Source organism: Erpetoichthys calabaricus, chromosome 12 (assembly GCF_900747795.2).
Source record: "Erpetoichthys calabaricus chromosome 12, fErpCal1.3, whole genome shotgun sequence".
In the NCBI taxonomy this organism is placed as follows: Eukaryota; Metazoa; Chordata; class Cladistia; order Polypteriformes; family Polypteridae; genus Erpetoichthys; species Erpetoichthys calabaricus.
The window spans coordinates 69,932,345-70,004,433 of record NC_041405.2 but is presented as its reverse complement, the minus strand read 5'-3'; positions in this window follow the sequence as shown (position 1 = coordinate 70,004,433).

Genomic DNA, 72,089 nt, shown 5'->3' with positions numbered 1-72,089 from the left:
TTCAAATTAACCAATCTCCCTGTGTCTGCATGGGTTTCCTCCAGGTCCTCCGGTTTCCTCCCACAGTCCAAAGACATGCAGGTTAGGTGCATTGGTGTTCCTAAATTGTCCCTAGTGTGTGCTTGGTGTGTGGGTGTGGGTGTGTGTGTGTGTGTGTGCCCTGTGGTGGGCGGGCGCCCTGCCCAGGGTTTGTTTCCTGCCTTGCACCCTGTGTTGGCTAGGATTGGCTCCAGCAGACCCCCATGACCCTGTGTTAGGATGTAGCGGGTTGGATGATGACTGACTGACTGACAAATTAACCAAGCGCTTATATGAATTCTAACATTAAACAGTCTAAGATTGGCTCTTACATTGGGTACAGAAAACAATCACCCCCTTTAAAATATTTACATTTTGTTGCTTTAAGGCCTAAAATGAAAATACAGACAAAAATATTTTTTCAGCTTTATTTACTCAACACAACCTATAACATCCAAGTCAAAGATAAATAAGCAAAAGTTTGGAAAAATAATAGTAAGTAAAAAAACTGGAATACTCCAGGAATGGCTGTTTTTATTCTGAATTAATCAGAATGATTATAATTATTCAAAGGTGGAAGCCAGTTAGCCTTGTGTGCAATGGAGAGGGTGATTTGTAACACCTGATTGAGTACACGAGTGTTGTTGTTTTGATCCTTTATGATCTTTGTTTTTTATTTATTATTATTTTTCCAAAATGTAATGCAATTATATTTTGACTCGGATGATATAGGTTGCATCAATTAAATAAAGCTGAAAAAAAAATCTGTTTGTCTTTTCTATACCTGTTACATATAGACAGATAGATAGATAGATAGATAGATAGATAGATAGATAGATAGATAGATAGATAGATAGATAGATAGATAGATAGATAGATAGATAGATAGATAGATAGATAGATAGATAGATAGATAGATGGATGGCAAAAGTAGCAAAAGTAGGTCTACAGTTGTTTGTATGGAAAAAGACATGCAGGTTATGATTATTTCTATAGCTAATAACAGTAATAATAAGAAGAACACAAAAAAGACAAGTAATACAAATAAATAAATAAATAAATAATAATACAAGAATAAACTTTGTGTTTCGTGTACTTACCCCTGTAAACCTACGTTTGCCTACCCCTATATAAAGTATGTTTTACACATCTCACTCATGTCTATATGTATGAAAACCAAACTTGGCGTAACACCTATACACATTTTCACGCAGCCTCACACCATGCGTACACACATTTCTGTTCATTTTTATTAACAGGTGGCACCCAGCGTCAAGGCAGTGCTACTGTTTCTGTGTGTTTTCCTTTTCTTTTTGTAGATTCACGTATGACGTGGGCTTTATCACATACACTGAAATGAATTACATATAATTTACAAATTTTAAGCACTTGATTATAATCATCTGTAACAACATAATGGTGCACAGAATGGCCAAACTATTCCAACTACCACGACTGCTTTAGCATTGTTAAAAGACATTGCAAATGGAAGAATTAAAAGTGAGCATGTATTTAGAGATCATACTGATTTCTTGTCCATGATGCCTGGCATCTAAGTTGCTTTATACTTCTAAGGGCTATCATCTTGAAGCCATGTGCTGAACTTTGGCCAGCTTTTCAAAGGCAGACTTCGAGGAGTTGTGCTCTACCTGCTCCTTTGCAAGTTCTGTCCACCCTCGGGTTTTTAGCCACAGGAGCTTTTCAACATGAACTGGCTGAACGATGGGCAATTTCTCTGTCATCGCTGAGTCACGCCATGCTAGCTGTGTGGGATGGTATTACCCGCTTGTCTTCCAGATATATAAGATTTCCTTACACTGTGATTGAATAGGCAAACATCAAAATGCAATTCACAGCAACATCCAGTTTTCCAAATGTAACTGGAGCAATCAACTGTGTGCATATTGCTATAAAGGCGCCTAAAGAGAATGAATTTGCTTGTGTAAATAGAAAGCATTTCCACTCTATTAATGTGCAAATTATCTGTGATGCAAAAATGCATCTCATTGACATTATAGTGAGATGACCTGGCTCAACTCATGATTCACTCATTCTGAGAAATAGTAGTGTTGATAACAAACATGAAAATAATGTTGTGTGTGATGGCTGACTGAATGATATAATCATATAACCTGATTACTTAGGTGACACCCGCTGATGAAGTGGCTTCTCACCGTGCTTGCCAACCCACTGACTCAACAAGAGTGATGTTACAATGATAATAGTAGTAGAACATACTATAGGACAACATAGGTGTCGTAGTCACTGCCTGGGTAAGACTCACGGAGTGCTGCATAATGTGGCACACAATCATGGTTTGATCATACCTGAAGAGATACTGTATGATGAACCTGATAAGTACAGTAAAATGCCTATTATAAGTGTTTCGCCAATAACTGCAGCAGCTTGTTGCTCAAACCGTATGAGCCCCGGAATTCCTCTACCAACTCCATTAGTGACACTCAGATGATGGGCTACGACTCACCTTTTCATGTTGACTTTGATATATGACCACTTTTTTGTTTTAGCCACTGTGCAACTTTCTGAACTTCAACTTTGGAGTGCCTCTGCTATTAATTTCCTTTTGTTGCTTATAACATACAAATAGTATGTTTTTCCTTGCCTCCACTTCACGGAGCAGGGCCTTCATTTTGAATTTGCTAAAATTATTCTCTTTTAAACATGCTTTTGCCATTGTCTTTAAACAAAACACTGAATGGAAGGGGATATTTATATCTATTTGCATATTCAAATAAGTGAAATTCTGGGAGGAGTTGATGTGGCTTGTGCATGTGCGTAAAAATTCACATTGAATATAATAAGAAACTATGTGGAACTTTGCTTACGCACAGTTTTATGCATCTGAATTTTTTTGTGCATATGCTCATTTCCAGTTTCATCCATTCACCATGTTTTAGTGTGAATTCTACACAAGGCGTTATACACGAGGGCCCTGGGGATGTAAACGAGTACAAAGTCAAAAAAACAAGTAAGGTGTCAAAGCCAGAAGGTCAATAATGATTAAACGTTTGAGCCAAAATACAAACCATAAGTGTGAAAATGATTAAATGATTATTAGGTAGAACACAAAGGTTTTTTTATGCATTTAAAAAATTTGGCCAGTGAAAGTAGCATGCCACCATCTAATATAGACAGTATCTACAGACATTCAAAAACACACAAAGAGGCTGTTTATTCTTGACTATGGATTGTAAAAACTGTTAAAAACGAAAAAAGGCTTACAAAGCAGTGAATGAAATTTGATTACTCATAGAAATATTCCAATGCCCACATGAGATGATAAATATTGTATGTGAGTATTCCATATCCACTAAATGGCCCTGATCTTAGCTTTTAATCTAACAAAGTAATTTTTCATTTTTTTCTTTTTTACTCTCACATTCTAATGATCTTTAAATTCCATGAAGGAATTACCATTTCCAATTCACTGTTATTGAAACTGGCAAATTAAAGATACAAATCCCATAAACTTCAAATTCCCTTTTTTGCTGCTGTCATAATTAAAGCCAAAAAAGCTGAATATTGTCAGTGATTGGTGGTATTTCCTGCAGAATATCTTTATTCAAAAATTGGAAATGTGATGATAAGTTCACTGTATCTCTGGTGAATGTCAGCAGAGTTATTGATCGGATTGCCATACTGTACTGCATAAGGTCAAAGGAGAAATGGTAAGACATAATACAATAACAGACTTACTGAGTCTCAGATCAATACCTAAGCACCTAGCAATGGCTGCTGATTTTATTTTGCAGTGTGGAGAAAACTACATTAATGTGAGCAAATACTTTACTTATGATGGCTTATAACTTGAAAATAATTTAAATTTTATTTTTATTGTAAAAGATGAGTTTGCTTGAGTATTACTTCAGTCTCTGGTAGACAGACAGCTGAACAGTTCACTATGTAGTTCCTTGCAAAAGTATTCATTCTCTTGAGCAATTCTGCAATTTGTTTGAATGGAAAAGCCTACAGCAAAATTTTGTTCTGAGATTTTTATTTCAAAGACTTAAATTCAGAATTAGGTAGTATTTTACACATCTGTATTTGCTGGTTCTGGACTGCAGGAGTCCTCTTATGGTAGACTACCTGGACCCAACACAGCTTGCATATCAGACAATGATTAGAGTGGAAGATATAGTTATCTATCTGCTCTAAAAGGTGAATTCCTATCTGAACAGGACTATGGGGATTATGTGTTTTGTTTTGTTTTTTTAAATTTCACAAGTGCCTTCAATACCATCCAGCCATCCTTGTTCAGGTGTAAGCTCAGAGATATACAGGTGGATGAGCCTGTGGTGTCCTGGATAATAGACTATCTGTCCGGCAGACCACAGTTTGTGAGACTGAAGGACTGTGCTGCTAATATGGATGTGAGCAACACTGGAACACCACAAGGAACTGTTCTGTCTCATTTTCTCTTCACTCTGTACACCTCAAACTACAAATTTAACACTGGGTCATGTAATTTGCGGAACTTCCCTGTTGATGTTGCACTAATGAGGTGCACTGAATATGGAGATGAGATTGAGTATAAGAGACAGACAGAGAAAATTGTTTCTTGGTATAGAAAATTCAAGCAAAATGACACCTTTTATTGTTTACATCTTGCCTGAAGAAGGGGCCTGAGTTGCCTCGAAAGCTTGCATATTGTAATCTTTTTAGTTAGCCAATAAAAAGTGTAATTTTGCTTGACTTCTTGCTACATCTATAATGGCTAACACGGTACAACACCCTAGTACTATTTGGTGCAGAAAAAAAATTCAGGGATAGGATGTAAAAGTGGTGCACTGTTACAAGTACTGTACTTATGGGGTACACATCAAAGACACATTGGACTGGTCTCAAAACTGCACTATTTTAATGTGAGTAGTGACATCCTTCACATCTTCTACAACTGTGAAATTGTCTAAACTGAAATGTGTCAAGAAACACCACAGGGGCTCCTTTTTACCAACAGTAATAGGCCTGCATAATGCTTCACGGTGCCTGTGACTGCTCTTTTTATCTTTAGTCAAATCAGAAGTTTTCCCTTGTTTTTAGTTCACTTTCCTTTCAGTCATTCTGGTGTGTATTTGAGAAGGAGTAGTTGTTTGTTATAACATCCATCCATCCATCCAGTTTCCAACCCGCTGAATCCGAACACAGGGTCACGGGGGTCTGCTGGAGCCAATCCCAGCCAACACAGGGCACAAGGCAGGAAACAATCCTGGGCAGGGTGCCAACCCACCGCAGTGTTTGTTATAACAATTTCTATATATCTGTCTATGTTTGATGATTAATTTTTAAACTAGCACAATGAAAAATGTTTTTGAATACATCAATGGCAGTATTGTTTATTACATTTTAAATGTTCACTTTTTGAGCTACTATATCGAATGTTTTACATTATTTCAGCAAATAACTGCATTTTACTGCACTTTATAATTGCATTTGACTACACAATCTTATATAGTTTGGTATGGTCAGCAGTTTCATATTCTTTGTCCTTTGAATGTGCTTCTCTAATTTGTTGCCAAATTCCTCTCATATTCTGGCTGTTTTTACTTATGACCGTCCAAATTAAATTCCCTTTTCTTAGCAATTATCTTTCCTAATAAATTCAGATTATTCATTGATATTCTTATCTGTAAGATTGTCACTTTTATCTCTGCTTGTCTGTTTTCACTTAGTGTATCATGTTGATTTCTTAAGTGCTCTTGTCATTATGCACTAGATCTGAACTTTCTGGCTTATGTTATCAAAATGCACATTACTGATTTGTGACTTACGGAGAATGATTTCTTTAATAGTCTCCATCCTGTTTCTATTGTTAATTGCAAGTGTTATATTTTCCACAGAAACTTAAAAATATATATTTTTATAGCCTTGCTGACACAATGTGTGACCTCTGCCTGACCAGTGCATTTCCAGAATATACTCAGAATTGAATAAAGCAGCTCCCCTGAAATAGCCAACCAATGCCTGAAGAGACTGTGACTCAAAGGTCATACTCAGACCTTCCTCTCATCAAAGACTCACAGAGACTGCTTAATTGCAGCCAATAATGCATTTTATGGTATAGAAATTGAAACCAGCTAGGTAAACCCAAGGAGTATTTACTCTGTAATAAAGTATTCATTCTGCACAATGCAATATTACCAACACTCCCCAAAACAGATCTCTGCAAAGTGATCTAAATTATTTAGAAATAATTAATTTGAAATAAAAAACACAATATAACTGATCATATCAGAATTCACTCCATTTAATAGGACACTTCTACAGTAAATCATCAGTGGTACAACCTATTGGGTTTAGAAGTCCCATAATTAGTTGGAGATCACCTGTCTGCAGTCAGGGGTGTTTCAATTGACTGTAGTATAAATGCACCTTATCTAGAAGGTTCAACTTGTGGTGAGACAGTATTGAGGCCTAACCTACACATTGAAAACAAATAGGGAATGGAGACAAGAAAATATCCCATGGAGCCCAGTTACAGTTTTTCTTGATTGTTCTGATGCCCTTTAGAAACAATAGGGCATGTCTGCATGTTTTCAGAAAAACTAACACAAAACACAGAACTGTGCTTCCATTAGCCAAATTGCAAATGTATGCTGAAAATTTAATTGTACTCACATCATTCTTTATAAAGTGAAGAAAATGAGATAATGGTACTTAAAAACAAATTAATATTCCAACAACTGTTCACCACAGACAGCAAAAAAAAACATTTTTTAAAAAGCAGTGCATTTAATCAACACTTGCATCATTTAGTCTTGATACAAAAAACTACACCAACAGAACATTTAATGAACAGTGACATTTACTAGACCTGCAGCATATCCTGCCTGTCATTTACATTAGACCATAAATTTTCATTAACATCACACCTAATATCATCCCTTGCCAAAAACCTTGGATAAAAAAGCTTTGTGTGACGGAGCCAAGCTTGGCAAGCCTCTGCAGTGATATCATCACAGGCTGCATCCATGGTCTCAATGGATCATAGTCATAATCCTTCACCCACCATGCTGAAAAAATCTTTTCAATGGCATCGAGAAATGGGATGTAAGGTAGAAGATACACCACTGATATCCTTAAATGGGCCTGGAAACATTCCTGAACTGCTGCACCATGATGAAATCTCATATTGCCTCATCTGATGACAAAGTTTTCCAACTCTTGCTGCCTTCACAGCTTCTCCTACAATTAATTACTCTACAAGCCCATCAAAGAACACCAGGAGATGAGATGCATTATAGGCCCCAACAACATAATGACAGTGTATGACCCCAATTTGTCCTACTGCTGCACACACTGTTACATTTCCACCACATTGTCCTGGGAATTCTATTGTAGCTCTGAGACCACATTTTGACCACATCTCCTTTTCTCGGTTAGGTTAAAACCTGCTTCATCCACAAAAACAATCATACCTTAACATATAATGGCTCGATTTCCTACTCCTGCCTCCAATGTTTTCGATCAAAGTGATCAAAATGTGCCACTGTATATATGACTTAATAATGCAGCAATAATAACAGCTTTGGACTTGTGCATTTTTACAGAGAGTAAACAAGTTTGACTTGTTTCTGACAGTGTGACCAAACTATCAGAAATAGACTTCATGAGGGTGGCATGAGGGCCCAACATACTCTAGTGGGTCGTGTGCTCACAGCCCATCAGAGAATACACAATGAGCATCTCCACCATTGGCACCCTATTCTCTTCACAGGAGGGAGCAGGTTCACAGTGAGAACATGTGACAGATGTGAAAGAGTCTGGAGACGCCATGCTGAATGTTATGCAGCCTGCAACATCATCCAGCATGTCCAGTTTGGCAGTGGGTCAGTAATGGTCTGGGGATTTATATTCTTGAAGAGTCGCACACACCTCAACATGCTAGGCAACAGTACCATGACTGCTCTTAGGTACCAGGATGAAATCCTCAGAGCCTTTGTCAGACCTTATGCTACTGCAATGTGTCCTGGGTTCCTCCTGGTATAGTACAATGCCTGGCCTTGTGTGGCCAGTGTGTGTAGACATTTCCTGGATGATGAAGGCATTGATGTCATTGACTGGCCTGCACATTCCCCAGACCTGAATCCAATTGAGAACCTCTGGTTCATTATGTATCAGTGCATTTGGGGTCACCAAATAACGCTACAGACTTTCCTGGTTATCACTGATGCACTTATCTAGGTCTGGGAGAAGATCCCCCAGGACACCATCCACCATCTCATCAGGAGCATAACCTGGTGTTGGGAGTGCATACAGACACATGGGGGCCATACACACTCCTGATTCACATTATGAGTTGCAGTGATGAAATTCACACAAGTAGGATCAGCCTGTGGTTTCAATTTTTGGCTTCGATCTTCTGTGTGATGTTGAATCCACCCCACAATGGGTTGCTGATATTGGTTTTCATTGACTGTTAACACCATTTTGTTCTCAACAAATTACACAGTACAGTAAAATCTCGATTATCACTCGATTAAACTTCAGGGTCAAAAAAAACAAAACAAAACAGCACATGCCAGCACCTACCTAATGCTATACTACTACTGCTGTGAAGTACACTGTAGGTTCTGCACATTGAAACAACTCTCCCTGCTGCTGGCGCGTAGTATTCCTCCCTAGCACTACATGTCAAGCCACATTTTGAAATCATAGTGTGAGTTACCTACCTTCAGTTTTAATAGCATTTCGTAGCTTTTCTCTTTTATCATAATTAATCTATTATACATTGTAATGGCTGATAAACGTAAGCATGTGGTGTTGAACCTGCCACAAAACACTGAAATTACTCAATGTTTACAAAGCAGCAAAAGTGCTTCAAGTATTGCTTCAATTTACGGAATAGGAAAAACAACAGTGAATGATATAAAGTGTGATATCGACCAAATTGAAAACATGAAATTGGAAACCACTGACGGTAATATTAATGTATTAATGTTAATGCTCTGTATTGTAATTCTTTTTATATTCTGTTATATTATGTTTTGTTAATAAATTGTCATGTGTAGGAAGCTTGTGATTCACTTTTGTGGAGCAGAAAGTGTGTAATAAATGCTGTAATGGGACTGGGTGAAGATGTTATCAGATGAGTGACAGGAGAAGTTAATAGAAAAATGAATGTGCGGCGGAAGGAAATTTTGAGTAGAGAGTCAGGAGACAACAAGCAGGAGTGTTTGCAGTATATAGAAGAAAGGAACATGAGTGACAGGAGATAAACTGACTGGTATGGAAAGCTTTCTTTTATTGTTTTGGAGGTGTGCTCCATAACCCGGATAATGGAGTATAAGACAGGGCATCGTTTGTTACAGAAAGAAGACTCCAAGTAAAACATAGAATACTCCAGTACCTCGGAGTTGTGTTTCCTTATTATGCCAGTCATTACAATATAATATGAATTAATTCATTTTGTTAATACTATATTTTGTTTTGTAAATAAATTTGTAAAATCTATAGTATATCATTTTTAAAGTAACTGTTCTGTTATCCATCTTTTCTCTACCTGTCACAGACTCGGTCTCAACCCCTGACGAATAATCAAGGTTTTACTGTATTACTCAGTAAAAATTATCCACTTAAAATTTCCATTCATCTGGATGCAGTGTGTGATTTAAGTGATCCCTTAATTTTTTGGTGCAGTATACAACAAAAAGAAATAGAATATGAAAGGATGGCATGATGGGAATCCTACAGGGGATTCTTCAAAAAACCCTGAACGGATATGGGTATTGACATAGGAAGACAGCTAGGAATGTCAATTTGTAGTAAGCCCAGGGCCTCATGAGGGATTTTGTCATCAGTGCTGCATGTAGTATTTAATTCAAAGATAATCGGGCAGTGGGATGTAGTATTAACATTGAGGAAGAGTTCACTCACAATGGAAATACAATTAACTTCAGTTTTGTGGTGAAGACTGCAGACTGGAATGACTCCATTATTGTAATTTAGAAGTTGAATATGTTGAATAGTGAATTCCAACCATGAAGTCAATAATGTAAAGTGGGACACGTGAACCTTTTTTTACAATAAGACATATATAAAGCCTTAATAATTTCCTATAAATCCAAATATGCTATAAGGGTACACTCTGGCCCCTATAATCCCAAATTGGCTATAACTGGTTGATTCTGAATTAATGGGTTAATGTAATGTTTGTGATTGTTTCCTACAAAATAGTTTGTTTGTTTGTTTTTTACTTTTAATCTTTAATTTCAGGACACTTGCATCATATTTATATTTAGGCATACTGAAGAAATTGTGAATGAATAGAATAACAAGTGTTACTTTTCTATTTTTCTTTTTTTTATAAAAACTACCAAGAGATTGTCAGAAAATAAGATTTAACTCTCAATGGAGTTAATCATGCAGCAGTAAATCAGCAGTCTGTGCTCTTTTAAGATTCATTCTTTCTATTCTCACCCTTGAGGCAGCCCTCCAATACCAGAATAAGTACAAGGAAGCAAAAGGTAAACACAAATAATGCCTTTATTAAAGAAAACAAACTCCAGTGAGCAGTGATGAAAGGGAGAAAGCAAAGTATAAATAAACTGAGAACAAAACAACAAATGTGCTACCCCTCTAGATCTGAATATACGATCATAAGTCAAATCTACCAGGTGAAATGGCTCACCTACTTGCCTGCTTGAAAAGCTTTGTTAAACATCCTCTTTACTCATCTCCCCCTCTTAGGACCTTGACCCAATCTCAAGATTAAGTGGACTTCTAGTAGTGACACAGCTTTAAAAGCTATTCTGTTGTTACTTCCAATTAAATCACAGAATAATTTGATGTGTCAACAGGCAGCTCTACATTTATTCTGTTAAAGCCAGGCTAGAAGTTCCACTAGTGATTCCTGGTGTCCTTGCAGCCCTCAGGTTTCTGCTGCTCTTACATAGCTTTATCTTTGAAACAGTCTCAACGTTTTTTGCTCTATTGGAGTAACCAGATGGTTCCAATTGAAGACTATGTTGTCACATATGGCATTACATCCATATCCTTAATCTCTCTTCTTCTGACATCTCTGTGAATGACTGGGAAGTCAGTCTTAAATGAATTGAGAAAGCACTGCATATGTTCATACAGATTTTCTCTCCATCTTCCTCAAGCTGGTATCCACTGACCTCTCTGATTCTCCACATCTGCACAAACAGGACATCTCCTGCTGCATGTTTTGATTACTCTGGTCACTGAAATGTTGTACTATCCTGGTTGTGCCCTTCCTCCAGAACAGATCTTACTAGACAGGCATCTCTTTACAGTATACAAAATTGAGGTCCTGCCTAGTATGATTTGTGGGAAACTGTCTTACCTTTTTGAAAGTTTTAACCTGCTTGAACTCTTTTCACTATATGACATGGTCCCTTAATGTCTAAAATTAAAGCACCAGTCACACAGTTATGATACTCCCTTCTACATAGAAGCAGGGGTATTAGAAAGATAAAAACAATCAAACTTCATTTCCTTCCAAACAGGGCAGCCACACGGTACAGCAAAGTGAGCAGTTTCAATTCAAGAGAAAAGAAGTCTAGTATGTTTGTCTTCAGCACCTTTCCTCTGCATCCTTGTGTGTCTCAGTCTCTCTTGAATTGCACTAACTCTCTTGACCGTGTTCCTGTAATGCCTACTTCTCAGACTTGCTCACCTCTTGTCCACTTTTATACTCCCTGTCTTTGGAAGCACCTCTCAGTATGCCTGCTATACAGTGGCGTAGCTAGCTTGCTGAAGGCCCCTGTGCAGCGCCCTGAGGTGAGCCCCTCCTGTCTAGCATAATTTAGTAATTTATTCACAGCTAGATCCTAGGGGTCAGCTGGGCAGTGGTGTCACACTGGTGATAAACAAACCAGCTATCTAAATGGAATTTGTAATAACTTTTAAAATCGCTTTATTATAGCTGTAGTATTAAAAAATAAATAAATTGTGAGAATGGAATGTGAAAGGTGTAAGTAGTAGTAGTCGTACATAAATATATGTAAAATGTGGACTCGCTTACTTTTCCAAGACAACTTTGTGAAAGAAGATGATTAAAATGTAACGGGAGCTAGAAAGTAGAAACTGTTCTGTGCTATAAAATGAAACAATTTCAATTTGTAACAAATTAAAATGACAAGACCGGCTGACAGGATACTACTACACAATTTCTGAGAAAATGGACATCATAAAGTGGTGACACTCACAGATCCTCACAGTAGTGACACTAATGCACAGTAAGCCATATTAAGGTACACAATAAAACAGATTACAGACATGTTAAACTGTTGTTTTGTCTTTGTAGAGAAATATATTGCTCTACTTTCCCCTTTTGTATTATTAATAAGTAGCCTTTCTGAGAATGCCTCAAATCTCCCAGACTTACCACTGTTTATAAGGTATTATAGTATATAACGTCTCCCCACCTTCCCTTCTACATCTATAACCTCAGGCAACTAGGTATAGTAAAAGACAAGCAGGAGTTAAGTTACAATTTACAATTTAAACAATGTATTATTGATAATATTCATAAATAATAACAATATGCAAATTACATTTGAATATTGGCAACCATACAGCCTGATAAATGGTGATGTCAGGCAGCACACAAACTTATTAGTTACTTAAAATGTCTCTGGTTAAGGCATCATTTGTGGTCAGCTTTCTTCAGAACAGGCCGCATGCCTGTCTCAATATGGCTGCCGAGTTGTGCTCTTCATTGTGTTGTCCTTCTCAGTTCATCAGTTTGCTAAGAGAGAGAGTGTGAGGTAAGCAAGCAAATTTATAGACTCTCTGTCCAACCCCTAGAGCCAATAGGGAGTCATAGTACTTAAAGGCATATGATACAAGCCAGTACCAAACAGCCATATTTCAGATCAATGGGAGAAAAGAACATCTTCACACCTGCCCCCAAAACCATATGTTAAAGTAAAGCTTGGCAGTTAGGCAGCCTGGCTTTCCTGTGGGGGGTTGAGAGAGAGACTTTAGCAGAAAAACACTTGCCAAACTGGTTTGAGGCACATCCCCCAAATCCTGTCGTAAAATTCAAAGAGACTCAGTCCTGGTGGTGGTGGGGGGAGGGGATTGGGGGTTGTAAACATGAATGCTTCTCACTAATGTAACACTAATATTACATTGCTTTGCCTAAGTTACAAATAAAGACATACAAAATATTTATCAACTTATATGCAAAATCTCACATCACAACAACTGTTAAAGCTTACAAAAATGGAATTGACTGACAAGTCACAAATTATATTACTTATAATATCACTTCTTCTTCTTCTTCTTCTTCTTCTTTCGGCTGCTCCCATTAGGGGTTGCCACAGCAGGTATCTTAAAATACTTGCTTGCATGCCTTTTGTTGTGTAAGAGTCTCAACAATGTTTGACACGTTAAGTTGTCTGTCACGCTCGTTGTTAGATTGAGACTACAGCCAAGCCACTAAGTTTTTCTTGCTACTTGGTGTTTTTTGAGGTTGTTTTTGATGAGTTTTAACTTGGAGAATGGTATGGTCAGCATTAACATGTAAGCAGAGCAAACATCACTGGAAGTAGACGACAGTGCACAGTGATCTAGCAGCAACAGTTCAGCTACTTTGAAAACAGACTTGGTTGACAAGATCGATTTAAAACATGCATGAAATGACAACAATTGAGCGGAAAATGCCAGTGAAACATCGGTGCTATAGCGTTCAATGAGTAGATCGACAGCAACATATGTAGCAAAGCGTAATATGTTATTTATAATTTCGCTTTGTTTTAGTTATGGACCTCCCCAAAATTGTTGATCCCTGTAAATAGTTAATAACATACTGACAATACAATCTGTTGTAGTACAAGCGTTAATTGATGTTGCACCTCACAACCTGCATGCTCCACGTTTCTTGGCTCTGCCACCAGAAGCGCGGTGGACGCTGTGGGGGTAGGTTGTGGTTTTAGTTTTCCCTAAGTTTTTCCTGATTTTTATTTAATTTATTTTGTATTATTAATTTGTAATTGATATAATTTATTATTTAATAGGCATAGGGGAGAAGCTGCTTATGTGACGCCCGGTTCCCTGTTTTTCTCCTTTTGTTTTGGAAAGATATGCTATTTTTTTTATTAATTTTTTTTGTTAAGAATATATAATTATAAAATTTTGATTTTTTTTGTGTTAAGCTATGTGTATTGTAAATAGTTCTCTCTGGAAAATTTGAATATTTTTTTGTAAATAGTTTTATATGCAATATGTTTATTGTGTAAATAAAAGGGCAGAAGCGCGGTGGACGTCGTGGGGGCATAGGGGAGAAGCTGCTCATGTGATGCCCTGTTCCTTTTTTTCTCCTTTTGTTTTGAAAGGTTTTGGAAAGTTTCTTGGAGAAGAAAATTAAAGCTTCTGTTTTGACCCTATGTGCCTCAGACTTGACAGCCATTTACACAACGCAGAGAAAGGCAGATTACAGTCGGTTACACATGCAATTCGTGGTCAGCCATTGAGGTCAGAGTTGATGTTAACAAGATATTGAACGCTGAAGCCTCTGCATCAAGACTGTGAAACTGCTGTTTCAGGTAAGCTATTGAAAGTAAAAAAAAAAACAAAAAAAATCTATACGGCCCTGAGTGGGCCCCCCAAGCTCATGGGCCCTTGTGCTTTGCATAATCTGCACAATCCATTGCTACGCCAGTGCTGCTAAGCCTTTACTACTCCTTATGTGTCTCACATTTCCACTTCCTCTTTCAATCATGTCACCAAAACCAAACTGACCAAACACATTGCTCTGAGGGACTAGTCACACAAACACACCTTAGGACAGAGCTATTCAATTACAAATTCAGCTGGGTCATATTTTCAAACCAAGAAATTTAGCTAGGCTAAACATTTTCAGTGGCCATTAAGCAGCAGATAATGACAAACTTTAAACCAACACAAATCAAAGTATTGAAAAACAAGTGATGTTATTCATTATTTCCCTTTTAAATTTGGTCACATCTGACACAGACACATTATAAAGTGCATAAAAAACAATAAAAACATATAACTGAACAAAATCTGAGGTAGCAGCAATACTGAAATTCTGAAATAAACATTTTGGTCATATCTGACCTAGGCACATGCATGTGGCCCGTCATTTAAATAGGCCACCCTAAGGGCTATATTATATAGTAAATTTGACATTTTTAAAAATGTATTAGAAGAATTTTTGCTCCTTCAGACTTTCAGTCATAGCTCATTGCTCACAGTCCTGCAATCAGTCTAGTACTCTGGCTGAATTGGCTATTGTTGAGTTTCCCACCACTATTCAGCTTCAAACTCAGGCTGTGACAACATAAACCAGAAGGTGCACGGAAAAAAAAGGAAAACATCCCTCCTTTGTAGAAATATAAAAGACCCCACGTGAACAGAAAAAAAAATTCTCCTTGTTTAAATTCTCATTGCAGTTAAACATTTCTTTCTTCCATTACTTTAATTTAATTCCATTATTTTATATTAAAAATGTAAAATTGTGCATTTTCTATGATACAATAAGTCATTTATGATGTCAAAGGCTAACTTTCAAGCTAACTGGTTGGAGGTGAATTTCTGTCTTGGAGCAACAATGGAGGCCTCACAAATACAATGTACACTGACTCCTTTAGTCTGTCTGAATGGGGACAGTACTGAGTCCACTAGAAGTCCAGGACTATTATCTTAAGATGTCCTTTCAAGTTTGACACTCAGTATTTAAATTTTCATCTTATATTTTACTTCCTATATTTCAAACTAAATATTTATTTAAATTGGTCCTAATTTGTTATGTATCTGCTAAATTCCTAATTTTGTTCAGGTCTCTCTTGATTGACTTTGCTATACTAGGGTATTCCCTAACTTAGACAATTTAGTGTTATCTTAAACTTGCAAATCTTACTAGTTACATTTTTATCTAGATAATGTACACATATTAAAAACAGTACAAAATTCAGCACTGATTCCAGAGGGAGACAATTTTTGCAAAAAAAAACAAAAAAAACACTCACATCATAACTGGTTGTTCACTGGGCTTAAGCAGTACCCTAAATCTCTGCTTCATGTAAATCAGTATCATTTCATGAAGGATCTTATCAAATCATTTTTGAAAATTAATATAAATAGCATTGCATATGCTTCTGTGACAGAATGTTTGTGATGCTTTTTCAAAAATATTTTGGGATATAAATTCTACAGCTTACAGTATTTTGACTACTGAGTAATAGCCTAGATAGATGTTACTCTTTCTTTTCTTTAATTAATGCTTCCATTAATTTATTTACATTTACATTTACATGTACAACATTTAGCAGACGCTCTTATCCAGAGCGACTTACAACAGTGACACAACAATTTATACACACATTACAAGCCTGCTGTTCTACTGTCATTTGCATCAGGCATCCTTTTATATACATCAGGACTAGTGTTCGTCAGCGAAAGTCGGCAAAACAGTTTTTGCTGCAAATATGCTCTTTTCACTGAATATTTTCCTGTAAATTCACCATGCCACAGCTTAGACAAGTGTTCTGTCCTCTGTTAAAATGTGTTCATGGGGGACCTCTAGTGGCTACATTGGGTATTGTTTTATACAGTAATCCCTCCTCGATTGCGGGGGTTGCGTTCCAGAGCCCCCCGCGAAAGGTGAAAATCTGCAAAGTAGAAACCATAGGTTTATATGGTTATTTTTATATTGTCATGCTTGGGTCACAGATTTGCACAGAAACACAGGAGGTTGTAGAGAGACAGGAACTTTATTCAAACACTGCAAACAAACATTTGTCTCTTTTTCAAAAGTTTAAACTGAGCTCCATGACAAGACAGAGATGACAGTTCCATCTCACAATTAAAAGAATGCAAACATATCTTCCTCTTCAAAGGAGTGCACATCAGGAGCAGAGAATGTCAGAGAGAGAGAGAGAGAGAGAGAAAAGCAAACAATCAGAAATCAATAGGGTTGTTTGGCTTTTAAGTATGCGAAGCACCGCCGGACAAAACAGCTGCAAGGAAGGGAGCAATGTAAAGGTAGTCTTTCAGCATTTTTTAGAGGAGCGTCCATATCCTCTAGGCCAGTGTGCGAACAGCCCCTCTGCTCACACCCCCTCTGTCAGGAGCAAAGAATGTCAGAGAGAGTGAGAGAGACAGAGAAAAACAAACAATCAAAAATCAATATGTGCCATTCAAGCTTTTAAGTATGCGAAGCACCGTGCGGGAAGCATGTCGCTTGACAAAGCAGCTGCACGGAAGGGAGCAATGTGAAGATAATCTTTCAGCATTTTTAGACGAGCGACCGTATCGTCTAGGGGTGCGAACAGCCCCCCTGCTCACACCCCCTCCGTCAGGAGCAGAGAATATCAGAGCAAGAGACAGAGAGAGAGAGAGAGAAGCAAACAATCAAAAATCAATACATGCTGTTTGATCTTTTAACACTAGAATTACCAGAGCCTACGAAAAAACTCGTAGATCCGGCCCACCTTAAATCGCTTCTTAAATCCGTTCTCACCTCTCCGCCAGCATCCTTTGTCCTCTAAATGTTCTGACAAGAGACAAGCTGCCAGCAGCTGGCTATTCCATCCCCCCACCGACTTAGAATGTGAGCGAACTTTTCCCAGCTCATGCCTTGATTGATTATCTGGGAGTGAAGTGGAGTTTTACAGTGGAAATAATAGATCGATATTTGGAACACACGCATTTCATGCGTGTTCCGTTTCTAAAGTAATCTGTGTAAACACATTGTTAAAACAGAAACTTTTTCATATTTTAGTAATAAATGTTACAAAATGTAGTAGGCATAAACTATAGAATGTGTAAAGCCTGAGTTCCAAAGATCAAATAAACACTTTCACAAAAGCTTCAAGGGTGATACAACAGCTTCTGTGGTGTAGCGCGCTAAGGTTTCCCTCTTAGTGCACAGCAGCTTGCTTCACTGACCTGAGTTTGATTCCCCTCTGGGGATGATGTGTTGCTTTTTTTTTTTCTTTTTAACCTCAAACGGACATAAAATTTATAAATTGGTATGCACTGTCAGTTAATGAGATCGTTATATTTTCATGTGGGATGCTCCTTTTAAAATATTTTTTTAACAATTGAGACTGCAATTAACAGGAACAACTGTCCTTATAACTTATTTTTAAGATCCATAACACACAGACAGACCGAGCACTGCGTAATAGAGAGACAGACAGGCAGAGATATATAAATAAACAGGGAAGGCACATGTACTGAAAGAAGAAAAAAGATCAATGTGCGTTGTTCCTGCTGCACTGAATAAGCTCAGGCGCTCTAACATCACCCCTCCCCCCAATCTGACTCTCTAAGTAAGATCGGGGGGGAGGGGTGATGTTAGAGCGCCTGAGCTTATTCAGTGCAGCAGGAACAACGCACGTTGATCTTTTTTCTTCTTTCAGTACATGTGCCTTCCCTGTTTATTTATATATCTCTGCCTGTCTGTCTCTCTATTACGCAGTGCTCGGTCTGTCTGTGTGTTATGGATCTTAAAAATAAGTTATAAGGACAGTTGTTCCTGTTAATTGCAGTCACAATTGTTAAAAAAATATTTTAAAAGGAGCATCCCACATGAAAATATAACGATCTCATTAACTGACAGTGCATACCAATTTATAAATTTTATGTCCGTTTCAAGTTAAAAAGAAAAAAAAAAAGCAACGCATCACCCCCAGCGGGGAATCGAACTCAGGTCTGTGAAGCAAGCTGCTGTGCACTAAGAGGCAAATCTTAACGCGCTATGCCACAGAAGCTGTTGTATCACCCTTGAAGCTTTTGTGAAAGTGTTTATTTGATCTTTGGAACTCAGGCTTTACACATTCTATAGTTTATGCCTACTACATTTTGTAACATTTATTACTAAAATATGAAAAAGTTTCTGTTTTAACAATGTGTTTACACAGATTACTTTAGAAACGGAACATGCATGAAATGCGTGTGTTCCAAATAACGATCTATTATTTCCACTGTAAAACTCCACTTCACTCCCAGATAATCAATCAAGGCATGAGCTGGGAAAAGTTCGCTCACATTCTAAGTCGGTGGGGGGATGGAATAGCCGGCGACTGGCAGCTTGTCTCTTATCAGCACATTTAGAGGACAAAGGATGCTGGCGGAGAGGTGTGAACGGATTAAAGAAGCGATTTAAGGTGGGCCGGATCTACGCGTTTTTTCGTAGGCTCTGGTAATTCTAGTGTTAAGTATGCGAAGCACCGTGCAGGAAGCATATCGCTTGACAAAGCAGCCACACGTAAGCACAGCAAGGAAGAGAGCAATGTGAAGGTAATCTTTCAGCGTTTTTTGAGGAGCGGCCGTATCCTCTAGGGGTGTGAACAGCCCCCGTGCTCACAATATATTTGAGGAGTTTTATTTAATACGTAATACGCGCACTGGTTGGGTAGCTTCTCAGCCATCTGCCAATAGCGTCCCTTGTATGAAATCACAGGAACATATGCTGATGTAAAAGTATAACAAAACAAGTGCACTTTTATTCAAGACTATAACCGAAGAAAAAAGAAAGCAAGTTACTGTAGGCGGTTGATATGACAGCTTGCGTGGTGCAATGCTAAGAACTGCTGATTTCCGTTCCGTGCTATATAAAATCATCACATTCACATGTTAACAATTCCCACACACCCAAGGACTGCCCTTCCTACATTTACGACGTGTACTTGTTGCAGTGTACACACCTCTCTGTATTATGATTCCTATTACACTGAACAAGCACCTGTAATTTGCAGTTCTATTCATTATCTCAAAACACCACGCACATTCAAAGTAATTCACAGTTGTGTCCACCACTCACACCCACGCCTACAACCATACAGAACTGATTCCACATCAGAGAATTTCCAGTTCCAGCAAAAATTCACACCCGATCTGACGCTGTTCGTTTTCATATAATATTGCATTTAGTGCGATGATGTTTTCACATATATTGTCTTTCTTTCAGGTGTGTAATAGAAACCACAGCATAGAGAGAAGTTTGTACATTGTAACAGGCACACACGTTGCAAATGTAGGAAAGATGATTCTTGCGTGTGTGTGAACTGTTAACTGTTAACATTTGAATCTGATGATTGCATATAGCGCTGTCTTATTCAATGCGCTTATTCAGTGCACGCAAGAACATGCAGGTAGCCAGTTGCTGTGTGCTACAACATGCTGCGGTGATCAACGCACATTTTAAAAAAAGAAAGAGACAAATATATGTGACATTTTGAAGGAATCATTTTATGACGTGAATAGTACCAATCAGAAAACATCGTCGAAGTAATGCAATATTATTTGAAAATGAACAGCGTCAGATCGGGTGTGAATTTATACTGGCGCTGTTACTTAGAGTCAGATCAGAAGCTGAATACGCTGAATAAGCTTCTGTTCTGACTCTAAGTAAAAAGCATGAATTAATCAACAGAAATAACCGTGATCGACATTTTAAACTTAACGATTTACAGTGCATACCAATTTATAAATTTTATGTCTGTTTGAGGTTACAAAGAAAAAAAAAAACACTTTCTCCCCAGTGGGGAATCAAACTCGGGTCGCTGAGGCACAGCAGGGCTGCTGCGCTCTGAGTCAGCAAATCTTAGCGTTAGGCCACAGAAGGTGTTGTATCATCCTTGAACCTTTTGTGAAAGTGTTTATTTGATGTTTGGACTAAAGGCTTCACACATTCTATAGTTTATGCCTACATTTTGTAACATTTATTACTAAAATATGAAAAAGTTTCTGTTTTAACAATGTGTTTACACAGATTACTGTAGAAACGGAACACACATGAAATGCGTGTGTTCCAAATAATGATCTATTATTTCCAGTCTAAAACTCCAGCAGTTAAGTCACTCCCAGATAATCAAACAAGGCATGAGCTGGGAAAACTTAGTGAACATTCTGTGATGGTGGGGGATAGAATAGCTGGCTGCTTGCTGCTCGTCTTAATCGGTACATTTAGAAGACAAAAGAGAGGTGAGAACGGTTTTAAGGTGGGCCGGATCTATGAGTTTTTTTGTAGACTCTGGTAATTCTAGTGTTAAGTGGAAAAATGCTGTCCTAGTGGTCTGATGAATATGCGATTTAAAATTCAGGTTACAGTCAACAGTTACTTCTAAGCTTTTTACCTCCGTCTTTACTTTTAATCCTAATGCATCAAGTTTATTTCTGATCACCTTATTGTATCCATTATTGCCAATCACTAAAATTTCAGTTTTCTCTTTATTTAGCTTGAGAAAATTACTATTCATCCATTCAGAAATACAAGTAAGACATTGTGTTAGTGAATCAAGAGAATCAGGGTCATCAGGTGCTATTGATAAATACAGTTGTGTGTCATCAGCATAGCTGTGGTAGCTGATGTTGTGCCCTGAGATAATTTGACCTAACGGAAGCATGTAGATTGAGAAGAGTAGCGGACCCAGGATAGAGCCTTCTGGAACACAATATAGGATATCATGTGTCTTTGAGTTGTAATTACCACAACTAACAAAGAATTTTCTCTCTGCCAGGTAGGATTCAAACCAATTTAAGACACTGCCAGAGAGGCCCACCCATTGACAAAGGCGATTTCTAAGAATATTGTGATCAATGGTGTCAAATGCGACACTCAGATCTAGGAGGATGAGAACAGATAAATGGCCTCTGTCTGCATTTACCCGCAAGTCATTTACTACTTTAACAAGTGCAGTTTCTGTGCTGTGATTTGTTCTAAAACCTGACTGAAATTTATCAAGAATAGCATGTTTATTGAGGTGGTCATTTAACTGCATAATGACTGCCTTCTCTAGAATTTTACTTAAGAAAGGCAGGTTAGAGAGTGGTCAAGATTATTTTTCTTGAGTAGAGGTTTAACTACAGCAGTCTTAAGACAGTCTGGGAAGACCCCCGTATCTAATGACGAATTTACTATGTCAAGAATATTATCAATTAGCACGCTCAATACTTCTTTGAAAAAACTTGTTGGTATTGGGTCAAGGACACAGGTGGAGGGTTTCAGTTGAGAAATTATTCTATGTAAATCAGGTAAATTTATCCTGGTAAAAGAATTTAATTTGTTTATAACAGAATACTGGGGCTTAGGAGGATCCGCAGTGTTGGGGAGATATACTATGTTATTTCTAATATCATTAATTTTTTGATTGAAAAATACAGCAATAGCCTCACAGGTTTTACTGGAAGTATTTTGGGGGCATTCCTTTGCGTTACCTGGGTTTAAAAGATGATCAATCATCGAGAATAAGACTCTGGGATTACTAGCATTGTTATTTATAATATTAGAGAAATAGCAGCGCCTCTCAAGACGGACTGTGTTATTGTATTCTGTTATTTTAACCTTCAATATTTCATAGTGGATAGTTAGTTTAGTTTTCCTCCATTTACACTCAGCTTTATGGCATGTTCTCTTTAAATCACACACTCTTTGTGTCTTCCATGGTATAACAATGCTAGAAGATTTTTTAACTGCCTTTTCAGGTGCAACTATGTCAACAGCAGCTTTCACTTTAGTATTAAATCTTTCCACCTTACTATTTACATTATCCTTGCTATTGTAATTGGCACTATAAATGGACTGATTGTTTAGAATGTTTGTAAGTTTTAAAGCTGCTGATGAATCAAAGAAGCGTTTTTTAACAATATGCTTCTCATGAATGTTTTCTATCATTATTTCTATATTAAATAGTAGAAGAAAATGGTCTGATAGGCCCATATCAATGACCTGCTTTACGTCAACTTTTAGTCCTTTGGTAATTACTAAGTCTAATGTATGACCTGCTTTATGTGTAGGCTGATTAACGAGCTGTCTCAAATCAAAAGAGTCCAGGAGGTTCATGAATTCTTTTACTTTTTGGTCACACTGATTGTCGATATGAAAGTTAAAGTCGCCGACTATTAAGAGTGTATCATAGTTCGTAATTAAAATTGACATTAAGTCTGAGAATTCCTCAAAGAAAGATGCGTTAAATTTAGGAGGTCTATACACAGATAATACTAGAACGTGAGAATCTCCATGAATAACAATGGCGAGATGCTCGAAGGACTTGAATTTACCAAAACTGACATCTTTACACTTTAACCGTCTTGAGTAAATGTTTGCCTCTTTTTCCTTGGTGATCCGCATGAGTAAAACTGTAATTCGGAAGCGCAGATTCGATTAGAACAACCGCGCTATCTGAGCTAAGCCACGTTTCACTTAGTACAATAAAATCAATTTTTCTATCACTAATAAGATTGTTGATAAAAAAACGTCTTGTCAGTTAAAGCTCTAACATTTAATAGTGCCATATTTAATGTTTCGGAGGGGCAGAGCTGAATTCTATGTGCGTCATTCATATTTGGAACAGAGTTATTTTTGTTAGTGCCGCTCTGTGTGTATTTTTTATTTACTCTGTAATCTGCTTTTATAGTTTTAATACATTGTTCATCTAAAGTAGTAATTGTAATTAAATTATTGGTGTTTATGCCGCACTGCCTAGATTTTCTACGTGCATTGAGATTGGTTATTAGAGTATTAATGTTGTGCACTTTTACGGAAAACTTTGTTAAGCAATTATCATGTCCTAGCAAAGCAATAGCATTACAGAAGGGGTTAAGAGTAGAAACAGATAGTCAAGATAGACAAATTACCTTAGCGATGTTTTCAGAGAGGACCCAGGCGCCAAGAAAGAAAAGGAAGGACAGGGATTCATTATTAGTACATATGAAAGAGACAGTATTGCTGCAATAAATGATTTCATCGAGGGTCGCGCAAGCAAGCATCTTACAGGAGGCAGGAACAATCTCTGGACGGGGTTCTAGCTCGTCGCTACCACTCCACCAATGTTCCCCCATGTAAGATAAATGCTTTAATTCCTATCATCATGAAAATTATATCAAGTATACATCTTAGTATTTAAATTGTTCAGAGAGCTATAATATCATGAATGTAACATATTCTGTGTCTGGTCGGTTTAAGAGAAAGCCCTTAAGTACATACTGTAGAAGAACATATACAATACGAAGCACTTAACGTGCTACTTTAGTTACAATGAGAATTGAGAAACTAGTATATGAAATGATTTTAAGATGACGCTTATCACATTCTACTTTAATAACAAAATAAACTATGTGATTAAAGTGGGAATTTTGAGATTAAAGTTAACATTTCAACCATTTTTCCCACTGTCTCCCTATTTTTTTCATCTTTTCTCTGTACCCTAATACGCTTCCATATGACACTCAAGTTGGTGGGCTACAACTAGCCTTTTCATGGCAACTTTGATATCGACTTTCTAAACTTGAACTTTCAAGTTTCTCTGTCACTCGATCAGCTTCCTTTTGTTGTTTATACTGCTATGTTTGTACCAACAACTAGTACATTTTTCCTTGCCTTCACCATGCTTTTACCATTGTCTTTTCACAGAATGCTGAACTTAAGCGGCTATTTATATTGATTTGCATATTCAAAGAGGCATAATTCTGGGAGGAGTGGGGGTGGGGTGGAAGGCAAAACATCGCTAAGGTAATTTGTCTATCTTGACTATCTGTTTCAAGCTGAATAAAAGCTGGTTTTGTTAAAGTACTGAGACTCAGCCTCGTGTTTTGGGGTGCAAGATAAGGACTCACACGTCACAATATGTAGAGATGTAGACCATTGTCTGTTTTCATTTTGACATTAAAGAGTTGTTTTCTATTAATCAGTATTAGAATAGCCAAGTATATTACACTGTAAGTTAATGGTGTATAAGAATAAAATGTGAAAACTTCCAAGAGGATAAATACTTTTATTGGCACTGCACCTTTTGGAAATCTTTTTTATTAATTTACTTTTACACAAACTTTCTGAGGCATGGTTTAATGTATCATGTGGTCCCCAGTTTCCCCTTGGGGATTAATACAGTGTACCAAATACCAAAAAATCTAATGTCAGCATAGGATTTTGAAATTAGAAACGATCCACAAATGCAGAAAAGATATTTGTTGTGTTTCCACTTTACCCCAGATGATGATGAAACAACAATAGGATCAAATTCAGGACCATGTCAGGAAATCACTGGGAAATAATTAGAATAAAATATCTTGAGTTGCCAAGATTTTTAAGTTTCAGTTTCGTAATTTTTAAGTTTCAGTTGAAGTCTTACTATGTTGTGGTGTAATTTCTGGATGCCCTCATTTTATGTAAGCAATACTGAAAGCAAAGAGATTTTCAGACTACTGACAGATTGGCAATGGTCACTTATTTTATTTTATTTTTGAAAACACTTTGTTGTGCCCTTTTTTGTATTTTGCAAATTTTAAGGTTTTTTTTGATAAACTAAAGTAATTTCTGTTTGGTAATATTTTCACCTATTTACTGATTTCATAATCATTACTTATTATTGAAGATTCATTTTGTACTGTTACATAGTTTTTTCCCTGCTGTGCAATTATAAAATGCTCCACTAGATAGGAGTTAAAAGCAACTGACTGCTTTAATAATGCAGGGCTAAAGAGACTGACTTGTGTCTCCCGCCCACATCTATAAGAACTGCTGGTCTGAGGCTGCCTCTCTAAATGTTAGGTGGCAAGAAGTCAGACCATCAAATGAGCACAGACCTATAAATGAGCATGCCTTTGTAGATATTTGTAGACCTGCACTGTGTAAAGGAAGACAAGATCATTGGCTTGTTCGTAGCTGAATTAATAGCATTTACATGCTGTTCGGTGATTTTAGCTCTTTAGCTTAATGAATACCAATTGTTTTAATTGCTACTTAAATCCTTAGTGTAGATTGATAGTTCCTGGAATTTTAATTTGTCTAATACAGAATTAGCCAATCTTTCATTACTTACTAAAAAGACCAACTGAAATAAATTATACCTTTAACTTCATAACCTATTCATTTAATCCTAAAAGTAAAAATATTGAATAATAATCACTGTTTACCTTACCTATATATAGTGACTTTAATTGTGAATACGTTACAAAGCAAGTGGTGTCACAGTGCCCAATGCAACAGTTTTTTGTAAGTCCAAACACAAGTAACAGTAACACAAGATGACAGGCTTAAAATGAGAATCTAAAGAAAACAGCATATAAAAAGTTAGTCTTTAGCCTGAATGTGATATTTGGACCCAATGAAGCCTTAAGTCTTTTTTTTTCGATTAGAAATAAAACGATTAAGAGACCCAAGCCATACCATCAGTTTACTTAAGCGCCCATCACAGACCATCACATCCACACCACATAGTGTAAAAGCCCATCTAAGCCATACAGTGCAGAAAACAACCTCAATGTGTAGGCCTTTAGTATTATTAATGAACAAGAAGAAATGTGTGTACGGCTCTCATAGCTTTTTCTTTGTTTTTTATGTTAGTTTTACTGTAGAGTGTGTATAATTATGTGAAAGTATATTTTTTAAATCTCTGGATTATATAGATTTTGTTAAGGACAATTGTTATCATTATGGTGCATTTATATATTTTTTATAAAGAGTGGACAAAAGTAATTTAAGCATAAACAGTGCACCATTTGTTTAAAAAATATATAATTTATCAGTTTCAGGTTGTGCAAATAAAATGACAGTTGAAAAGAAAGGAGGCAGTAAGTGACTGGGGGAAAATAAGCATAGCCAGTATGAAGCATCTTGGAGAGTAATTGAGTCAGGGGTAAGGATCTTTTTTATTATCATAAAGAAGGATCACTATTAATTCTCAAAGAAGAAATAAACTCAAGAGCTGATTGGCTTTCAATTTGGGGAGGTGGTTGATCTTGATGTTATAAATTCTTTTGCAACTACTGAGATAAAGTTAAAAACAGACTCTTTCTAATATAATTGAAAGAAACAAAAGAATTGTCATAAAAGAAAAAGAACTGGGAAAAGGAACTCATTTTTGTAGTTTGGTCAAGTGGAACACAAATAAGAGACTGCAGAACAAAAACTCGCCCTCAGAACTCATGGATGATGTACCAAAAAGAGAAGGAATGGCAAAGTTAATCAGACACCAGACATATCTTTTGACATTTGCTGGAGTAAGATTTATTCTGTGAATGATATGGAGCTGTGTGAACTGACTGTGGATATGTTTGGATGACAAATATTCCAAAACACATCATTCCAAAAAGTAGCAGTTTTATAATAAGATACAGTAGGTCTTTATGATGAGAGAAAGAGCTTTGTAAAAGTATTTACATAATAATGAAGAGATTGAGATGGGGCAGGTTTCTCAAAAATCTTACACCGGATAGAGGAGCTTACAAGACTCTCATTGTCTTTCTCAAAATGAGTGACACTTTCAGATGAGTGTGAGAATCAGTGTAAGCTCTCAATGGGTGTGGAGGTGATGAGACATTTTTTAGCGGTTAAATCTCTATGGATCTCATCATGTCAGCAGATGGGAGATTGCAGTTTTTCTATTTGCCATCTGCTTAAGACTCGGAAATATTACTCAAAGAGTAAAAAACACAACACAGAAACAAATGAAAGGCAAAGAACTATTTTGACATATATTTAGAAAGGGAGTAATTAGAAAACAGTAACACATTTGTTTTAAAAAAATGTGACATCTACGCTAAAAACGTCTACTAAAAGGTAAACAATATGGCATTGCATTCTTTTTGCAATATTATGGGAAATACACTAGGAATGATTACTTTGCCAGTACGCCACTCAGTTGCCAGTGTTTGCAGTGCCCTGACTGACAAAGCACCATAGTGTAGAATCATATTTTTAAATAATGTATGCAGTGATTATACATTAGCAAATTTGATATTTAAATATTGTGTTTGATGGTTTCCAATAGTTTTTACCTTACAAGTGACACTTTCTTTACTGTGATCATTTGTGTGAAGGATGTGAGAGAATAAAGGAGATATAAAATGAAAAAAAAGAGCTTTTCTGGGCTGTATGGTGAATGCGCATATGCAATAATAAAACTGCTGAGAGGACCTTGTGCTCGTGTCTGTTTTCTGTGCCTCCAACCAGCATCAACCACATTCAGCATTTTACAATACTATATAACACTGACATCCATCACAGAAGGTGTTCCGGCACAGTGAAACATTATTAACACTTTCTAAATATAAATATGGCTCTACTCATTGATGGTCACTTTAACAATATAAGTGTTAATTTAACTGGGAATTTTGCTCTGTGTAATTTGTGTGTTTTCAAATAGATTATGATTAACCTGCCTGACGACACATGCATTGGGACCGCTTAAACCCTTAGCGGCCCACTACCGGGACAACAAAGTGTTCAAAAAATGTTTCATAATACCTTTCAGCGCATCATACAGACAAACTACACGACACACAGACACAAACAACACGAAAGCCAAGGGTGTCTACTACACACAATGGAATGCCATTGTTACAATATGTAAGGTTCACTTTTAATCTGTCATGAAATTTTACGTATGCAGCGTCATACTAGGTCACCACAAGAAAATTAAAACCAGCCTAGTGTTCGTCGTATGGTGGGTGCGACAACTTGCTGTATCAGTGCATGCTCCCATTCCTTCCCTCCGCCAATAATTATTCTGATCAAGGAATATCCAAGTGTCATATATCAATTGAAAGGTCTCATCCAGTAGATTTCAAACAATGTCTTCAACAGTCGCTTCAACCAAACACAAGGCTGCCACGGGCCATAAAACGAAAAAGACGGTTACACAGTTCACCTGATTTTTGCGTGTTCGCACATATAACTCCACAAAACAACAGCAAAAATGGACATATCAGTACTTACAGCAAGTTCTACTGAATAAAATGAGCCCTTACATGTGTCTCTCTGATAAGCAGCTGCTGAGTAATCCGACATAATTAAACTAGTGATGGGCTACTCGATACTGACGTTTCAACACCGTGTCAAGCTTTCTAAGCGCTGGTGCTGGCTTGTTTCAAATGCACCCATCATGTGGATATCTTCACAGTTAGATGCCGATTTGGTCAACCATTACCCTGCCGAACTTCTTTGGCTCAAAGTGTAAAAGCCCCTGCTACCGCTGTAATGTCTGCTGACGTGAATTCAAATCCTACGGTTCATGTAGGTGGATCTTGCTTATCATCCCTGCCTAAAGTAAAAAAAAACATTTTTTTTAAAAACAGGTACAGTATGTACAGTAATCCCTCCTCCATTGCGGGGGTTGCATTCCAGAGCCACCCACGAAATAAGAAAATCCGCGAAGTAGAAACCATATGTTTATATGGTTATTTTTATATCGTCATGCTTGGGTCACAGATTTGCGCAGAAACACAGGAGGTTGTAGAGAGACAGGAACGTTATTCAAACACTGCAAACAAACATTTGTCTCTTTTTCAAAAGTTTAAACTGTGCTCCATGACAAGACAGAGATGACAGTTCTGTCTCACAATTAAAAGAATGCAAACATATTTTCCTCTTCAAAGGAGTGCGCGTCAGGAGCAGAGTCTGTCAGAAAGACAGAGGAAAGCAAACAAATCAATAGGGCTGTTTGCTTTTAAGTATGCGAAGCACCGCGGCACAAAGCTGTTGAAGGCGGCAGCTCACACCCCCTCCGTCAGGAGCAGGGAGAGAGAGAGAGAGACAGAGTTTGTTTTTCAATCAAAAATCAATACGTGCCCTTCGAGCTTTTAAGTATGCGAAGCAGTGTGCAGCATGTCGTTTCAGGAAGCAGCTGCACAAAAGATAGCAACGTGAAGATAATCTTTCAGCATTTTTAGACGAGCGTCCTTATCGTCTAGGTGTGCGAACAGCCCCCCTGCTCAATCCCCCTGCGTCAGGATCAGAGAAAGTCAGCGCAAGAGAGACAGAAAAGTAAGCCGGGTAGCTTCTCAGCCATCTGCCAATAGCGTCCCTTGTATGAAATCAACTGGGCAAACCAACTGAGGAAGCATGTACCAGAAATTAAAAGACCCATTGTCCGCAGAAATTGTCCAGCCAAAAATCCGCGATATATATTTAAATATGCTTACATATAAAATCCGCGATGGAGTGAAGCCGCGAAAGGCGAAGCGCGATATAGCGAGGGATTACTGTAGTACATGTCTGTAAGTTGACAAATAAGTTTAAGAGACATTATGAAAGATTCACATGGGGCTCCTTGTTCCTTGTGTGGAATCTTGGCTACCGAGATTCTGCAACAAATTGATGAGCATATATGGCATAAGGCAGCACATATTATAACAATCTAGCATCTAGATAGATAGATAGATAGATAGATAGATAGATAGATAGATAGATAGATAGATAGATAGATAGATAGATAGATAGATAGATAGATAGATAGATAGATAGATAGATAGATAGATAGATACTTTATTAATCCCAATGGGAAATTCACAATTCATATCTATTGTATATGTCAATCATATCAGAGAGGCCAAGTAACGCTGCACCAAAGCCGATGTGGTCATCACAACAATATATGCGCAAGACACTCCTCATTAAACGTTTTTAGTATTCAGTGATTCCCAGATCTGTAACTGATATGTATTATTGATTTCCAAAATGCAATGTGAGTAAAACTAGGTCTGCATAACTAATTACAGCTGTCTTTAAAACAGAATCGGTGCAATCGACAGCGTCTTCAGCAATTGAGGGAAAACCTCTGGATTTCTGCATTAATGAGACCAAAAATAAGCTGAAAAGAAACCTTGAGAATTCATCTGGAGGTTTACATAAAGATCACTCAAGTACTGACAAAAAGGAGCTGCTGGATAAGCACATCTGGAACCAAAACTTTCGAAAAAGCGCCAGACTTTGTCAGCAACATCCTTCTGTTGTGAATGCATCTTGACAAAGGTTCAGGTGGAAGGTAAATAAGTAGTCTTCCGATATGCAGCACAACAGAATAAATCATTGATGTAAATAGAATTAATGAAAGACTAAACTTTTGTCGTTTCTGCATTCTTAAACCATCTTCCAGTTACACAATCCCCCACAGGCACTGACAAATTTAACATTTCCCTGCTCCTTACCTGTCGTGTTGCCCAAAGCATCAATACATAGTTTCATTCAAGGCTTTATCGCCCTTCCTTTCATACACATAAAATAAGACATACATTTCCTCTACATACATGTTCAATAATAATAGTAAAATGGACAGGAATGAGAAAAAGCACAAGATGGGAATATTTATGAGAAGAGCCTGGGCATCAGGGTGAGGAGGTGTCTTGTTTCCTGTTAGGCGAGCTCATCTGCTGCCCCTCAGTGACACTGGCATGTGTTACACTGGGACCAAATGCAATTGAGAATACTAACAATGTACACCTTCAGGAGTGGAGTAAATCGACTATATACTAAAGCATTCCATTGCCAAACGTAAAAATACAAAGTAGAACATTTCAGACAAACAATGAGTTTTGTTAATTATAAACAATGCACCATAATTATTATATGTGTTGTTAATTCCTTATTTATTCTCACCAAACGTTACATATCTACGGGTATTATGTTTATAATAATTCTGACTAAGTTAAAATAAAACACTGTTAAAATATATTAATAAACAAACTGAGACACATTGGCCTCTAGGAAATATCAAAAGCTTGTGAATAGTTATTTAGGACAGAATGGATTGCTAACGTCACTCAGTAACAGAATCTCAGTGAAGCAGGACTCGTGAGTAGTAACGAATAATACGCGACACTCAGGAATTATAATGCATAATAATGGGAAAAAGTAAAATCTATGACTTTGTAAAACAGAAACTGTAAACGTAGTTTTCTGCCTCATTCTGCGCTGTCAGTGCAATACGAACACATAAATATGAAGTTTAATACGTTTTACAGTGGAACTCTTTACATATGATACACAATATAGCTAGGGGCGTGTGCCCCCCTAGCCCAACCCTCCCTCAATAGCTCGCTTTGCTCCCTATCGGTCCACAGTGGAATTTTTTGGTGATTGGAGGGAAAAAAAAACTTTCTACAAGAGGACAATCAAGGACACAAAACCGTGGTGATTTTACTGTGAGACAACTGCAAAACCATTGAGCCACCGAAACGGGGAGGTTAACGAGGTCCACACAACAGAACTACTGCTGTTCTTAGCGGAGTGGATGTAGACAATATATTTTATTTGACATATGCACGTTAAATTAGTTTAACTGACACAAGAGCATCATTGTTGTATATTCCTAATAAAGACAAAAAAAATGATATATATAGATGTATACTATATGAAAAGAAAATTGAGCATTGCATGAAAAGGTTGCACGATTTAGCTATTTTTTTCATGTATGTAAAGTTGATATATGATAATATGAATCAGACAAAGGAAATCACAGCAAGCCACAATAGCAGTAATGAATTATCAGCACCTACCTGAATTGTCCTTTCAACCTGTCACTGAACTATCAACTAAAGTGTGTAATGTCAATACAAATTACAAAATATAACTAGAGGGTTAAGTGTCAGATAGACTCTCAAAAATACACAGTACAATGCCTTCGAATGTGTTGAGGCTTCATAAAGCCTCCTTTAACTGCTCATGTCTGCTCAGCACTTCAAACCACGCCCGAGGCTTCATTAACCAGTGTGCATGTCTGCTTGGCGCTTCAAACCACGCTCAACAGTTCATTAACTAGTACACATGTTTGCTTGGCATTTCGATCTGTGCTTGACGGTTTATTAGCCAATGCACATGTCTACTTGGCATGTATTCTGACTATATATATGGAAGAGAAGGTCTGTGATACGGTTTGCATATTTGCAGCTGGAGATCCACAAAGGGAGAAAAAATGAATCACGTATCATAAAGTAGTTTTTATTCCTGAGCTTTCAAACCCTACCAGGGGTCTTTATCAGAGGATAATGCTTAGACTTACAAGAATCAAAGGCAATATATAGCAACACATTAAGAGGGGGGGTGGGGTGAGGGTGGGGAAGGTGACTAAGTCAGTATGATCAAGAGGTGGGGGGGGGTTTGTATAGTTTATTTATTATGTACATGTTCTTCTTAAGTTAGCATATGCTGGATTTATGTCCAAGTGTCTGTTGATGGCGTTTTCATTTGATAGCCAAGACTCGGCCAACTCTCTGGCACTTTTAGTACTGGCCTTAAATTTTACTTTTACATTGTCCCAGTTGAATGTGTGTCCTGTCGATTTAGTATGTGCATAGATCAATGATAGTGATTGAAATCGACAGGAGAAACACGAAACGCAGTTTATAGTATCCCATGCAATTCTTGCTCAGTGGTATTCATAGGACAAACTTCAAAAAGAATCTCAACACGTGTGCAGGAACATCGCAACGCCATCAGAAGAAAGGACGCACTATCATTGATCTATGCACTTACTAAATCGACAGGACACAAATTCAACTGGGACAATGTAAAAGTAAAATTTAAGGCCAGTACTAAAAGTGCCAGAGAGTTGGCCGAGTCTTGGCTATCAAATGAAAACGCCATCAACAGACACTTGGACATAAATCCAGCATATGCTAACTTAAGAAGAACATGTACATAATAAATAAACTATACAAACCCCCCCCCCCCCCGATCATACTGACTTAGTCACCTCCCCCAACCCCCCCACCCCCCCTCTTAATGTGTTGCTGTATATTGCCTTTTGATTCTTGTAAGACTAAGCATTATCCTCTGATGAAGACCCCTGGTAGGGGTTGAAAGCTCAGGAATAAAAACTACTTTATGATACGTGATTCATTTTTTCTCTCTTTGTGGATCTCCAGCTGCAAACATATATATATATATATATATATATATATATATATAGAGTCATGCACGAGCGCATGGGGAGCAGCTTAAGGACCCGACACGCATCCTTGTATGTCTGATGGTTTCGTTGGAAAAGTTTGACCTTGATATTTATTTGCAGTATAAAGGGCTAAAAGACCCCAAACCTTTATGCTTTGTTGTTTGTATTATTACAATATATATATATATATATGTTACTAGAGAGGTGAGTGTCAAATGCTTCGAAGGTTCGATATGATTTTCAACACAATTGATTCAAATGTTTTGATCCTTCATGAGGCTTCACTCCAACCATCACTAAGTGAACCTACAGGGCGGAAGTGGTAGGTACCTACTATCTGGTGTTTCTGGCGGAGATGACTCTCTCAGTGGCTCAAACTTCACACCATTGGATAGTTGCGACTGTGATGTTTCCAAGGACACCTAATACAGCCATGTTTGAACAAAAGCTGACGTCCTGACATGCAAATCAACCTCTCATTCCTACTTGGGAGATGGAAGGTTTGTGTGTTGTCGCATATAACTTCACCAAGCAACAGCGAATATAGAGATGTTATATTTCAAAATTTACAGCATTTTCTGCGGAATAAAAATAGCCCAAGGACGTCACCATGTGATGAAGCATTAGCAAGATATTCTATGTAAAATAACTGGTCAATAAGCATGCCAAGAAAAATGCAGCTGGCATTTCCAGTTGGGTCACTCTGGCTCAGTGGGGTGTGCCATCACAAACTTTATACAATTTTATAGTTTTAGTGAAAAAATGACTGTCCTTCCAATATTTATTGCAGTTTGTTCCTATGTCGTGCCAGATGCTTTCTGGGTTAGGCTCTGGGTTTCCTGTGTCTCTGCTGTGGATAGACGGGTTTAGAAAATGGATGAATGGATTTCTCTCCCTGAATGTGCAAATCATCTGAGATAGGCATGTTGTTGGGAAGTGGTCAAGAGCTACACATGATGAATCAGTGCTTTGCATCAGTCAGGTGGTACCCTACAGTATTTTCCAAAATGATTTGGTGCCAGTGTTCTAATTGGTCATTTTTTTGCCTGATACCAACTAACCATCCTACCATAATGACTAAGCTGAATCAGTTTGTCACTCATTATCCCAGGGCTCTTCCAATACTGTTGCCAGTACAGATATTGCATATTCATTGTACAGTTGCTTTTGTGTCATTTGCATTCTCCCTTACTGTAATTTATTTATACATGTGTAACAGTGTGCTGCAAATGTCAACAGTTTGTGTTTTTATCCCCTTTTCCTTTTTTTTTTCTACCATTAAGATTTGCGTCTAGAGACTGGACTTTAATTTTCTCATACTTCATCCATCCATCCATCCATTGTCTCCCGCTTATCCGAGGTCGGGTCGCGGGGGCAGCAGCTTGAGCAGAGATGCCCAGACTTCCCTCTCCCCGGCCACTTCTTCTAGCTCTTCTGGGAGAATCCCAAGGCGTTCCCAGGCCAGTCGAGAGACATAGTCCCTCCAGCGTGTCCTGGGTCTTCCCCGGGGCCTCCTCCCGGTTGGACGTGCCCGGAACACCTCACCAGGGAGGCGTCCAGGAGGCATCCTGATCAGATGCCCGAGCCACCTCATCTGACTCCTCTCGATGAGGAGGAGCAGCGGCTCTACTCTGAGCCCCTCCCGGATGACTGAGCTTCTCACCCTATCTTTAAGGGAAAGCCCAGACACCCTGCGGAGGAAACTCATTTCAGCCGCTTGTATTCGCGATCTCGTTCTTTCGGTCACTACCCATAGCTCATGACCATAGGTGAGGGTAGGAACATAGATCGACTGGTAAATTGAGAGCTTCGCCTTGCGGCTCAGCTCCTTTTTCACCACGACAGACCGATGCAATGCCCGCATTACTGCGGATGCCGCACCGATCCGCCTGTCGATCTCACGCTCCATTCTTCCCTCACTCGTGAACAAGACCCCGAGATACTTGAACTCCTCCACTTGGGGCAGGATCTCGCTACCAACCCTGAGAGGGCACTCCACCCTTTTCCGGCTGAGGACCATGGTCTCGGATTTGGAGGTGCTGATTCTCATCCCAGCCGCTTCACACTCGGCTGCGAACCGATCCAGAGAGAGCTGAAGATCACGGCCTGATGAAGCAAACAGGACAACATCATCTGCAAAAAGCAGTGACCCAATCCTGAGCCCACCAAACCGGACCCCCTCAACACCCTGGCTGCGCCTAGAAATTCTGTCCATAAAAGTTATGAACAGAATCGGTGACAAAGGGCAGCCCTGGCGGAGTCCAACTCTCACTGGAAACGGGTTCGACTTACTGCCGGCAATGCGGACCAAGCTCTGGCACCGATCGTACAGGGACTGAACAGCCCTTATCAGGGGGGCCGGTACCCCATACTCTCGGAGTACCCCCCACAGGATTCCCCGAGGGACACGGTCGAATGCCTTTTCTAAGTCCACAAAACACATGTAGACTGGTTGGGCAAACTCCCATGCACCCTCCAGGACCATGCTAAGGGTATAGAGCTGGTCCACTGTTCCGCGACCAGGACGAAAACCACACTGTTCCTCCTGAATCCGAGGCTCGACTATCCGACGGACCCTCCTCTCCAGGACCCCTGAATAGACTTTTCCAGGGAGGCTGAGGAGTGTGATCCCTCTGTAGTTGGAACACACCCTCCGATCCCCCTTCTTAAAGAGGGGGACCACCACCCCGGTCTGCCAATCCAGAGGCACTGTCCCTGATGTCCATGCGATGTTGCAGAGGCGTGTCAGCAAAGACAGTCCTACAACATCCAGAGCCTTGAGGAACTCCGGGCGTATCTCATCCACCCCCGGGGCCCTGCCACCAAGGAGTTTTTTGACCACCTCGGTGACCTCAGTCCCAGAGATGGGGGAGCCCACCTCTGAGTCCCCAGGCTCTGCTTCCTCATTGGAAGGCATGTTAATGGGATTGAGGAGGTCTTCGAAGTATTCCCCCCACCGACCCACAACGTCCCGAGTCGAGGTCAGCAGCGCACCATCCCCACCATATACAGTGTTGACACTGCACTGCTTCCCCTTCCTGAGACGCCGGATGGTGGACCAGAATCTCCTCGAAGCCGTCCGAAAGTCATTCTCCATGGCCTCCCCAAACTCCTCCCACGCCCGAGTTTTTGCCTCAGCAACCACCAAAGCCGCATTCCGCTTGGCCTGCCGGTACCTATCAGCTGCCTCCGGGGTCCCACAGGACAAAAGGGTCCTGTAGGACTCCTTCTTCAGCTTGACGGCATCCTTCACCGCCGGTGTCCACCAGCGGGTTCGGGGATTTCCGCCACGACAGGCACCGACCACCTTACGGCCACAGCTCCGGTCAGCTGCCTCAACAATAGAGGCACGGAACATGGCCCATTCGGACTCAATGTCCCCCACCTCCCTCGGGATGTGGTCGAAGTTCTGCCGGAGGTGGGAGTTGAAGCTACTTCTGACAGGGGGCTCTGCCAGACGTTCCCAGCAGACCCTCACAACACGTTTGGGCCTACCACGCCTGACCGGCATCCTCCCCCACCATTGAAGCCAACTCACCACCAGGTGGTGATCAGTTGACAGCTCCGCCCCTCTCTTCACCCGAGTGTCCAAGACATGTGGCTGCAAGTCCGACGACACGACCACAAAGTCGATCATCGAACTGAGGCCTAGGGTGTCCTGGTGCCAAGTGCACATATGAACACCCCTATGCTTGAACATGGTGTTCGTTATGGACAATCCGTGACGAGCACAGAAGTCCAATAACAAAACACCGCTCGGGTTCAGATCAGGGGGGCCATTCCTCCCAATCACGCCCTTCCAGGTCTCACTGTCATTGCCCACGTGAGCATTGAAGTCTCCCAGCAGAACGAGGGAGTCCCCAGAAGGTATGCCCTCTAGCACCCCCTCCAGGGACTCCAAAAAGGGTGGGTACTCCGAACTGCTGTTCGGTGCATACGCACAAACAACAGTTAGGACCCGTCCCCCCACCCGAAGGCGAAGGGAGGCTACCCTCTCGTCCACCGGGGTAAACCCCAATGTACAGGCTCCAAGTTGGGGGGCAATAAGTATACCCACACCTGCTCGGCGCCTCTCACCAGGGGCAACTCCAGAGTGGTAGAGAGTCCAGCCCCTCTCAAGGAGATTGGTTCCAGAGTCCAAGCTGTGCGTCGAGGTGAGTCCGACTATATCTAGCCGGAACCTCTCAACTTCGCGCACTAGCTCAGGCTCCTTCCCCTTCAGAGAGGTGACATTCCACGTCCCAAGAGCCAGTTTCTGTAGCCGAGGATCGGACCGCCAAGGTCCCCGCCTTCGGCCACCACCCAACTCACACTGCACCCGACCTCCTTGGCCCCTCCCATAGGTGGTGAGCCCATGGGAAGTTTCTCATACTTCACTTATTAAAATTTCCCTAAATTTATATTTCAAATGCCCTCATTATTTTATAATTTAATTTTCATGGTTTCTCATCGGATCCCTATTTTAATCTGCTTACTTTCACCAACACTTTAGATGACCACACCTGTTAGAATAAAGGTTTATTGAAGCCTGGCTTTGTTTCAACAGTGAGGGTTCTCTTTTCTCACTGATTTTGTGCAAGCTTTTGAGAAATGGACGAAAGAGCTTGGTGAGGATATAGTGAGAAGACCACAAGTGAAACTCTCACTGTTATTGAGAAACCAGCCCAGGGTGTTTACACAAAATAATATTTGTTAGATATACAGGCTATAAGGGAGCATTACATTGTAAACAAACAGTCAACTGGTGAAGAAGGCAAATGAAAAATGAAGTGGAAAACAGGTTGAAATGTGCTAATAACCTTATTAAATTTGCACAGTTTATAGTCATATATTGCACACTTCTGCTTATGAGTTCTTATATATAGTAGGTGCCCCAGAGGACAGATAGGCATCCTGCCCAGGATGGAAAAGGATTCCTGATGCTATAACAGAAGGATGGAATAAGTGGGGGCAATACCTGACCGGGATGCTTTACTATTTCTGTCCTGATTGGGATACCCCAAAACTGCAGAAACCAGCAGGGGAGCAGTTCATTCCCCACCATTCTATGTGGCAGTGTCCCTCATGTAGAGTCCCAGTCTGTACACTCACAGGTCTGCATGGTAGTTGGAGTCTGGAAGTGCAACCCTGTAGGGATCCCAGGGGGATGACAGAGGGTGTTGTCAGGGGGTGGACCTCCCTGGCTTTCATATGACATGGAAGTGCTTCCAACTGTCCACATCACATCACCAGAAGTATTCCCTGGTTCACTTTAAAAGGAGCCCACTGCTATAGCTCTAGGAGCAGAGGAGTATAGGAAGATTTATTGTGCTTATTATTCACTTATTGGGTCCTTGTGGCTGATTCCTGGAGAAAGGTCTGTGAAAAAGTGCTTGTGTGAAATAAAAGTCCATTATGCAGCTAGAAAAACTCCTTAATTTTTCTAAACTATTTTCATTGCAGGAATGACAACTTAAGATTAATACTATGTCGAGAATAACACCTGCAATTTGGAATTTTTGCGAAAGAAAATATTTTACCTTTGCTATGTTTCTTAAAAGAAAAAATGCAATTTTAATAATTTCAATAAACCCCAAGATTTCTAACTTAATTTAGTTTGGATTGCTAAATTACCAAGCTCTCACATTGCCTGTGGACCAATGACAATCACTTCAGTCTTTTTCATCATTGACCTTCATTAAGTAATTTCACATTCACTCTTTTACAGCGGCTAAGCATTGCTACAGATTCCCCAGAGAAGAATGTTTGACTTTATTTAGAACATGTACAGTCATGGCCAAAATTATCGGCACCCCTGGAATTTTCACAGATAATGCACCATTTCTCCCAGAAAATTGTTGCAATTACAAATGTTTTGGTATGCACATGTTTATTTCCTTTATGTGCATTGGAACAACACAAAAAACAGAGAAAAAAAGCCAAATCTGACATCATGTCACACAGAACTCCAAAAATGGGCCGGACAAAATTATTGGCACCTTTTCAAAATTGTGGGTAAATCGTTTTATTTCAATGATATGATGCTCGTTTTAACTCACCTGTGGCAAGACACAGGTGCTGGCAATATAGCAATCACACCTGAAGCCAGTTAAAATGGAGAAAAGTTGACTCAACCTTTCTGTTGTGTGTCTGAGTGTGCCACACTAATAGTCAAAAGTTTTTAAACAATGAGCGGAGCTCAGGGTTTAACTGAAGTGAAAATGAAAGACTGTAAAAAAGCTTCTATACAACCTACCTGAATGTTTCACAAATCCTCTCATTCCTTTTCCTCCAGTTTTTCACTGATGTCAGATGCTTGGTGAATTGATTTCTTTCATTTATAAATAGCTCTTGCTTCATATCTGCTCGATGGATAACAGTCCTTTTTACAGCATGACTGGATTCTCCTGTTTGAGTTGCTGTCTGTGTTTTTGTACAGTTTTAATGATCTAGTACTCACACTTCTTTTCTGTGTTAGGCCTTGTAAGCATCAGTGAAATTTTCATAGCTAATGTCTTACTATATTTACTATAAATACTCTTATACTAATCTTTGAGACACAATACAAATTTCAGTTTATAAACACTGAGATTGCTTAACATCATTTTGAACTAGTAAGGTGATATGAATTCTAGTTTGTGAATACTCTCATTCTCAGTTTCTGCTGCAGCTGTCATATTGACCCTGACAGTACACAAGTGTCACAAATATTTGAATATAATTAGCATGGCAGAATGAATGGATGGATGGCATCCAGCTCTGAGTAATTCAATATCAGGAGTGCAGGTGTGTTCTCTGAAGGTTTCTATTACACAACTTTTTATTGACATAAAGGCAGATATCATCATTCATCTTCTTGCTAGTACCTGAGCTGCTGCCTTACTGATCACAAATAAAAAATTTTATTCATTCAGTATTTGTATTTGAATCACTATCTTTATATAATCAATAAAATACATAAGACAACTCATTCTGTACTTGTAGAAGAAGTGGAAATGTACTCTTAGCTGACTGAATTTGTTCAATCAGTGCTATGTGCTGCTCATGGTTTATACATGTATGTGAAGATGGCCAAGACAGATTTTAAACCTTAAAATTACTGGTTTGATCTTCACCCCTGTGTAATTATGTGACCCTTATCATAAAACATCTACTCATTTTATGAGCCATCTTATGATCCAGCGTCATGGGACAAGAGAATATTCTGGTAACACAAAGCACAAGGTAGGTCCCAATTCTGAACACATTCTTTCATCCCAGCCAGCTGATGGCTTCCAATAAGCCTAACCTACATGTGTTTTGGGTGTTAAAGGTGACTGATATAGGCAGAGAAGACCAATGCAGCCATACATGGGGAGTTGGACGGCAGTGTTCACATGCAGCTTAAAATATTCAGTCAGAATATAGTTGCATCAGTAAATAACCATTTAAACCAATTACAATCTTTAACTAAGCATATTTTCCTATTAAATTTACCATTTTAAAAATATATATTTATAAATAATAAATCAGACAGATTAAGGGAGCATGGCAGTGTCAGCTTTCAGTAGATACCAAAATTGATAGCTACAATGCAAGTAATTCTTGCTACTGATTATAAGAAGAATGAGAAAAATGCAGCTCACCAGTAATTGTGAAGCAAAACATAATATGGATATAAATGATGTGATCCACTAGCAACTATCAGTCGCAGCAAAGAATGTATCAGGTTATGGAATGTTAATATCAATTGTTTCATTTCAACAGTCTTGAAATAAATGTCAATGAGGCTTGCAGTAACATAGTGCTACACAGTGCTAAGCGTAATGAGACATGGAATCATTGCAGATACGGTGTAATGGACTGCAACGTCATTACTCACATTGTGCTGTAACAATGTCAATGTGTTATTGCATGTCATTTGTTAAATTTACATCTATACGTCATCTTTCACTGAGGTGAGATATACTAAGTTAGCCATTTAGAAATATTAATTCAAGGTTTAAGAAGTATTATTTTTTAAGTCCTTGTGCTTATGAAGGGGTACAATAATTACCTTTTCCTGAAAAAGATAATTTCATGAACAAAGCTTAAACTCTTTAAATTCTGTATTAAACACACACATAAAAATCACATATGCTCCTCTGCAGATGATAAACTGTAAAAACTGTTACTTTATTTTTCTACATAAACACAGAACTTTCTACACAGCATTACTAAACTATGCCAATATGTTGAAAATTTATCTAGCACAATTAATCACACTACTTTCATATTCAAACAGTTCAAAAGCAAAATTGTAATATTTGAAAGAAATACAATGTATGCAATATAACTAATGTAGCTTTTAAATAATAATACATTAGTATATACTAGAACAAGCATTGCTGTTAAAAAATATTTGCAAAATGTGATAAGCTTAATATGCAACTTACTAAAGATTATATTTACAGTAAGTAAAGATATTTATCCTGGGTACCTCTTATGGCTTTTCCTGCATATGAACAACACTCCAACAACTAGATGTCATCAGATCTCGACCAGCCCTGGAAGAAAAGACATGCAAGCAGCTACTGTACAACCTGTAATAACTCAAGTTTACTATATAAAGCAGGGCAGGTGATGTAAGGGTCCTTATGGATGATGCTGCAATTGTGACCCACTGGGATGGCTATTTTGAGCAGCACATGTGCACCAGTGCATGCTCCCCAAACTGACCCAAAATGTACACATATATATGTGTATGTACTGTATATAGTAAATAAAAGACAGCAGAATGATGATAAAGTCTGAACAAAAAAAAAATGGTTGCAGAAGTTATCAAGTAATTATCCCTTGACAGCCCTCTGTCAGACAAACAAGTTTGAAAAGGCTTTCCATTGTGTAACTCTGTCCTCTTCTGCAGTAGTTCCTGTTATGAATGTTAAGTTCCAGTAGCATTGTTTTTTAAATTGCCAATAGGACAGAAGAAGTGGGACTTTACACATTGGTGCAGCTACCAGCTTAATGCATGTACCACATGAGTTGTTTTTAATCACAAAGTAATTTACCAAATTTCTGAGATGAATAAAATAAGTAGTTATTTTGTACCAGTGTGCCACAAGAGAAAACGTGAAGATACAGAATCATTATCTGTTTCTTCAAAAAAATCAAGAAAGTGAAACCAACATTGCAAGTACTGGTAGTGTACATAAGGTGGAACACAGTTCTGATAATGATGGGCTGGTTTGCTGGACGGTAACTAAGTAAAACGATTTCTTCCAGAGAAATAGGTGGCTTTACATGAAGGATAAAATGTTAGCTTAACACACACCTTAAACAACCTTTGCTATATCATCAAGTGAATGTGAAAGAGGATTTTCCTAGATGAATCTGATGCTCACCCTATCAAGATCATCTTTGTTAATACAGACGTCTGCACTGATGTTCCTGAAAAGTGTTGGAACTTCACTTCTTAAGTTCAGCTCAGACAGATATATGGACCTATGGCTGCTGTGAGGACTTCACTCTGTATTAGATACTAAAAGCAAGCAGTGATCAAGAAAAACAGAAGGAGCATCAGAAGGTATGTTGGAAGTTCCTGTAAAATGCTGTTCATAGAAAAGTTCGTGCGAGTACCCCCACCTTTTTTCCTTAGAAATAAAGCACTACACACATGTATCTAATTGTGTATCTTTTGGCAGCTTTTTGTCTAGAATACATTTACCTCAGACAGTGCATGAATCTGTTGCAACTTACCAAGAGATTCTCTCTTAGAAAGGGAATGAATCAACACATCAAATAGACTTCTTTCAAGATTGGTTATTTTGAAAGGCTTCTAATTTGAATGTAGATGTGGGTAACAAGGAAGATGTGTGCACTGGCATTGACTATGGCAATCCTTGGCCTTGATGACAAAATTAGAGAACAATGAAAAGAAGTACTAGGGGTGAAATTTAAAGATCCCGTGTGTTCTTGCCCCAGCCTCAGCTAGTGTATTGTTATTGATGACATTTTAAAATTACAGTTTAAATTATAAGAAGATTTCAAAGGTAGAATACTACTGGTAACTTAAAATGGAACAATTTTACAACATGGGAATGAATTCAAAGAGCTTGTGATTTCATCATTATATTCTTATGATAAGCCACATGTAGTGTATGAGAAAACCATATGCTTACAAAATACAACACATACATTGTAATCATTGTGAAAAGATTTGGTTTTAGTTTCAAAACTGATTTATAGGAGGTAAAGCAGCTTTGGTGCTGGCGATGCAATTGAAGCATTCAATAAAATTTGCTTTTGAAGATTCAATGAAAGGACTAGGTGTTACAATCCCTGAACAAGGCAATTTAATTCTTCTTTGCATGGAATTACTATTTGCTATACAACATGCAAGTGATGTACACCCCACTTCTCATAAAGTCTCACATTGGCCGTGAGTTTATCAGGATGCAGATTAATTAATTGCATTGTTGCTCAAATGATGAATGCGTTGTGCCCAATGTGAAATATCTTTAAATACTTTTATAATTCTATGCAGGCTACAGTCAAAGAACATACTGGTGATAACTTAATGATGCATATATGAGCAAAATTATATGAATCTCAGCAAAGCATGAATCTGACATTTACATCTGCTATTCAAAGACCTTCCTGGGTTGAGTTTACATCTTTTCTCTGAAATTTGATAAAAAAAAAATGCTAAATATTCTTAGTCTGATACAAAATGCTTTATTTTTGTATTCATGCACAAAGTTTAAAGCAATTTTGCATGAACAATTGTAATCTTTTTTTAGTAAACAATTAATTAATCTAAACAGAGTGAGACAGAGACCAAAGTTGATCTGGAAACTCTTTTGGTCTGAGGTCTGTTCCCTTGCTTGACTACCTGCTTGCTAAGTTTGAAAGACACGTTGAAATAAAATCTCTGGAAAACATCGCTTGTCTGCGGGCCCATGACGAACAAGTATCTAGTCTCTACAAAAATAGAACGACAAACTTAAATGAGCCTATTATTAATCCTTCACACGTTAGCAGCTCGGGGGCTGATTTGTGTACATGGACAGGGATATTGAAATTCATACATAAGGACAAAGGTTAGTAAAAGCTGTATGTTTCACTTTAACTCATTGTATTTATTAAAGATTTGTGGGGCCTAATCCTGATCACTTTCTGAGGAGTTCTACTTTCCACCACATATATAATGTGTTTAATAATTATGTACACTATTGGCAAAAAGAAGAAATACAGTAAAATCTATGTAAAATATACAGCACAGAAAATGTTTGGAGTCTTTTATACCCACAGACCCTAAATTAAAATATATCTAATAATAATAAAATATTCATAATTTTATTATTTTAAATAATTTTGTTTTTGTAAACCCTTAGGGTACAAATGAAATGTTCTTTACACATAATACTATTGATCATAGTATAACGCGGATTACAGAAACTGTTGTGTTTTTTATCAGAGGATTAAGCAATCAGTTTACAGGTATATAAAAAAAAGACATTTTTAACAGAATAATATACATACTTAGAATTAAAGATTAATGATACAGTAGTTTAATATTTTGAATTACAAAGAAAACTTTTAATTGAAAATCAGAATTTATGCAAATGATCAGTTTTATAGTATGGTTGTAATAAACATTGGAAGTTCAGCTACTTGCATCTTCCATTTAAAAGCATCTTTCTCTAAATACATTCTTCATACTTTACCACATTAAATGACCAAATGAAAAGCCACCGATTACAAAAAGCCCCAAAAGTGTAATGTCAGCAATATTCTTCTTTCTTATCTAGTTTATATAACAAAGCATATTTAATAGTTCTTTAAAATCATTCATTACAAGAGTGCTGCTTGTCAGTAAATGTTTTAGTGAATCAAGCTTAAGTGAACAACTGAAAGAAATTAACTAAATCAAATTAATTAGGCTGTGTTCCTCACAATCCAGCTGAAAAGAAAATGTTTATTATTGCAGGTGAAAGAAGTAATCCTTAAGCAGCGCAAAACAGAAAAAACCCATCCGAGAAATTGCTACAATATTACGAGTGGCAAAATCTACAGTTTGGTACATCCTGAGAAAGAAAGCAAGCACTGGTGAACTCAGCAACGCAAAAAGACCTGGACGTCCACAGAAGACAACAGTGGTGGATGATCGCAGAATCATTTCCATGGTGAAGAGAAACCCCTTCACAACAGCCAACCAAGTGAACAACACTCTCCAGGGGGTAGGCATATCGATATCCAAGTCTACCATAAAGAGAAGACTGCATGAAAGTAAATACAGAGGGTGCACTGCAAGGTGCAAGCCACTCATAAGCCTCAAGAATAGAACGGCTAGATTGGACTTTGCTAAAGAACATCTAAAAAAGCCATCACAGTTGTGGAAAAACATTCTTTGGACAGATGAAACCAAGATCAACCTCTACCAGAATGATGGCAAGAAAAAAGTATGGAGAAGGCTTGGAACAGCTCATTATCCAAAGCATACCACATCATCTGTAAAACACGGTGGAGGCAGTGTGATGGCTTGGGAGTGCATGGCTGCCAGTAGCACTGGGACACTAGTGTTTATTGATGATGTGACACAGGACAGAAGCAGCCAAATGAATTCTGAGGTGTTCAGAGACATACTGTCTGCTCAAATCCAGCTAAATGCAGTCAAATTGATTGGGCGGTGTTTCATGATACAGATGGACAATGACCCAAAACATACAGCCAAAGCAACCCAGGAGTTTATTAAAACAAAGAAGTGGAAAATTCTTGAATGGCCAAGTGAGTCACCTGATCTTAACCCAATTGAGCATGCATTTCACTTGTTGAAGACTAAACTTCAGACATAAACGCCCACAAACAAACAGCAACTGAAAGCCGCTGCAGTAAAGGCCTGGCAGAGCATTAAAAAGGAGGAAACCCAGCATCTGGTGATGTCCATGAGTTCAAGACTTCAGGCTGTCATTGCCAGCAAAGGGTTTTCAACCAAATATTAGAAATGAACATTTTATTTCCAGTTATTTAATTTGTCCAATTACTTTTGAGTCCCTGAAATGAATGGATTGTGTTAAAAAAATGCTTTAGTTGCCTCACATTTTTATGCAATCGTTTTGTTCACCCCACTGAATTAAAGCTGAAAGTCTGCACTTCAACTGCATCTGAGTTGTTTCATTTAAAATTCATTGTGGTAATGTACAGAACCAAAATTAGAAAAAAGTTCTCTCTGTCCAAATATTTATGGACCTAACTGTAGCTAGGATTTAATGGAACTTTACTTTGTAAGGTAGAACAAGTAAAAAAAAAAAAGTGAATGAAGCTGTGGGCTATATATAGATAGTCTACTTTGCAAAGATACACTTTTGTAGGTCCTCTTCTAGTGTCCATCGCAGCTTTGCTGACCTGGTGATGAACATGGGTCAGTGATGAACCGAGGTTAAGAACCAGTTTTGCCACCCGGATAAGGTATGGTGTCTGTTAAAGGCATGTTTAAGGGTAATGAGGCCTTTATCATGAACAATAACTGTATAAATAAAATCATTTCTGTGTTAAAGCAATCACGTCCCTCAAAGAACTGCAGGGCATGGTTAGTGATTTTGAAGGAACATTGTCAGCAAGTGGTTTCATTAACCTTACAAGAAAGTGGAGATATGAGTAGTGGGATTTTATATATAGAAACAATAGGGTGTCCAGGTTTTCAACAACAAAACAGCATAATGAGACATTTGTTTTTTGCTAATGAGAAAAGAAATGACAGATATAACCTCCCTGCGATAAACATTTCTTGGATCCAGTGTGAGGGAGAGGCAGCTGTATCAGAGAGTTGTTTCAAAGAATCTGTAATGTGAAACTCCTGCCAGACATCTAATACACTACACATCTGTATGCCAGTTTGATGACATCTAAATGCCATGTTATCCAGAGTGCCTGTAGTTAACTCTCACTCTAACAGTTCTGGTGTCTCCTGCAAAGTGTGGTAAGTTGCAAACCCTGACTGTAGAACATTTCACATCCTTAGATCATATCCACACTGATCTCTCTGATAGTGTTCCAAGTTAAACTCACTCTCAAACTTTGTTTGCATGCTTCTCTAGTATTAAATGACCAGCCAATATTTTATCTCTTTCTTTATGTTCCCTATTTTACATACCTTCTCTTGTCTTCTACTCCTTTTTTCACATCCTGTGGCTTTGTTCCTTCTTCTCCTCTAATATATGTAACATGTTTTGTCTTATCACTTCCATACCTCATTAAGGCTACACAGTGAAAACATTGTGTTTCTAAGCATCTTTTCATTTTGCCAGCATGGGAAACACTCTTAACTTTTCAATGTTATTAATATAATTATCATTATTAATAATTATGCCAATTATTTGAAAAATGTTTTATACATTTTCAGAAGTGCCATTTTTACTTTTAAGGTGAACTAACTCTTATAAATATCATAAATCTAGCAATGTAAGAAGTGTTTGAATTGCAATTTCTGTGGAATAAATAATGCATTGTCTTTATTGAAATTTCTTATTCCACATTAAGGGCATTTCATTTCACAAGACAATATTGGGGAATTCATTGAATAAAATGGTTACACTTGGCTTTATGCTGCAGACGTTAAGGGACATTAAAGGCGTAACAGCATGGCTATGCATTATGATTTACTCACTAGAATTCATCACCATCAACAGCCTACTTCACCTTGTGTATTCCAGTAGTATCACATAAAGGTGAAATGTTACCAGGACCAACCAACATTCCATACGTTAAGAGCTGTATTGATTCCTGAACTTTATGCATAATATGCCAGTGATTAATGAATCCCTAGCTTCTCTGTGCAGAGTTAGTACTGGGCTCGGCCTTCAATGTAGTGATCCATCACAGGTTCTAGAGGGAGTTTAGACAGTAAAGAGTACCAATGACATGTGAGGTGTTCTGATGGTGTCCTTATCATTGATTCTCATTTGAGATTGCAGGCATAAGCAGAATTCAATAAACCCAAAATATTGTAGCAGGTATCTCATAAAAAATAATACAATATGTCCTTACACAAGTCAATTTTATTATCTCTGCTCCAAGGTCCAAGCATCATAATTTTCTTTTCAATAACTACTAAAATAGAGTCTCATAGAACAAGTAATCTTAAGACATCAGTTTTACGTTTAGATTCATATTAAACAACAACTATATCCAATGTTAAATATAGAAAGAAAAATCTGAGATCACCTGTGCCTGGATTGTTTTAATTAAGAGCAACTCATTTCAGAGTCACAAATAAATAAATTATTTAGTATGGAAATACAGATTATTAATATGAAATGGCACTCTATGATGAATAGAAAGACATGTCCACTTTAAAATGTGTGTATTTTTCACATTTTAACGAAAAGCAGAGTAGCAGTGTAAAATGCAGGAGAAAACACATTCCAGATGGAATGTCCTTACCTGACTGAGATGCCTTGTCATTCTTGGCCAGGTGTAAACTACAATGGTTTGTACAAACTCACTTATCTTTGATGAAATACAAATACCACATGTTGTTACTCTATATGTAGAAGAACTTGATAGATCTCAGAGGATCCCTGAAGATATCATAAATTAATGGCAAAACAGAAATGCTGCAGGCCCAGGTGACTATCCAGTATCATTTTATAAAATGTAGTAGTAGTAACAGCAGTAGTGTCACATGTATGGAATTCTTACGTGTATATCTGACCAAAATTCAACACGTCAGAACACACAGTGCTGTAATAAACAAGAATGTTTGGAAGTTATTTTAAAATGGAAAATTCACAGATGCAGAAAATATTAATTTACTCAAGCATCAATTAAACGTTTTGCTGTGTCTCACTTGTTCTCTTGTTTCAGCATGGTCAGTTGTGGAGGGTAAATTATCAAGAAAAGCCAACAAAGCAGGAATTAAACAACAAACCTTTTATTTTATTTCATTTTCCAGTGTACTTGCACTGTCTGCCAACCACCCCTGCAAAAACATGTTACACTCTTTTTCCGTAGCCCCCCAATAAGAACACAGTATACTTTTTTAAACTGCCCCGATGCTCTACTGTATAACCAAAATTCTGTGTGTGCAATAACACCACACATTTAACTTATATAACAGAGTGTAGTTAACCTCAAAATAAAATGATCATTAAGTTAAACATCAAAGCAATAATAACTCTAAATAAATATGTTATACTTAAAAAAACCTGAACCAGCAAAAAACATTTTGAATATATAGTTATGAGAGTCAAGGAAAAGAGGAAGTACAGTGTGTGAAGATTATGATAATTCAGATGCACATTTTAGTCTCAAAATATAAAAAACGCAGGAAGCAGTGACAAATGCAGCTGACCAAGAACAATTGTTATCCACAAGAACCAAACAGTGGGTCGTCAATACATCATTGTCCATATGTTGACCTTGGAAATAAAGTTACTGTCTCCTAAAAGAGATTTTTCAATTCGGCATTGTCATTGCAGGCAATATTTATTGATCTACAGAAAATAAAAACCAAAACATGACACCATCCATCCATTTTCCAACCCGCTGAATCCGAACACAGGGTCACGGGGGTCTGCCAGAGCCAATCCCAGCCAACACAGGGCACGAACCAATCCTGGGCAGGGTGCCAACCCACCGCAGGACACACACAAACACACACTAGGGACAATTTAGAATCGCCAATCCACCTAACCTGCATGTCTTTGGACTGTGGGAGGAAACCCACGCAGACACGGGGAGAACATGCAAACTCCACGCAGGGAGGACCCAAGAAGCGAACCCAGGTCCCCAGGTCTCCCAACTGCGAGGCAGCAGCGCTACCCACTGCGCCACCGTGCCGCCCACATGACACCATGTGCTGATTAATGTCTTTCCAAATACATTCATGACATAGACCTGTTTCAATCCTGAGAAATGATGTCAAGATAAATGATTGTTAATTCTTGACAGTTGTTAAGTATTGATCCACACCTTCTGTGTTTCCGACATATGTTTGTGGAAATAATCATTACTAGCTGTCCCCCGTGGCTCTGCCTGCATAGTAGTGAAACAGGACAAACTTTAAAAATCAATAAACAAACAGGTATCACTAGCTAAGTGGAGCCAAGGTACTCTCCAACACATCGCGAGAGGTACACTGACTCGAACGTAGGCTGGCGCGTGAGTGACGAGGGTCAAGCCCGGCTCCCCACTCCTGATGTCACGCTTCCCCATCCCCTCGGCCACCAGCCTCTGTCTTGGATTAATGTGAATAAATCACTCCTGCAAGCGAACTATGATACTTAATGCGATGAGAAGAAGTAGCAAAATCAACCGGAATGTTCAAGCAAATTATAGAAAAAACCCAGATCTAAATCCGTTAAATACTTCTCTCATGAAAAGCGAACAGACATACATACAGACAGACAGATGTTGGATTTTATGTATACAGTATAGAGATATCACATATTCCTGGTACTATTTTTCTAATGAAAAGGATATGTTTCTATTTGCTTGTGTGATTTCTCATATAAATACAGAAGTAAATCAAAACAAATGTAACCACATGGCCTAAAAAGTTTACTGTGATTTGGTTTTTCGAGTTAAAACCACATCCCAGAAGAGGTAAAAGGTTGTTGTGCAAGACAGAATGCTGAGCTATCAAACACGACTAGTCTTCTTTTAAAATGGATAAATTTAGGTCACAATTTCTCATAGCAAATACATATACTGTATACTATGTTTGTGAAGGAATAACTTTGGCTTGAAAAATACTAAAGTTATTCTTTAGGGACACTATTAAAAAGTGTACCCAATGATTAATGTGAGCAATTTAAGTAACTGGGTGATGAAGACTAGAAGACTTGGTCAAAAATAAACAATAGGTCATAGCTAGGAAAACAAACTATTCAAACAAGCACTAACAACGGGCTAAATTAGAACAAAACTCCGAATCAAAAAGAAATCTAACACAAGGTGTTTGGAATAACCCCTGAGGGATACTGAAACTGACACGTCACCATATTTATAAAGGGCATACCAGTAATGTCACTTATTGCTACTCTCATGACAATGTGAACTGGAATATGATGATGTGTAGCCATTATGGCATCATGGAAACAATCAAAAAAGGCAAAGATGGTAATGAAAAACAACACCCTTAAAATAAACACAAAAATGAAAACTAAGATCAAAAATGAAATCCATAATTCTAGGCACCCCAAACCAAACTAAATTACACATGCAAGATTAATCATTAATTTAAGGAGTGCCCCATTGTAACTAAAACGGCATGTTAAATAATCTACATGCTCCATGGCCAGTCAAATGGGCTGCCTTTGCATCGACTGTAGCCCCTTGCAGCAGTTTATACAGTGGAACCTCGGTTCACGAACGTCTCGGTACACGTACAACTCAGTTTACAACCAAAAAGTTCGCCAAACTTTTGCCTCGGTTCACGACCACACACTCGGCATACGAACAAGCCTAGTTTCCCTTTCGGTTTGTGCGCGCTGATGATTTCCACATGTGTTGCATTGTTCTCGGTCAGACATGCATGCTTTCACTGTGAACTCTTTGTGCTCTATTTCATTTCCCTTCTGGTTCGTACGCGCCGATTACTGTATTTAAGCACGTGTTCAGCCTCTCCCTGTTCATTGTTCTCAGTCAGACGTGCGTGCTTTACCTGTGAACTCTTTGTGCTCTACAGTATTTTGTGTGCTTTTGCAGTTAACCATGGCTTCTAAGCAAGTGAAGAGTGGTGAGAAGAAAGTTTTGCAGAAAATTGAAATCGAAGTAAAGAAAGAAATTATTGAAAAGTATGAGCGTGGCGTTCGTGTTACTGATCTTGCCGCCGAGTACAAGAAGTCAAAACCTACGATTTCGACTATTCTAAAGCAGAAAGAATCTATTAAAGCAGCTGATGTTGCAAAAGGAGTTATAGCGTTAACCAGGCAGAGGCCTCAAGTGCTGGAAGAGGTGGAAAAATTGTTTACCAGTTTACTCATTTACCAATTTGAGAACCCTCCTGCTTTCAAGCAGCACAATGTAAACAAAGCCAGACTGCCAGTGATGTGGAGGGCAAACACAAAGGGTTGGGTCACAAGGACTTTGTTTTTGGAATGGATGCATGAGGCTTTCGCTCCCACCAGCTGAACAGCTAAAAACACCAGAAACCCAATAAATCACAAGAGAGAAAACACCTGAAGGAAAACATCCCTCCATCGCGGAGCCAGACTCTCCCTCAAAACTGTAACCTCCTGTCCACCCATTTTCTCCTCACTTCATGCCAGACCTCGACTCATGCAAGGTTGGTTTTCTTGGTGGTTTATGGTTAGTTTTTGTATTACGGATTTTTCAAATGTTCATTTTTCGGTTCGTAGTGTGAATTGTTGCAGTGTTACTTTTCTCTTTTTTCAAATGTTACTTTTTTTCCCTGTGCTTAAAACTCATTAAAAAAAGTGTTTATACTGTGATCGGTTGCAAGGCTATAGCACGAACTCCTGTAAATGTTACTTTCTTGGTTGCTTGTGGTTGGTTTTTAAATAAAGTTTGGATTTGTTCAAATGTTCCTTTTTTCCCTGTGCTTAAAACTCATTAAAAAAGTGTTTATACAGCATTGCAATGCTATAGCGCGAACTGCTGCAATGTTACAGAGAGAGAGAGAGAGCAGGCTCACTTGCTGCTGAGAGAGAGAGAGAGAGGGCACGTGCAGCTGAGCAGGGAGCCTGGGTGTTTGTGTCAGTGTTATTCAATGTTTTTTACATTAGTTTACTATTACATTGTGCATTCTATGGAGTAATTAACTATATTTGTGCTTAAAAATCTTTAAAAAAATATATTTACATACAGTTTGTACGGTCTGGAACGGATTAATTGTATTTACATACAATCCTATGGGGGACATTGCTTCGGTTCACGACCAAATCGGTTTACGACCAGAGGTTTGGAACGAATTATGGTCGTGAACCGAGGTTCCACTGTATTGAGATTTGCATATTTTCAAGATGAAATGCAATAAAGCACTTGTAATGAAACATTTTTTAGATGAATTGTTAAATTCATTTAAATAAACTAGATTGTTAATAATTACAAATTTAGAAAGTTAATATTTCTATGTTCTTTAAAAGTTTTGAAGAATCAGTGCTCTAAGGTTTCAGCTAACTTCACTTTCATGGAGAAGTTTTCTGTGTTGTAATTGGTAATGTGGAGAAGGGGATGTACAAGAACTGGGGGCTAATACGCTCAGATAGCAAAGAAATCCAATACAGAAAAATATCCATTGCATTCTTCATCTCCAACCACTATCTCACAAATCTAACACCTACATCAGCGTTTCTCAACCTTTAAGTATTTGCGACCCGAGTTTTCATAACAGTTTTAATCGCATCTCCCTAATGTTTTTTTGAAACCCTAATAAAATTTATTCCTATATTTTTTACTGCCAAAATACCGTTACAAGTTTAAAATTTCCCTATGAATAGCGAAATTACACCACATATGGCAACATTCGTGCCCCCTTTTTTGTTACTTCACCCCACAGGTTGAGATCCACTGACCTACATGTAATTATAATTTAAGCAGTGGCCTGTAGCTGATGCCCATTCATACACACATCCTCCTTGAGCCTCATTACACCAGCCATAATGGTTCTCTGTATTAAACATATAGGTGATTTTGTATTTGCTAAGGAGTTTTTATGGATATTTTGGCAAGGTGCCTGGGAGTACACACAGTGACTTCACTTAGCCAATGTAACAGTGTGTCAAAAGGCACAAAAAAAACAAGTTTCGTTTTGGATGACTACTGGGTGATAGCAAGTATCTCGTTTATACCCGTTAGTACCTATAAATAACTCTCTTAGATAGCAGCTGAAGAACAATACAACCCAGCACATCTGCAAATCTTCAATGTATGAAAAACAAGGAACAGGCATAGCTATATGGAAAATGTACTTAGGCTGTCTTCATGTGATTTCCCTATACTGTATATAATATAATATATATAATATACAGTAATTTGCATTCCTTACATACTTAAGCACACCATGCACCGTCCAATGAAGTGTGGGAATTTTTAATGCATAATGGAATTATACTCCATTTAATGATTGTGGAAAAATATCAGATAATATAAATTAGGATGTCTAGGTGGTAATTCATGTATCTGAAAGAGAGTAAAATAGGCACTGATGTTCAAACTTATTCTCTTCAATGTAGCATTCCACTTGTTGGAAAGGCCACTGCAAGCCTTAATAAACAATTGCATTGTGCTGTCATCTAAAGCAAGAACAGGCTTATCTCCTCAAAAGTGGGATTTTATTTATGGTGTGCTTGTCATTTCTTTTGTACTCATCTTAGAAACAATATGTGTTAGGTTTTGTGCTTTTTATACTCTTTGTCATATTTAAATATTAAATTATGATGTCATGTTTACTTGATTATTCTTTTTACAAGTTTATTTCACTCCAGTGAAGGGCCAATAATGAAAACATATAATGATATTATTATCAATCAGCTGCTTTTTTTAGGTAACTCCAGGAGCGAGGTTAAGAGAATATTACTTTATGCTCACTCACAAAGTTGCATAGCTCTTTGTTGCAAGGATACATAACTTGAGGGGAGAAATATGGTTAGTCTTCTTTTTGGTCATTGCCTCAATGTTGCACAGATATTTAGAGAGCTTGCAAAATGTATACAGTGCAACAGTTGCTTCTTTTAGAGGCCAAATATTACATTGCCACTCATGTATCATGTGCCATAACTGCAGACTACTTTGTTCAGATCATTTGGCAATTTCTGATTTTATCTCAGATTCTCCTGCCATCCCTGTAATCTATGAGAGGCTGATCAGTTGGATTAGTGAAGAGCTGCATCAGTCGCATCTGCCAAAGAAAAAATAAAAGGTAAAGTTATCTACACAATGAAAAATAGAATAAAAAAAGAGAGTTGATTGCAATTATAAGTAAGATAAGAAAACAAGCAGTTTAATGTTTTCTAGGCGCCAGGCTCACTGGCAATAATGTTAAATCGAAAAATATTTTCTTGCATGTTGCTGCGTACAAGCTAAGTAATTAAAGAAAACTTTAAAAGAAAATATCAAAATTTCATTGCATCTGGCCAATTACCCAGACTGTATGTAGGAGAAGATATAGTTTATAGTTTTTTTCACTTTGGCATAATGCTACAGAGTCATAACTTTCAGCTTACTTTTCATTTCTATTAATTTTATTTTCACTTTTCCCTGCTTTCTTTGATCCATTGGTGTTATTTACGTTCAGTTCATTAAGTTGCCTTAGCAAACTGAAGGAAACATTTGGAATCTATCACAGTTTCTTCTACTGTCCTAATGATCTGCTATAGATGTGCTGTGTGTAAGTTTTATAATTAACATCTGAATACTTCAAGGACAAGGTTACCAAAGAGATATGTTAGGAAATAAAGAAATAACCCTTTAAGCACCCACTTCTGCTGATAATGTTTGCAAATACAAGAAATGGTAGCAGTAAGGCAGAGGATCTCCAAGCCTGTGTGTAATATTTTTCAAAATATCACCAATTCTTTTTCATCTTCCTTTTGAAAACCAGGCTGTAGATGTAGAAGATTTTATTTTTAGGAATACTGACTGGAATCAGAACTCTGGAAAAGCAGTGTATATTTATCAATGAAAAATACTGCAGACAATCTTATTTCACCAGGTCAGTATACAGTACATTAAACTATTAATCCAAAACCATATACTTTACCAGGAGACATGCATAAATTCACTTTTTTATCTTTTATGCTGTTCCATCTATTGACCCTCAAGCTGCTGCAGTGATTCATCATAAGCTGGTGACTCTGGTTGAATTTCAAGCTCTGGATTGAATCTTGGTCATTATGGGTGCCATTCATCTTTACAGTTAGGGTGAAATTCTGCTAGACACTACACAGTCTCAATCCATGCTATGGTAGCAGAGCTTGTCTTTAAGGAGCATTACCTTATCTCAGAAACTCATTAAAATATGATCTAGATATAAAGTGCGGCAAACTGACAATCAGTCATTATCCAACCTGCTATATCCTAACACAGGGTCACGGGGGTCTGCTAGAGTCAATCCCAGCCAACACAGGGCGCAAGGCAGCAACAAATCCCCGGGCAGGGCACCAAGCCCACCGCAGGGCACACACACAAAGGACAATTTAGGATTTCCAATGCACCTAACCTGCATGTCTTTGGACTGTGGGAGGAAACCAAAGCACCTGGAGGAAACCCACGCAGACACGGAGAGAACATTCAAACTCCACGCAGGGAGGACCCGGGAAGCAAACCCAGGTCTCCTTACTGCAAGGCATTAGTGCTACCACTGTGCCACCGTGCCTCACTAAACTGACAGTCATCACAGTTATTTAGACTTCAAAGTGATATCAGAGATATATGTATGTATATAAAAGACAAATACATTGTGGCCACCAGGGGACATACCAGAGTCCCAAACCCCCTCAGACCCAACTTCCCACAAAAATTTTGAAATCACTGTTTTTTGTTTTTTCACAAATACCTGCCATAAGCTTCACTTGCAATCAGGACTACATAATCCAATATAAATTATTTTCTTTCTTTACATTATTTTCCACTTGATTCCTCCTAAAGCTTTGTCCACCAACTCCAAATGACCCACAGAGTGAATGAGGTGGTTCCTTTTAGGCTAGTCCCAGAAACACTTCCTGAGGATCCACTTCCAAGTCAGGTGGCCACCACTCTGGATAGGGACACTTATTCTGAGCAGTGACCCCTGGCGGCACTCATGGCACCCAGCAGGTTTGTGTGTGGGGACTACAATACCTAGGTTGCCCCACTAGTATGCACATGGGTTCTCTAGCCATGGGATGCTGTCACCTGATAGCCTGGGGGAGCATTCATTTTCAGTAGATATTCTCCCCTCAATCTCACAAGTATTTTTTGTTTTTTTACATTTATAAACAGCATGGATACACTATTTTACAATATTTGTGCAGTTTCAAGACATGGATCAATACTCAATACTCAATAACATTCTTGGCTTAAAAAATGTACATATTCAGTAAGTTTTAAGGCTTTTGTTTGCATGCATATACAGTAAATAATGCTTCATTTTAGAAGGAAATATCTTGTGGTAAATTAATATATACTGCAATAACAAAGCAAAGACACAAAGGAGTGCTGGGCCAGCTGTAGGCAAACCCCATATAATTGAAATCTCAGTGAAAAAAATAAACAATTAAATAGTGTTGGAGAAAATGTCTTTTCAGGCAGGAGTCTGGTTCTGACCAAGATGGCAGTTCTATCCAAGATGGCAGTTTTTCCAGTTAAGATGGCTTTTAGCAGGCAGAGTTGAATCCAAGTGGACAGAAACCAGAAGTGACATCAACGGTGGAAAAGCCATCAATCTTCTGGTCTGCAGAGGGAGGAAGAGAAAAGGCGTTATCACAGAACGCCATCACCTAAAGTGGTGAAGAATTACCATCACCAGAGCCCTTGAACTGTCCCTAAGCACATGTGTTTGACAATACCATGACTGTAAAAAACAACTTCAACTTTTTAAAATCAAAATAGCAAACAAATAAGCATTTTTAAAAATAAGACAGTGACTAACATCAGCACTATATTCATCCATCCATCCAGTTTCCAACCCGCTGAATCCGAACACAGGGTCACGGGGTTCTGCTGGAGCCAATCCCAGCCAACACAGGGCACAAGGCAGGGAACCAATCCTGGGCAGGGTGCCAACCCACCGCAGGACACACACAAACACACCCACACACCAAGCACACACTAGGGCCAATTTAGAATCACCAATCCACCTAACCTGCATGTCTTTGGACTGTGGGAGGAAACTGGAGTGCCCGGAGGAAACCCACGCAGACACGGGGAGAACATGCAAACTCCACGCAGGGAAGACTCAGGAAGCGAACCCGGGTCTCCTAACTGCGAGGCAGCAGCGCTACCACTGCGCCACCGTGCCGCCCGCACTATATTCATTTGTAGTCCAAAAGTCAACACAATTTAAAGACTAATGAGCTGAATCATATGAACTGTAAATGCTACAGTGGTTGGACGGGCATTCCAAGCAGAAAAGAGAATGGTTCCTTACCCAGGAAACAGGAAGGAGCCAGATCTAGAAGAGAGGGCCAGAAGGAATGGACGGACAAACCATCAGTTGTAAAAGACACCACAGGTTGTTGGCTGGTGTAATGAGGGCAGCAGTACCTCCGTATTAGTGCTCATTTGGGAACCAGCTGAGAATGCTGGGAGATGTATTCTGGCAACACAGTCCTGCTGGGAATCATGGGTGCTGCAATGGGGCGCTGTCAGGAGATGTGCTCCCCAATTTATGGGACTTCTGTATGACCCAGAAGTACTTCCATTGGGCAGTGGCCTTGGACCCAGAAGAATTCCCAGGTCCTTAATAAAAGGGGCCGCACTCCCTCATCCAGGCGAGTCGGAGCTGGGAGGATGTGGAGCAATACTCGACTGGAGGAGGGCAGTGCAGCGGTGATAGGAATTGTGAGAGAAAATTTGTGTAGACTGTGCTTGTGCTACTTTGAGGAGGAATTTGGTTAATAAACCACCCTTTATTTAAGGCCGGGACTCTGTGTGATTGTGTTTGGGGGGTTGGTGCTCACTGATGCCCCAGTTCCATTACAGAACATTTCTGCATCTATGACTTGATTAATTACACTCTTCACATTCATTCTTTGCACACTTTGAGCAGCTCCATATTTGGTCTCTAGGGAAAAAGAAAAATTCAGACATTATGCTGTGATTAGATGTGATTAGTGATACTTTATTCTTTGCCTCTGTTTCCAAGATCACAGTAAACAGAGATCATGAGTAAATATTTAAAGACAAACTTTATAATTCTATTTAATTGACTTTTATAATTATACTAGGCCAGTCAGTTCATCTCATGTTACAATTATTGTATAATCACCATCACTGTAAGCTACCTCTTATGCTAATGCAACCTTCCCTTAACTTTGATTATGACAGAGTTCATATTAGATTTTTTCTTTAGTGTGACACCGATTTAGTCTTCTTAGAAAAAAACTGAAATGCAATTAGAATTCTACTATTTGTGGTAGGATTGTCACCAGGCAAGACAGTTCAATTTCTACATGTTTTCTGAAATGTAACACCTCAAGAGCATATTTTTTCAAAAGAGTATTGCAAACAGACATTGACATAAGGGATCAAATCTCCCTTTTGACTTTCTAAAATTGTCAAACTGTTGTTTTGCTTTAAACCCTTTCACATCTCATGCCTATCTTACGCTCAATGTTGCTGACGTAAACTCAGCTGTGAAAGTGTGCATGTGTGTCTATGTGTTACATAGATTGCATGTAGTGTAAGGTATAGGAGTGCTCTAGGAGAATTGAATTCACCTCAGGGTGTTAGTAATAACATTTCATGGACTTCAGGGGGTGTGGGCATTAGTGTAGAGTGGCCTGTGCTTGAACCATTGTTTGGCCTTCACCTGGCTTCAGTAATGGAACCACAGAATACTAGAATGTATATGAAATGTTAGGAGTAGCCTAGACTTGAGTATTTAATGCACAAGAACAAGAAGCACTCCCTGAGCAAAGAGTAATGGTTTACAGCAGGTGAAAGCATAAGTAATTCATCAATAAACAACATTCTATTGAGATGTCTCTTATTAGTGCCTCAAAGAACAGTTTTAGTTTCAAAATGAATTTATCACTTCTGTGCAAAGTGGCAGGTAACTTGGCAACACAATGGAAACACCTGAAATGTTTTTACTTTTGACCTGCTGTCCATAAGGTGTTTCAAGTGAAGGTTTTGTTAACTTCAAGATTTCAATTTCACGATTTTGAATTATTCAGTATGCAATAAATGCAAAGCAAATCTACAGCTCATCACAACTTGCATCAGACCACAAGTGCAACCTGGAATTGCGGTGCAGAGTGTGCTGTTGGATCACATCTGTTGAGCTCAATCACAATTACAATATATGGATAAATGGTTTGCAGACACCTGACCATTACACCTGTATGAGCTTGTTGGACATCCCATTCAAAATATTAATATGGGTATTAACATGAAATTGCTGCCAAAAGAGCATTTTTGTGAGGTCAGGTACTGATATTGAATGAGAAGACCTGAATTGTACTTCAAAGGTGTTCAATAGGTTTGAGTTCAAGTTTTTGTGCCACTCAGGTTCCACCACACCAAACTCATCAAACCATATATCTTTACTGACATGGCTTTGTGCACATAGGCGCAGTCATGCTGGAACAGAAAGGTGTCATTCCAAAACTATTGCCACAAATCTTGAAGGGCACAATTGTCCAAAATGTCTTTGTATGCTGTAGCATAAACAGTATCCTTAACCTGAACCAAGGGGCCTGGCCCAAACCATGAAAAACACTCCCAGACAGTTATCCCTTCTCCATCAAACTTTACACTAGACATTACACAGTCTGGAAGACAGTGTTGTCTTAGTACAGGCCAAACACAGATTCTAATTGACCAGTCCTGTTACCGTGTTGATCATTTCATTTTATTTTACCATATCTGTGTCTCCTATGCCACACCAGTCTAATGATTTTTATCATTATTATTGTTGTTGTTATTACTGGAATATTACTTATGTGTTAGTTAGTTGTCCCCCAATATTTATGATGTCGGCCCCAGTGCTGTCTACTGCTGCTCCCATTTCATTTATTGCATATTTAATTGATTCTGTTGTAAATATTGCAAAAAAATTCAACAAGCATTTTTTAACTCACCCATCCATCTTTTGGAGCTAGTTAAGTTCAGCACAATACAAAACCTAGTCCTTTAGTATCGAGCAGAAGCTGAGCTCCATTCTAACTTATGTTTGTTTGTGAAAAGCTGTATTCAGCCACACATTGTGATGTTCATTGAAACCACAGTAAAGGTCATGTATGGGAAGAAATTAAATGTGAAAGAAAAAAAAAACATTCACAATTACACTGTGCCAAAGTCAAGAGCTAATGACCCTTTAGTTTAGTTGCTCGTTGAGTACATATAAACTTCAAACATCTGTAGCCTTTGAAGAAGCTGAGAGCAATATGTTATATTATCCATAACCACTATAAGGACAATGAAGCTGTTAGAAATAAGAATGTGAAAATGTTTCTAAAACAACCAGTGTGATGTACTTCAGTTGTGCAGATGTAAGATTTCATATTATAATATTATTGTCAAATAGAATGAATCAGTGTGTATTTATAACTAATGGCAAGTTATGTTCTTACTAATGTGTAGTATGAATTAGAAATGTATAAAGGATTATGCAGTAAAATTTCAGTGCATAAAATACTTATGAAGAGGATGGAATTTAGTTGTGTACATTTTCATAGAATTTTTATCTACTGTATTGCTACCATCTATAGCAATATATTTATGTAGTCTGATCTTGTAAAATGCCCTTGAATAGCCTGAGATGCACAATTACATAATATATTTTATTATTATAAATTTCTGTTATTGCTCTTATCTTCTACAAAAAGAAATTTACTTTTGAAATATTTTTTGTGAGTAAGTAAGCCTGAAAACCGCACATTATTTTCACACACCACAGAATAATAACAATTTAAAACCAATTAGAGCCTAAACGTTGTTCAACTTATATTCTGTACTTTGTTGCTGAGCCTCGACCAGGACTTTACTGGTATTGCAGTATGCCATTTAATCCCTTCACTGCTCCACTTGGTGATTTTAAAGATAGTGCAGTCACATTACATTACATTTCTGAAATGGTAGGATCCTGTGAAGTCCATTAAGGTAACGCTGTATTTCTCCCTCAGTGTGAATGGCTGCCTCTGTAATAGTTTTACCCATAATGCCTCATTTCCAGCAATTAAAGAGAAACCATGTGAGGTTAGTCTATTTGCCCAGTTCTGCTTCCTGGTTGCTCTTGTTGTAAGTGGAAATATGGAATCAGATGTGAAATGTAGGGTCTGAACACATGTCATTCTATTTTTGGAATTATATTCACTTTCAGAAACTGTAAAATGAAGGAATCTAAAGATAACGAGGTTTCTGATAAGGAGGTCTATCCTATGTTTTCGTGCCCAGTAGATTAAAAGTTTGGACTTAATAATAATTGTTATTATTATTTCTAATAGCAGTTTTTAATGATAAAAATGCATTTCACAGTTATATGAATTTTCCTTTTGCTTAGTGTTCTGTTCCTTTGCAGTTTTTTTTTTGAACATAGTTATTCCATTCCAAACTAATGCTTCTGAACCCTACTGTGTGTAGTTCTTGTCAGCCTTAAGCATACTTCTAAGGGTGTAATGTAATTGATATAGTGAATTATCTGTACAGGAGGGCAGTATTGCATTGGAGGTATGATGCCTTCAACACATCACATTTTATGGATCTCTAGGCATATTACACCCCAAAACAGAACTGCATGATTGATGGCAGTGGAGAGTTGCCGGCACTGAATGTCTTGATTTACTGCCCCTTCCAGGGCCATAATGAGATGTAATTCTAACTATGCCACAGCCCTTTGTGAGAGCAGAGCAGCGTTTGCTCCAATAGGGTCAGTTCCTTTTCACTTAATCTTCTGCCAAATTTTGATAGCTGTCTTATTAACACAGATCTCTTGCATACATCTTCATTAGCAACCTATTAGAGTAGAGGTCACTAAATTGAGATAAATTCTTGACCTCCTTTGTATAATCTCCGGGAAAAAGACTTTTCCTAACAAGTGAATGATTTATTACAATGTGAGCAGGCAGTTTTTTTTTCTGTTTTTTTTTTTTTTTTTTTTTTTTACTTTAGTGAAGTTTTTTATAATCATTGAAACCAGAAGCTCATTATCCTAAAAGTTTAAGTTGATTGTGTCCAGAAGCAAACTTATTCTATTATATTGCTGAGTCTTCATAAAATACTTATATTGGAAATTAAGCAATGACTGTAATTAACAAGGGAACATTGTAAACAAATGACAATACTTTTTAGTTGTTTTGTAAATATGTAATGTTATTCACTATAAAACTTTTAGAGCTAATTTAATTGCTGTTCAACAATCATTACTGTAACAATTAATGATGCATTGATATGTAATAGCTTTGAGAAAGATAGAATGAGTGGACAGTTGTTAGCCATAATTTTCAGAATAATTTTCCAACTTGCAGATACATATCTATCAACTAAGTATTGCATTTCTATATTCTACTAAAAGACACTTTCAAAAACAGAAATTTCAAATCATGCTTTACCATTGACAATTGTTTGAGTTGAAGCGCAATCCTTTACTTATATGTCTCCCACCGACAAGAGACAATACTAGCAATAGACAATGAATACAACACTATTCATTACAGGATGTCTTAACAATGTCACAGGTGTGGAACGGCTCAGGGTCTCACCCCTCTCTGTTTCTTATCCTCACATGGAGAGGCTGGCTGTGAACCCTGGGCCTCCAAGTCAGAAGTGAATCCAGTTCAGCACTAGAAAAACTGTACCACCTGCATAAGCAGGCATGTAACTTCCAAAATGTAGTTAGAGGAGGATTTTATGCTACACAGGGCTCTAAACTCTTGTTATAGAAGATATAAACGAAAAACACTCTAGAAATTGTCAGTATGAGCAACTGTTAAGTAGGCTCATGACTTGGATAAAAGCTGTCCCTTAATTTAGTGGTGTCTTAATGATCTTGTATTATCTGTCAGAACAGAAGAGGGAGAAAAAGTGAATGTGCGAGATGACAGATCTTTACTATACTGCTTGCCTTTCTTAATGTTATACATGTCCTGAAATTAAGAGAGTGTGTGCTATTAATATTCTGGGCTGATCTTTCCACCCTCTGTAATGCTTTGTGGTCCTTAGTTTTGCATGAGGATGAAATACAGCTACAATATATCTGTATAAGTTGGTAATCATAGAGGAAGACATTGGTAAACCTTCTTTGACGAAATGTGTTGAGACCACTTGAGGATACCAGTGAGTGTTACTCCAAGAAATTTAAAGCTGTTGATTGTCTCTACTGCAGCTACTCCAGTACACATAGGTTTATGGTTTGCCTCCTGCATCCTGAAATCAATGACCAGCTCCTTGGTTTTCCTCACATTAAGGGAAAGATTGCTGTCATAGCTCCAATGTGTCTGAAGGCAGATCTCATCTCTGCAAACCATCTTATCAATTTTAGTGAACAGCTCTACAGTGGTGGTGTCCTTGGCAAATTTTATAATGAAGTCAAAACTATTTGTGGCCAGTTATAATTGAATAAGAAGTACAGAATTTGGGCTGTAGGGAGGCACATCACATTTCCTTGTGGGCTGAGCTGAAATTAACAGTGGTAATTTCTGAGCTATAATCTACTAAGAGTACTTTGGCATAGCAGTATTTATTATCCAGGTGTGGTATGATAATTAAGTCCAAGAGATATGGCATTCTCTGTAATGATATGCAAACTGTAGGTTGTCCAAAATATCTGCAATATTGTGCTTAATATTCCCTTACACCACTGTCTCAGAGCATTTCATCACAATGGGACCGTGTGCCACTACATGGAAATCAACTATGGCATTCTACTTATATTTTCTATTTTACAGTTATCTTTTTATGAGAAAGGCAGGGGCTATAGATTCTTTCAGTGATGCATTAGAAATATCAGTGAAAATGCCAGCTAATTGGTCACTGCAGGTTTTTAAAAAAACTCCATCTGGACCACATTTTTTATGCTGTCTCAGAAGCAGAAAGTGATGAATCATGCAGTGCTACAAGCAGCATATTCTGGTTAAAAGATATGTTTAGGGTCTCCTAAAGTTGTGTCACAAGGCTAGATGGAAGCCTGAAATAGTAAGGTTGGGTATGTTAATTTATTCTTCTGTGACGAAAAGAAATTTTTATACTTACCTCAAAGGAAGGAGGCAGTACAGTGCAGTGCTAGGTGCTAGTGAAAGGTGCTGGATATCTGCATGGGTGCAGTATGAGGTGCACATGTGAGAAGCTGGACAGCTGCACACTTGTGTCCGTGAGCAGTGCCGACACTATACAGCTGCTCCATCATCTGTGGGAAAAAAGAGACAGGTAAGATGTCAGTTAGTAGAACCCATGTGAGGGCTCAGAGAGTTCAGGGAGAGGTGTTACCTGAGCAGGGTTAAAGAATGGAGCCTGGATCATGGATCCATTCTGCATGAGGGTAAGCATGCACATGAACGAGTTCAATATCTTGTTGATTTAGGAGCTACAATTTAAAGATTACGGGTAAACGTAGCAGAGTGTGAACCAATGGGTGGGTGGGAAAGGTGTCTGATTGGAACTGGCTGCAGATATCATGTGAGGATATTAAACACTTTGAAGGCAAGGTATGAGTTAAGCCATATCTCACAGAGCCTGTCAAAATGTGACACATGAGAAGAAGCCGTATCTCAGTAAACAGCCATGACAGATACAGCCATCTTGCTATCAGTTATTTACTGTGGATAGCCACCAAATTTTAAAAATCTACCTAGATATAGTAAAATCAGAGGTAAGTTCCCGAAACCAATGACTCTAAGAGGTTAATGAGCAACTTTATGAGGGACATGCATAATTTACAAGCTACTTTCTTGTGGGTTTTACAAAACCCCTTTCAATCATCTGCTTTACCAGGGAGTATAAAGTACTATTACGTTGCCTACAAAACAGCTGCGCAAGTAGACTGAAAAACAATTGATTTAAAAATCATATTTATATATATATTGTGATGGACGGCCAGCAGCTTATCCCAGCTGACACATCCAAGACGCTAGATGGCGTCTTCCCTGCAGCATGGAGGTGCCCCAGATTCCCAAGGGCACCATGGGAGATGGAGTTCGGCTTCACAGCCCTGCTGGGTGCCATCAGGTGATGCTGCAGGGAGACGCAGGGATTTTTATTTTTCCTATAGCCCGGAAGTACTCCCAAGTCACGAGGACGGAAGAATAGAAGTACTTCCGGGCTGAAGAAAAATACACGTCTCTATTTGATCTGGAAGTGCTAAGGAATCATATGGACAGAAAGACAAGAGCAGTTCCGGGTCAAGGACTATATAAAGGACTATGAGAGACCCAGCAAGCTGAGCCGGAGTTGGGAGGTAGAGTGACGGAGCTGCTGGGAGAGGAGGAGTGATTTAATTGTATTATTATTGACTTATTGTTTTTTGTGGTAGTTGTGGTGCTTTGGAGCACAATACTGGGAGAAGAAATAATTAAAAGAATTCCTGGTGCTTTTACTTGGTGTCCTGGATGTTTGTCTGCGTGGTTTGAGGAGTGACAGCGCACTCTAGTGTCACAATATATATATTTATATGGTGTTGCTTTGGACCTTTTGGGGATGAAACAAAGATGTGAAAAAAAATATGAAGTAAACATTGCTCTATGGAATGTTTTATTTTTCATGCATTCCCGTAATTTAACAAAGGGGGATAATTTTCAAGCATAGGCAGAACTCATTTAGAAATGTGCCCCACTAACAAGCAACTATATTTGGTCAATTACACATCTGCTGATGGTTGAAAAATTTCTGTGTTTGAAATTCCATTTAAAAAAATATACTAATAGAAATACAATGAATAAATTTATTATTATAGTTTTAAAGCAGTAGGGAACTTCTTCTTTCTGTAATGCCGCCTGTTCCACCAAATTAAGTACAAAATAAGAAAACAAGAAGACTAATTAATTAAATACTTCAAGTAGAAGCCACTGCGACTCCCCGTGATCGTGGCTGATCCCAAAGATCCCCTGCCCTGAGGAGTGGGCCCTAAAATACGAATAAATAAAATTTCTGTATCAGTGGTTGGTTCAAAGATAGACTTGTATCCAGAGACAAAGGTGACAAATTAGGGCTCTCAAACTTAATTTGGGGAAGGCAGCAGGGGGTGCTATAATTTGTCTCAAACTATCAATTAGATTAATTGTTCTAGCTGTTGGTCTATTTCTACATTCAGAAATTTGATTTAGTAATAGCCTGCACAGTCCCTACACAATAGTTTAGACCAGCGGGTGCCAGCATCTTTGTGACTCTGTAACTGCTATTCTTTTAGCCAGTTTCTCCATCTAAGACTAATTCCCTCCTTTTACTGACATTGTTGTTTTCTGAAATTACTTATTTCGCTAGGCAAACTAATACATTTAATTTGTGAATTAGAGTTTAAGAAATTTTTAAAGATGCATAGTTTGACTGTTTGCATTGCATTTAGGCAGTAGTGAAGATTAATTATTTTCAGTGTGTCACTGTGGTACATGTATTTTAATAAGATTTGAACTCATAAAAAGCCTGTTCATATAAATTTTTATTTCTGGTTATTATTTTGATCACTATGTTACAGTGCTCACTTTTTCTTTTTGTTATGCATTGCATTCTTGTGCTAATGAAAGAAAAACTGATAAAGTTTCTTGTTTTACAGAGACTTCAAGAAAATGGGGGCCAAAACTCCCACTTAAACAATGATTGGTTTATTGCTTCAAGACAAAATTATCCTAAAGTTACAGAATGTGTTATGACACCGTGACATGTTGAGACCCCAGAACTTGCTGAAGCATCACAGCTGCTGATCTGTTCAACCCTGAGGCTTTTGAAATGCAGCTGTTTGTAACCTTCCACAATGCAGACTTCTGCAAAGTCCTACAACATTTCAAGAAGACAATGAAAGGAGCACAGAGGACACATCAGCTGACAAGTGCATTCATCTTGGAGAACTTTTATCTTGAGTCTGCTGACAGTCCCTGTTTGTGGATTTGTATGCCAAAATATACTTTAATACAAGCTTAAGCATGACATTATTGCTTGTGTCATGGCTGATTTGTTGATGTAGTTATTTTGTCAGCATTGTGGATTTGGAGTGGAACAACCTTTCTAAGTGGAATGAATATGTGATTCTCCACATTTAACCTGACCCATCCAATGAGCAAGTTCTCCTTGCAAACACAACCCAGTAAACTACTTTACCTATCTAGATGCCAACTGAACCTTTACTTTTAGCGTCTCATGCAGTTCCCAGTTAATTGTCCAGTGATTTACTATATGAGAGTTACCAACTAATATATAATTCAGATTTGTTAGTGGTTGACCAGGTAACACACAGATACATAAATTTCCATGGGTGTAGACACCAACAGCTGTGGTTTCCTGTTTCTGGCTCTCGTCCCACCTACCTCCACCAACATCTGCTGGGTGTCCTTCATCTTCTACTCCCTTGGCATCTATCAGATCCCTAGGGGGCTTCACCTTGAAGCACCAATTCTTTTGTGTCCCTGCTGGGCCTCCGACCACACTAATTTCTCTCCACCACACTCACTCATTCTCCCAATGCTGCTTTTTAGTTTCATTTCCATCTGTTCCCCTCACTATCCTGCTCAGGATTCTTTTAAGAGGGTACAGGTGTTAATTATATGGTAATGAGGAAATTGGCCAATGAATCTGAACATGAATGCGGGCTCACCAACTCCATCATCAACATCCAGGGCTGCTCCATCAGGCTACTGCACACATAATTACACCCCTGCCCTGAGCTTGAAAAAAATGTGCCACCATGGACCTCTTTCATCACACAGTCCAAGCTGTTATCGATGTGGACCCTCAAGTACATGTGGCAATGCACCATTTCCACATCCACTCCTTGAATAGTGACCAGGCATACAGGCTGTTTGGTCCAGAGAATGTCAAGGAGCAATTCCTTGGTTTTGCTGATATTAAGTTGCAGGCAACTCTTTCTGCACCAAGAAACAAAGTTCTCCACACAAATGCACTCCTCTGTCTCAACCCTCTTATCAATACACCATATAAGTACAGAATCAACAGATATTTTCTGCAAGTGACATGACCTGATGTTATATGTATAGTCAGAAGTGTACAGAGTGAAGAGAAAAGGAGACAGGTCTGTTCCTTGTGGTGCTCCAGTGTTGCTCACATTTTTATCAGAAACACAGTCTTTGAGGCCCACAAACTGCGGTCAGATGAACAGACCAATTTTCAGGACTTCATAGGCACATCCACATGCATATATCTCAGCTTCCCCCTTATACAAATTATGAATGCCCACTGCTCCACTGATGAACTATTGCATTTACAGTGCCTACTTGCAACTATGTAACTAATAAAGACTTTGCTTTTTCTCACACATCATTGGCACATTCCAGCCCTTTGTATTAGCTAAGTATAGGGTAGCTAGGCAAGTGGCATACCTTTTGCAGTAGCCTTACTAGAATGCAACCAATCTGCACTTCTTTCACAATTCAAAAGTCCAAACCAAATCTTGACTGCTGTTGGCAACTTCAGAATCACTCTAGCAACAAACTTGTATCTATCTCTTTTGTGACAAGAAGTCTCAGACTCCATATTGCTCTCATGTTAGGACTCACTTTGAAAACTTTTGGCACCTCCGGACAATCTTGTCTTCCATCTCTGTCAAGACAGGACTCTATTTTTGATAAGAAATCTTTCTAGCTTGTTTTCCCAAAGGAATTTAGGAGCAAGTGTTTGCGCTTCTGCAGCTCTTGACTCACTCAGAAGTCCCACTCACATACTCCTTTCAGACCTCCCCTCAAGCCAAGATTAATCAAGAGCCAACAGCCTGCTGAGACATGTGATTTAGAGGATGGAGGTAAGATTAAGTTGTTCTTGCTAAGTCATTATCCTGTCAGATCTGGTGGTTTTTATAGATAGATGGGTCAAATTATTTATGTATTTTATATTGCCTAATAATTATCCAGCCATCCATTTTCCAAACCCTCTTATCCGGAGCAGGATCATGGGGAAGTATCAGCTGCAAAGCAGGAACAATCCATGGACAAGGCACTAGCCCATCACAGGGCCAGCACACTCATACACATCAGTAGTCAATTTAACATCGCCAATCCACCTCACCTGTATATCTTTGGACTGTAGGAGGAAACCAGAGCACATGGAAGAAGCCCATGCGGACATGAAGACAGCATGCACGTGCCATGCAGGGAGCCTGAACCCTGGACACATAGCTTTTAAGGCAGCAGCACTAACACTGAGTCACCACTAAGAATTATTTTGCAGCATATTAAAAAAATTACACTCATTAATCAGAAACTCAGAAACTTGCCCTATAAGTATGGTTTTATTCTGTAGTCATTTGTATTTTTGTCTTCTGCTGAATAGTCCTGTGGAGATAAATTTCAGTTCCTGAATAATTATTTTATCATGGGTAGTATAATGGTCAACAGTGCTGTCTCACAGTTCTAGGTCTAACTGGTCCAGTTGCTGTCTTTATAGAATTAGCACATTTTTTGTGTCCATGTGGGGTTTCTCAAGATTCTCAGATTTACTTCCAAATCCAAAATACATGCACTGTAGATTAATTGACGACTTCGAATTGGCTTAGCAAATTTCCTGTGACTGTTTGAATGAGTGTACTCTGCTGGTGTTCAGTTTAGGGATGACTGGTGCTTTGAGTTGATGAGAAACCTAGAATGAAGAACAACTGTTCAGAAAATAGAAAGATGGTTTGAAAAAGAAAATTATTACATACAATATAGATAGATGAAGAAAATGAGGAAAAAATGGTTTCGGTTGTGAGGTTGGAGGTGTTTGACCAGCTGTGGATATTGGCAGGGGATTTCATCACATCTAGCTGGTGCTACAGTATGGCAGCAGTAAATTAGTTTGATGGATGCTATTTGTCTGCCACAGCACATATTTATAAAGGATATTTGATCAGGCCTGTTTTTTGCAGTATATTTTTAATTGTAATATATTTATTGCTTGCATCTGTTGTACCCAATAGATAACACTAAGAAGAATGATAAGATAATGTAAAATAAAAAATATTGCATTATATATTTATTGGCTCTGCTGCACTTCTATTTGCACAATTCTGAAAACAGCAGCATATTTATTTGTAGTGTGCTGGAAAGAATATTTCATTGAAACAAACAGGAAAAATCAGTTAGCCTACACAATGTAAGTGGCACTAACAGCCTTTTAGAGTTTAAACTGCAATGCATACACAGCGACGTGTCAAATGTTTTATTGTTTAAATATAATACTTATTTCTTACCAGCTTCTTCATGGTTTATGCACATAACTGATCTTTCTAAATGGAGAACATTTTTTTTGTTTTCCACTCCTTTGTGCATATTATGCTGTACACAGTGTCAATCGGATCATTCTCTTTTTGTTTTCACTTTCAGACTTACTTTTAGGAAAAAACTTAACCATTATTAAAAAGAAATTTTAAAAAATTAAGGATGTCTATGAAGCACTCAGTGGCAGTACTAACAATAAACTGAAATGAATGCCTCAAATAGGAAAGTAGAAGGCTGACCTTGAATGCTTAGTGGGAAAGGAAATGAATGACTAGATATCTGCAGATGCCTTACAAACATATAACAATTTTTATATAAAGTCCTTTGTGACAAGTTAAGGCAGCGCTTAGTGCTCCTGGGTCCAAATCACAGCCTGATTCCTGTCTTTGTGCAGATTGTACATTTTCTCTGTGTTTTACCACAACAGACAAATGTTCAGATCAGACTGACTGGTTAGTGTGTGTTTGCTTGTACTTTTTGATCGACTGGA